At 40.3% G+C, this 72,089-nt stretch overlaps 1 long non-coding RNA gene and 2 other non-coding genes across 5 annotated transcripts; all 3 read left to right on the top strand.

The window, feature by feature from the left end:
- The first annotated feature begins 31,126 nt into the window (after positions 1 to 31,126).
- LOC122024750 lies at positions 31,127 to 33,199 on the top strand. Of its 3 annotated transcripts, none has more exons than XR_006123505.1 (3): positions 31,127 to 32,386; positions 32,474 to 32,726; positions 32,827 to 33,199. It is a non-coding gene; the product is annotated as an uncharacterized LOC122024750 (long non-coding RNA). The 3 variants fall into 3 exon arrangements; XR_006123504.1 differs by having other exon boundaries at positions 31,148 to 31,185; positions 31,286 to 32,726; XR_006123503.1 differs by having other exon boundaries at positions 31,127 to 32,726.
- Positions 31,516 to 31,594, top strand: LOC122039358. Its single transcript, XR_006128190.1, has one exon. It is a non-coding gene; the product is annotated as a small nucleolar RNA R12 (small nucleolar RNA).
- Positions 31,834 to 31,919, top strand: LOC122039124. The gene has a single exon (XR_006128019.1). It is a non-coding gene; the product is annotated as a small nucleolar RNA SNORD24 (small nucleolar RNA).
- Positions 33,200 to 72,089: the final 38,890 nt, after the last annotated feature.

A 72,089-nucleotide genomic window follows, 5' to 3' on the forward strand; every position in this document is an offset into this window, starting at 1 on the left:
TGATACAGTAGCGGTATGGCCTTATGGACGTCTTTCTGACAGACCCATATCTGGGCATAGTCCTTCTGACAGACCCATACCTGGGCATGGTCGAAAACAGTAGATTGCTTCGATTGGCGCGCCCAGGCTCCTGGGAGAGGTCTATATAAGGTCTCCGTTTCTTTACCGGAGGTACACGAGTCTTCTGCTTCTAAGCCACTTCATCTATTTCCTCGCCTGACTTGAGCGTCGGAGGGCCGTCGCCGGGACACCCCTCCCGGCCTGGTTTTGTTGCAGGTTCACCGGAGCACCTGAGGATCTAGCAGGGAGCGCCGCATCCCCAGCGTTCGTTGATCCCTGGTTCGGACAGGATCATATACATTTTCTGCAATGATAAGTTAAGCATTTAAGTTAAGTGATAACTATATTAAATATAATACCAAATATATTAAATTTACTTACTACAAATTCATTATAGTAAAATATCTTCATCTCCTGGTCTACATGCATCCATGTAGTACCAGACGCGCTAACTCGTTCTTTGAATTTTCCCGTGATATATGTGGCAACTCGGTGGCCATCTGGAGTGAACCTGCACAAAATAATAATAAGTTAAGAGAAATCAATTATATATTAACTTGAATTAATATAATGAAAAATACGTACGAGTCCCCGACGACTTTAAGGACCTTGTAGCCACGTGGTGCTACAGGCTGCTGCTCTGCCATAATAATATTTGTAAAACAACATTAGAACACATAATAATAAGGTAATGAAAACATGATAATAAAATTACAATTTAATACGAAAGCATAACTTACTTGATGATTACTAATTATAATACTTAATTATCGTTACCATTTGACTAATCAACTCTGTACAGTTGCTATATCCTCTTCGCTAGATGAGCTTAGTTCAACTTCATACTCACTGTTCGACATCTCTCCATCATCAATCTCTTCGTAAGTGACATTAACATCTACAAGTAATTGAGAAGTAGATTGGAGTTGTAAATCAACTAAATGTCTTTCCACTTCATCATTCTGAAATGCATCATGATTTTGAGGAGTGACTGTGTTCGACATCTCTATGGTTGAGCGAGACTTGATTAGACAAATAGACAATCATTCACTAGATCTTCTTCTCTTCGTAGGGTATTCAAGATAGAAAACTTGACCCGCTTGTATCCCAAAAATGAAAGGCTCAAATTTGTTGAATCTTTTATTTGCATTAACCTCAACTAAATTATAATTTGGATGAATTCTAGTACCTATTCTTGGTGTCGGATCATACCATGAATATTTGAACAACACACACCTCTTTATTGGTAATGCAGGATATTCAATCTCTCTGATCTCCTCAAGTCTACCATAGTAATCAAACTCAGTATTGTTGTTGCCCATAGATCCTTTGACGCAAACACCAGAATTATAAGTTAATCTCTGTGAATCTCTTTGTGTCACGTGAAATTTAAGGCCATTAACATGGTAACCAAAGTACACCTTAATTTTATGAAGCAGGCCTGATGCAATATTCATTATCTTATCATCTTGCACATTTGATATTCTACGGTCTTTCACCTATAAAATATAGTCCACATATAAATTAGGACACCTATTAATAGGATTGAAGGAAAAAATTTTATAAATTTTGTAACTTACATATATTTGAAACTATAGTGCAAATTCGGTCTCTAACTTTTCAGCTACCTCATTTGCAGCAATTGATGGATTTTGTATATATAGTTGTTGTTCGTATAAGTTGAGAAAAAAATGTAATTATATAAATATTGGGATATCAAGAAAGATATTTAAGAATGAATAATTATTTATTTAGAGTAGTTAACTTACTTTATGTATGACATGACCTCTTCTAGTTTAATAGTATGTATGTTCTTGCAGCATGATATTCATCTTCGGTTAACCATCTAGAACGTGATGCACCCATTGATTTACCAGGAAATTTGAAAATAGAAAGCATCGATGGGTCTATCGGCTGAATATCATCAGAATTTCTAGGACATTTGCGGTGTCTTGTTTGCACACTATCAGCAAAATAATATGAACAGAAAGAAGATGCTTCTTCAACCAGATAAGCATTACAGATTGAACCCTCAACTCTTGCTTTGTTACGAACATTATTTTTTAATTTCCTCAAAAACCGTTCAAATAGATACATCCATCTGTACTGCACAGACCCTCCTATTTGTGCCTCGTATGGTAAATGCACTGGTAGATGTTCCATTGAATAAAAAAAACTAGGTGGAAATATGCGCTCCAGCTTACATAATATAAGAGGAATGTCTGTTTCTAGCCGAAGCATATCATCCATCATAATATATCTCGCTGTCAAATCTCTAAAAAATAGACTCAATTCAGTGAGTGCTTGCCAAACATGTTGAGGAAGTAAGTCATGGAAGGCTACTGGAATAAGTCTTTGCATGAATACATGACAGTCATGACTTTTCATTCCAAACATCTTTAATCTATTCACATCCACGCATCTAGCCGTATTTGAGGCATACCCATCTGGAAATTTGATTTCTTTCAACCAATTGCATAAAGCTTGCTTACCAGCTTTGTCTAATGTATAACAAGCTTTCGGAAATCTGTTGGTTGTTTCATCCTGATGCAACTCTGGTCTATTAACTAGTTCAGTTAATTCTTTACGTGATTTTGTAGTGTCTTTAGTTCTTCCAGGCACGTTCATCACAGTGTTGAAAATATTATCGAAGAAATTTTTCTCAATATGCATGACATCTAAATTATGTCTAATAAGTAGATGCTTCCAATATGGTAGCTCCCAAAAAATACTTCTTTTCTTCCAACCACACTTGCACATCCTAACAATGTATTTATTTAACTAATCGGAACCAGGTTAAGATACTGGTAGAAATACATAACTATCTATTTGCTTAATGATTTCTTCACCTAAAATATGGGTTGGAGGAGATTTTCTCACAACAACATTTTTTAAAAAGAATTTCTTATTTCGCCTAAAAGAGTGATCAATTGGTAAAAATTTATGGTGATTATCAAACCAAGATATTTTCCCACTATAAGGTAATGAAAATGCATCAGAATCTGTCATACAGTGTGGACAAGCTAATTTACCAGTTGTGCTCCATCTCGACAACATTGAGAATACTGGAAAATCACTGATTGTACATAATAATGCAGCATGCAATCTAAAATTAGTTTTACTTGCAACATCGTAAGTCACTGACCCTACATTCCATAATTCATTCAACTCGGCAATCAGAGGTTGCAAGAAAACATCTATCTTCCTTTTTTTGATTTGTTGAACTAGGAATAAGTACTGTAAGGAACATAAATTCATCCTTCATACACATCCATGGCGGTAAATTGTACGGTGTTAATATAACTGGCCAAGATGAATATTGTTGCCCTGACTGACCAGATGGCTGAAATCCATCGGCGGAAAGTCCCAATCTCACATTACGTGGTTCAATTGCAAATGAAGGAAATAAAGGATTAAGATGTTTCCATGCAGGGGAATCACAAGGATGACACATCAACGCTCCATCGTGCTCATGTTCATGATGCCATATCATGTGGCAAGCTGTACCAGTAGATGCATACAAACGTTGAAGTCTAATAGTTAACGGAAAATAATACATGACTTTCCAAGCAATTTTTTTCTTCTTCTGCCCTGGTATACGATTACCATGCTTATAATGAGGGTGTGTACAGATTTTGCATTCACGTAGATCATTGTATTCATTCCAAAATATCATGCAGTTGTTTATACAACAATCAATTTTCTCTATAGGCAAGCCTAAACCTCTGACCAATTTCTTTGCATTGTAAAAACTATCAGTCATTATGTTATCGGCAGAAAGCAATTCTGACATCAATTGACATATGTCATCATAGCATCTTTCTGAAAAATGATGTTCTGCTTTCATATTCAATAACCTAGCAGTAGCTGATAATTGAGAATGACCAGAGGGAATTCCTTCTCACACTTTTCTTTCACTAGCTTTTAACATTTCATATAGTTGTTGATATTTAGGCGTTGGTGTTTCATCATCTATATTGGAATAATCAATTGCAGCATTCATCGCATCGTGAACCATTGACTGCATTGTGATATCATTAGTTGAGATATCAGGAGCAGTATAAGTTGTAGCAGATGACGTCCCACCAGAAGGTCCAATTGATTCATACACATAAGGCTCCCCGTGACAATACCAATTATAGTAATTTGGTACAAAACCATTTCTGCATATGTGAACCTTCACGGTATCCTCATCATGAAAAACTCTATTCCTACATTTCTTAAGATTACACGGACACCGTAACTCATCACCATTCATACATTCTGGATGACTCTTAGCAAAGTTCACAAATTTTTCAACTTCAGCAATAAAATCATCTCTAATAAACCCATTTTCCAAACGATTGTACATCCAAGCTTTGTTCATAGACATCTTGACCTTAAACCAATAAATTGAAAATTAGTAAATATTAACGTACAAACACATTACAAATGAAATAACTATATTATGTTACAGAATAATATACAAATATATCTAAATTAAATCATGTTAAATAATATCAAGTACAATTTACTAAAATATACCTGAAGATGTGTAGGTCAACCGGAGAAGAGCAGCAAATGCTATCTGTTTACAAAATAAAAACACCTTAGTACAAAATTTTACTAAAAATTAACAAGTACAAAGCATAAACTATTACTATCGACAAACACAGCAGTGTCCAACGCAGCAACAATCACCAAGGCAACGTCTGGAACAGCCGGCTCACAAGCAACAGGCACAGCGGCCAGCGAGCCACTGGCGGTCAGTACATGCAGCGGCTGTTGGGTTTTTCGGGCCACGAAAATTGCTTTTTCACTTCGCGGAAACCCCGAAACCCCCGCCACCGGATCCGTACGAAGAAAAATAAAAACAAAAATACGAGTACAAGTTTCTAAAGTCTAGATCTACACTAGATAAGAGCGTTACCCTTGATGCGATGCCCTTCGCTATCCCGCTAGTCCAACGGTTTGCCGGATCTCAAGATTGTCAAAGTAGACAACCCTCTAGAAGTATCCACACGAACAAAATTAAGTGGAGGGGACCAAACAAAGGTGTGCTAGCACCTAGGGTGTTCGGACAAGAGAGAAGAGGGAGAGCTTGAGGAAGAAGATGATAGAATGAGCCTTCAATTAAAAAAAAATGAATTCCATTCATTTTGAGTGGTCGACCACACCAAGTGTAACTCCTCTCATTAATGTGGCCGGCCACATTAAAGCAAAGGAGAAGATGTAACTTCCATTAGGTGGCACAATCATGTGTTAACTATGATGATGTAGCACATCATCATTGGCCACTTAATGCCAAATCACAAATGATGTGGCATAAAGTCAAGTCAAACTTGACTCTTCCTCTTCCTCTCAAGTCAAGTCAAACTTGACTTAATCTCTCTCATGGTTGATCTAATCCAACCATTTAATTCAAGCCAATTTAATATAATGAATCTAATTCATTTAATTAAATTGATTCAATGAGTCATAATCTAAATTAGACTCATTGAACACATGGATCAACTTGATTCTAACTCAATTAGCCTAATTAGGATTACTCTTAATCCAATTTGATTCATCACATAAATCTAATCCTCTTGGTTCATCATATGAACCTAATCTCCATCTAATTGTCCTTTGTGTGTGACCCTATAGGTTCTTGTAACGTTGGCAATGCCCCTAAATCCATTTAGGAGCATAAGTAATGAGAGGTATCTAGCAACACATCATTACTACCCAAGTTACAAGAATGTTGAGATCCAACATCACCTTGTGACTACTAATTGTGACTCCTCACAATATATGACAAGTGCCCTTCTATCCTAGACATCTAGATTGATTAATGTGAGGCATAGACCGTGTCATCCTCTGATCAATCTAAATCTTGAACTCCAAGTAGACTCACTAAATCAAATGAGCTCAATATCTCATATTGACTCATTTGGGCATGGCCATGCACATCGTGGTCTCACTCTATCAAAAATATCGATGTCGCTCCCGTCATATAGGAGGGATAGATCCCATCTACATCACTCACATCCCTCTGCATAATTCGTTACATACCCAGTAATCGCCTTTATAGTCCACCCAGTTATGGGTGACGTTTGACGAAACCAAAGTACATAACTCCTTATGTAGGGATTCATGGTGACTTCAGGTCCAAGGACTAATAGTCATACTAATAGCCACATGAGAAAGTATATGACACTCATATAACGATCCATGATACTTTCTCATGGTGGGTCATTCAGTATACATTCTCCAATGCATACCCATGTGTCAACTTGATATCTCTATATCCATGACTTGTGAGATCAAGTCATCGAGTTGACCTACATCTAGTCTTATTGCATTAACATTGTCCCTGAATATTAATACTCGACTAGGAATGATTAAGAGTAGTGTTCCCTATATCATCTCACTATCGGTTCAACTAACCGATTGATATAGGTGAGAACCTTCTACTCAAGGACGCTATTATATTTAGTTTATTTGGCACAAATACAAGTAAGTATAATAACCAAAATAAATGTCTTTATTTATATAAGAATATGATATAACAAGTCCATAATACAATCATCAAATGATTGACTCTAGGGCTCTAACTAACAACGGCCTGATGTCAGCCGGCATAGCGGCACAGTGGCAACAGTGCCAACAGCGGCCACCGGCACGGCCGGCACAGCGGCCAGCGGCCCGCTGGCGGCCGCCACAGCCGCTAACGGCCCGCTGGCGGTCGCCACAAGGGCCAGCGCCCCGCTGGCAGCCGCCACAGGGGCCAGCAGGCCGCTGGCGGCTGGTGCTGCCCGCTGGGGGCCGGTGTTGGCCGCTGGCGGCCGGCACAGACGGCCAGCGCCGGCCGCCACAAAGGGAAGCATGGAGAGGAAAAAAAATGAGGAATCTAAGTTCTTACCGGCGAAATCAAGGAGGAGGAAGAAAGGAATCGGCGCGCACGTGGAAAGAAAGGAAGGTAGGGTTGGTGTTTTAGGCGGATTTACCGACGGAATCTGTATTCCGTCGGTAAAAACGTAAGTTACCGACGGAGAATCGTTTCCGTCGGTGTAGAATTTTTTTTTTTAAAAAAAATACAGTTCTGACGGAATAAAAGATTTTGTCGGAAATTTCCGACGGAAAATCGTTTCCGTCGGTGTAGAAATTTTTTTTTTTAAAAAAATACAGTTCCGACGGAATAAAAGATTTTGTCGGAAATTTCCGACGGAATCTTTTATTCCGTCGGAAATGAAAATAATACCGACGAAATTAAATATTCCGTCGGTGATTAAGAATATTACCGACGGAAATTATTTTCCATCGGTATGCCCGTCGGTAAAACTGTATTTTTTTATAGTGTTAGATAATGTCGAGTTTGGGTGATCAGTTCGACCCTATATAATTTTCTATCGATTATTAGGATAAATTGGGAAGTACTAGCGGTGAGCGGCTCAGAAGCCCTTAGCTACAAGTAATATTTGAAGAAAAAATCTCCATAAATACGTTATAGTGTAGGTATTTAGGAGATCACTGAGTGTTTTTATCGCTGCATTAGACTCGGGACATAATTTATGTACTTTAGTAATGTAATGTAATGTTTTAATATAAATCATTTTTACAATACAACTATTGACAAAAAAAATTGTAGATCCTCCTCAAAGTAAAATTCACCGATGTCATTCCGACGAGTAGAAAGCATCCTCCTCAAAGTGTTGAGATGATTTGTCATCCTTCTCAAAGACACTTTGGAGTCTCTTATCATTTTCTTCCTCCGCGTCATGCTACTCTTCAAGTTCTGTCTTTTTTCTAGATGATTGTATTATAGTATGTGACTAGCAAAAAGTTGATATGATACTATTTAGTCATAGCTTTCTAAAAGCATTTGTACGGTGTCTTGTGAGATATTTTTTTTAACTGACGCTGGTATCCAGCTAACAGATTAATTATGGAAATATCAATCTGATCGTATAAAATTTTTATTAATCATCAGATAAATTGAAAAGTTTTATGGAGATATATTCCAACGACCAACATTCTTAGGCTCATTTTTGACTTGGAAAAAAGTTTTCTTATAATATACCGTAATATACCATAACTAATTAAGATTTAAATATTAGATCTTTTGATTATCTATAAGAAGATCTAACTATTCCACTATTATCTCAGGAGCTAGATGTTTAGCTCTAGACCCAAGTAATTCAGTGATTAAATGAACAATCAATCAAAAAATATTTCAGTGCAATGCATGTATCATGAAAAGATAGAGTTTATGAGTTGAGCGTAAAAGACTTTCTCTTCTTCGTCATCGATCCGCTTTTAGTAAGATTATATGAAGCACAATGGTATTGCTGTAGAAATATATCATGCAGTTTAAGCCTTGTGAAACATGTTGGTGTGTGTATTTCCTGATGGGATACTTATATTTTATGAATAATTATTTTATAAAATTAAGTATTTATCATTAATTATTTATTTCTTTATGCATATATAATTAATTATAAATCCTATAAATTAATAGGTATATTAATATAAAAACAGTTCTTGATCGGATAAATATTTAGAGGGGACATGGATATTTAATTAGATCAATGCTGAGTATGATTAAATCGAGATAGACCGAGAGATGAATATCTAAATTATATTTGGAGATGCCTTGAGCTTAGAGGTATACTAGACATGACTTGCTTAAGAGGAGACCATATATTTAGTATTATTGGTCATTCCTCTTATGAATGAATATAACTGATTTTTTAACTTGAGACCTTTATTTATTTTATGCATGGAGTTATGTACTTTAACGTCGTTAAAAATAGTCTTTAATCGAATCATGATTAATACAGTAGTTGAGTGTATGACAAAGCATAGAGAGAATAGTGTTGAGTCAATAGAGGATTCATCGCTCTTTTAAATTAGGAGTTAACATCCTGGCCGCTTGATAGAGATATTAGTGACTTGAAGTCCATGCCATGGGAGGAATATTTAATCATTCAAGAGGAGTCTATTATATCTTGGAAATTAGGTAAAATAATTAATTTGATGATATATAATGTATCGAATTAATTGGGGTATAGGCTTAGATGAAGAGATTGAATTACATAGTAATTGGTTCATGGCGGTTTATAGTTTAAAACTAATATTAATTTTATCACGTTGGATGGCTAAAAACTATTGCTAGACGGTTTATCTTAGTCTGTGTATGAATTTATACTACCTTCATGAATAAAACCTAGAGGGCCGCATGCATAGCACGTAGACATGAACATTATTTATAATTGATTATTTTAGTGGATACTAAAATTAATCAATTTATTATTTCAAATAAGAATCAATTAGATTATTAATTAATTTTAAAATATTGGAAGCTAATATGTGTCAAAATCAAATATGATTTTATTTTTATTTGATTTAAAGAAGAGGGACTCAAGTAATTTGGATAGACACAATCATGGTGATTCTTGGAAATTTGAAGAGACATAACTCTTCATCTTTCTTCAAGAATGAATGGAGGCTATAACTCTTCATCTTCCTAATTAATGGAGGTCATAAATGAAGAATTAATGAAGACCTTAACTCTTCATTTTCCTTGGAGGCTATAAATAACCACCCTTGGAAAGGTTATGAGAAACTCTTTTCACTTCTCTCCTTCTTCCATTGAAAGAGATCTATCGTGCTTCCAAAAGTTTTTATCAATTCAAGAGGTTAGCACCTAACGGATTGTATCAAGTTCGTGATCTAGTACACGTGGATATCGCTAGAGGAGTCACACGTGGGGCTCTTACTTGTTTGTGATATCATTCACGCCTATCGAGCACTTAAGATATATTTTTATGTTATTTTATTTAAAACTATATATACCACAAAGAGATCCATGATTTAAGGGACAAATCTAATTTTAATATATGTATTCGCTGCACTTCGATTCCAACAGTGGTATCAAAGCTAATTCATGGTTGAATTATATAATATGAAGCATCTTCTTTAAAATTTATTTGAGGAATCAATGCTTCGAGAGATTTCAAAGAAATCTTAATTTCTTTATTTCAAATTATATGTCTTAACTGTAGAAGATCGATGGTCGACTAGAAAGGTGGTTGAATAGACATCACCCCAAATCTATTGCTTTCTTCCTACAATGTTAGTGAGTAGCAGAAATACAAACTGTTGGTGCAATCGACCTCCAAGATTTTAATGTCAGACAAATATGTTTAAGTATGTTTAAGTATGAAGCTTGATCTAGGGAAGTCCTTGTTGGTGCAATATCCCTCAGGTCAAGGTTGACCTGGGTAACCAAGCTGAGTCTTGGTTTGGGTTTAGATGTTTGACAATAAGATATTGATTGAAGAAGAGTCAAGTAGGTCAAGGTTGACCGGATACTTGACTGGGAAGTCCTAACTGGGATGTTAGGCAAAATGAAAGACCTAGTGAGTGAAGCTAGGCAGTAAGAAAAGTCCTGGTGAGTGAAGCCAGGCAGAAGGAAGTCCTAGTGAGTGAAGCTAGGCAGACGGAAAACCCTAGTGAGTGAAGCTAGGTGAAAGTCCTAGTGAGTGAAGCTAGGCAGATGGAAATCCTGGTGAGTGAAGCCAGGTGAAAGTCCTAGTGAGTGAAGCTAGGCAGATGGAAATCCTGGTGAGTGAAGCCAGGTGAAAGTCCTAGTGAGTGAAGCTAGGCAGATGGAAAATCCTAGTGAGTGAAGCTAGGTGAAAGTCCTGGTGAGTGAAGCCAGGCAAGGGAAAATCCAGATGGATCAAGGATGATCGGACATCTGGTGCTGGGAAGTCCAAGTAGGTCAAAGGATTGACTGGATACTTGGCATGAAAGAAAAGTCCAAGTAGGTCAAAGGGATTGACCGGACACTTGGTAAGGGAGTCCTAGCAGGTCAAGGGAGTGACTAGATGCTAGGCATGACATACCAACAGGTCAAGGTTGACCGGATGTTGGTTTGGGAGGTTTGGGACTTGGTTTTGGACAAAAATCAAGTGCTGGATCGATCAGTGGATCGATCCAGGCTCTGGATCGATCAGTGGATCGATCCAAACTTGTCCCAGCGAACAGAGAGCCTCTGGATCGATCCGTGGATCGATCCAGAGGTCCCAATCGATCAGTGGATCGATTGGGACGCGGCTGCTTCGCGCGATAAGCGCTGGATCGATCCGTGGATCGATCCAGGCGCGTTTCTAGAGCACAAAGGTGTTAGGATGTATACTAAAAGCCTAGCTTTTGGTATAAACATTTATCTAGAAATAAGAATCACATTGGTCAAATGTCTACATTTATGATAAATGTAGTTGTTCAATTAATTTATATTGTAGATAACATGGTGTGTGGTGTCACACACAGAAGATCATGTTATCGGTTCCTTATAAATTATAAACAGTAGCTCACGACCAAGATGGAAAGGAACAAACCATTGGAAGGTCGTAGTGTAATTAGGTATTAGTTTATCTTAACTATATAATTATACTAGTACACTTAGAGTGTATTGAGTAGGACCATTTGAGGTCGTTCCTTTTATACTGACTTTATGAAGGAACAAAGACCTCAGTTATTATGGAAGTGTGTGCTCTTAATCCTAATATAATAACAAGCACATATATTTGATATTTATTTCTTTAATTTATCAATGGGTGAGATTTAGTTCGATGAATCAATAAGCCTGATAAGTTAGGAAATGATATCACTTATAGTGTGTGTTGTTGATTATAGAAGGAAACTGTGTCCTAGTGATCTAGGTTGAGAATGTCCCCAAGAGGAGCTCATAAGGATTGTCATGTTAAACCCTGCAGGTGGACTTAGTCCGACATGACGATGAAGTTGAGTGGTACTACTCTTGGAGCTAGATATTAATTAAGTGAGTTGTCAGTAACTTACTTAATTAGTGGACATTTGTTATCTTAAACACAGGGAGACTAACACACTCATAATAAGAAGGAGCCCAAAATGTAATTTGGGATTGGTGCGGTAGTTCAATAATAGTTCTTTAGTGGAATGAATTATTATTGATGAAATTAAGTTGTGTGTTCGGGGCGAACACGGGATGCTTAATTTCATCGGGAGACCAAAACCAATTCCTCCTCTCGGTCCCTATCGTAGCCTCTTAATTATAGAGTACTATACCCACCTATACCCACCTTCTTACCCATCCTATAGGGGCCGGCCAAGCTAGCTTGGAGACCAAGCTAGGGCCGACCATGGGTATGTTCATGGGTGAATTCATGTGGCCGGCCCTATTAAAATAAAAAGGAATTTTAATTTTAAAATTTTTCTTATGTGGATAATATAATTTAAAAGAGAGTTTAAAAATTTAAATCCTTCCTTTTATAAGATTCTACAAAAGATTAAGAGAAGAGTTAAAATCTCTTTCCTTATTTGTAGATTAAAAGGTTGATTTTAATTTTGGTAAAAACTTTCTTTTTAATTATATTCATGATTTAAAAGAAAGTTTAAAAATTAAAAATTCTCTTTTATTAGTTTCTACAAAAGATTAAGAAAAGATTTAATATCTTTCCTTATTTGTAGATTGAAAGGAGATTTTAATTTTTAGAGATAACTTTCCTTTTTGGAAATTATCCACATGTTTAAAAGAAAGATTTTAATTTATAAAATTTCTTTTTATTAACCAATCATGAAGGGATTAAATTATTGGAGAAATTTTATAAATTTCTAGAGACAAATTAGGAAGTTTTAATTAATTAAAACTCTCCTTGTTTGTAGCTTTTATGTGGCCGGCCATTACAAATTGAAAAGAAAAATTATTTTTAATTAAATAAATTTTCCTTTTTAATGGAAAAAGAATTAAGGAAGTTTTTATTAAATTTTCCTTATTTGCCAAAACCAAGGATTATAAAAGAGGGGGTAGAGGTGCCTTCATGGGTGAACGTCTCTATTATTTTTCTCCCTCTTTTCTTCTTTGGGTGTGGCCGGCCCTTTCTTTTCTCTCCTCTCCTTTGTGTGGCCGAAACTTTCTCATGGTGGAGATAGCTTTGGTGGCCGGATCTAAGAAGGAGAAGAAGGAGAGAAAAGAAGCCTCTTTTCTAGCATCCCTTGGAGCATGGTGGTGGTGGCCGAACCTCTTCATCCGAGAAGAAGTTTTGATGGCCGAAACTTGCAAGGAAGAAGAAGGTGCTTGGTGGTTCTCATCTCGGAAGATCGTTGCCCACACAACGTCCGAGGTTAGAAGAGGAATACGGTAGAAGATCAAGAGGTTTTTCTAAAAGGTATAACTAGTATTTTTCTTTCCGCATCATACTAGTTATTTTTGGAAATAATACAAAATATAAGAGGCATACGATTCTAGTGTTTCGAATTTGTTTTCGATATAGTGTTCTTTTGTTTTTCTTTTCCTTGTGATTTGATTGTTCTTTTCGGTTAACCTAAAGTTATTTTAGGAAATTAAATATTAGCTTTCCATAAAAGGTTTTGTCTAGTCGGTGGTGGTTACTCCCATATCCAAGAAGGCCATGTGCCTCGCCACGTCAGTACTGGGAACCAATTATGGAAATTAATATTTAATAGAATTAATAACTTAAGGTGATTTGGGTCGAACGTGTTAAGTTCCGCAGGAGATCCAAGTCTAAACCTAAAAGAACAAATAGATTAAGTTTTGGATCAAACGTGTTAAGTTCCGCAGGCGATCCAAAATTTAATTTAAAAGAACACATGGTAGCTAGGAAAAGGTTCAGACCTTTGTACAAAATTTTTGTACAGTGGAACCTCTAGGTTTTCCGAGTAGCAACCAACAAGAGGCGCTCTGGATCGATCCGTGGATCGATCCAAAGCCTCCCCGATCGATTGGGAACATTCGAATCGATCGGGATCCGACCGTTGGCATCGATAAAGGCCGCAGGCGCACGATTCCTTCGGAATCTCTTCTCCGATTCACTCCAGATTTCTCGCCAGCTCCTCCACAGCACTCACAAAGCTCAGATCGCCAGTTCTTGAAGGATCTTGGAAGTTTTCCAAGTCAAGAGGCGGATCAAAGCCAAGAAGAGAAGCTAGGGTTAGGGTTTATACTCATTGTAAGCTTGTAAGCTTGTATTTCTTGTATCCTTTCCCTCTCTTCTTGTATTGAGTCTTGTAGGGCTTCTCCGCCCTTGGTAGTTACCATAAAGGAGAGTTTTATTTAGTGGAGGGTGTGTGTGTTGGTGTGGATCCTTGGATTAGTCACCTCTTGTGAGGTGGATACCAAGTAAAACCAACCGTGTTAGCGTTGTGTGTTTGTTTCTGTATTTTCCGCTGCACATCTTTGAAGGAACAAGCAACGCCGAGCAACGAGCGAACGCGACGAGCTATTCACCCCCCTCTAGCTACTTTTGGTCCTAACAAGTGGTATCAGAGCAAGACCGCTCTTCACCGGAATCATCGCCGGAAGGGTCAAGTATAACAAGAAAAGCTAGAGGGTGAAGAAGTTGGAGCAAATTCTTCAAGTTCAAGATTTTATCAAGCTCAACTTCAAGATGTAATTCCAAGATGGGCTTGGATTTGACACAAGGGTGGCTCCACCATACACTTCTACGAGTTTCGATTCTTGGAAATCAAGAATCGAAAATTTTCTTATGATGGAGATAGAGCAATGGTTTGCTCTCATGGAAGGTTTTGAAGCTCCCACAAATTCCAAGGGCAAAGTACTCAAAAGGAGCAAGTGGAGCAAAGACCAAATCCAAAGATGTGAGGCCAATGACAAAGTGACCAAGCTTTTGGTTAATTTATTGCCAAGAAACATCTTGGAACAAATTGGAGAGTTTGAAGATGCCAAGGAATTATGGAGCAAATTGGCCAAGCTTCATGAAGAGATCCCCTCCACTGTACAAGAGCATGAAGAATCCAGAGAGGGTGACTCTTTGGAGCAAGATCAAGAGGAGGACTCCAAGGTTGAGAGATGCTCAACCTCCGAAGAAGAAGAAATCCAAGAAGCTTCATCCTCAAGGGAATGCAACGAAGGGAACAAGGAGGGAGCATACTCCTTGTTTCATATTCAAGATGATGAAGCCTCCACCTCTAGGATTGAGGGGGAGCAATCCTTGGTGACGCCGGATCAAGAAGAAGGAGAAGCTTCTACATCCGGGTCAAGAGATGAAGAGATTGAAGAAGCTTCTACCTCCACGAGTCAAGAAAAATCAAATGGAGGAGAATCAAGATCGGATCAAGAGGAAGCTTCTACCTCCGGATCCAAAGGGAAAGATGCCACCCCTACAAGCAAAGGTATAAATATTTCAATTAAAAATAAAAATCATATTATATGCTTTGAGTGTAGGGAAAGTGGGCACTACAAGAGCAAATGCCCTAATTTGGCCAAGAAGAAGGGCCAAGTGGCACAAAAGGGCAAGGAGAAGCCCAAGGAGACCATCCCCGGAACAAAGAAGAGTAAGGAGCACATCGTGTGCTTCTCTTGCAATCAAAAGGGGCATTACCGAAGTCAATGCCCTAAGGGGAAGAAGGTGGTCAAGGCTCATGGAGGAAGCTCTAGTCAAGGGGGAGTCTCTAAGGTAAAGAAGAAGGTAACATTTATTGAGCCTACTCCTTTACATTATGGTAAAAAGCATGATAGTTCTAACTTATATCATCTTAATGCTATTTACCATGAAAATAGAAAGCATGATAGCGTTAAAGAAAAACATATAGCTTTTCATGCTAAAACCACTACACCTAAGGCTAGGAATGTAGGTAAAAGTCTGGGCAATAACTCTAAAGATTTTAGATACAAGTCCAAGAACAAATATGCTCATGAATCAAATGAAAAATCTAAAACTAAGGACTTAGTGATAGAAAATCAAGTCTTGAGGTCAAGACTTGATAAAATGGAAAAGACCCTAAAAAGGATGGAAAATATCCTATTAGGGCAAAATGAGCATAACCTAGGTTTAGGGGTACAAAAGCCATCCAATGGCCATAGAGGTTTGGGATACAAACCAAAGGCTAAGAAGGATGTGCCCTCTTACCATAGAGTTCCATATAGTTATGGAACAAACCTTAGGTCTAGTGGTCAAGCCAAAAATACTAGGGAAGTCATCCCTAAGAGTATTTTTGCAATAAATGTGACTAAGACTTCTAAGAAGTCTAAGAAAGTCACAAACAAGGTCACAAGGGAGGTTATCCCTAGAGTTGACCTAGAAAATGTGACCAAGGCTTCTAAGAAGCCCAACAAGGTCACTAGGAAGGTATCTAGGGAAGTTATCCCTAGTGAGTACCTAGAGCATCCAAGGAGCACCAATAGGTGTTGGGTTCCTAGGAGCATCTTCTCTACCCCATAGATGGGTTAGAGAGTGTCAACTCCAATTAGAAGGGTAGTTAACCCAACTTTGAGGAAATTGACACTCAAGGAGCATTTTCAAGGTTTTAGTTAACCTTTGAAAATGAAATGGACCTATTGATTACTCCTTGAAAGAGTAAAATGTGCCTAATGGTGGAAGAATTGATTTTAATCTTAAATGACACATATTGGGAAATTCATAAGAACTATCAAGTTGGGATTTTGGTATGTTCTTAGGCAACTTAAGGCAATCCGGGCCTTAAATTTAAAAGTGCTGCTCTTAAGGAAAAATGGAATATGCCAACATTTGAGGACATGTTTATTTTCAATTGACATACATTAAATCAAGGAAATTAGAAATGCCAAATTTAGGCTTTGGCATTCTCTTGTAGCACCTTAGGGCAATCTAGGTTTAAGTTGTAAGTTTAGCTAAGATTTTAAGGATACTTAGATAGTTAATCTAGGTATATTTTATTTATGCTAAATCTTGCCATGATTGTTTTCCCATCATATGCCATGACATCATGTCTATTTTTGCATTCATGTTTTATTATGAAAAATCCAAAAATACCATGTCATGACACTCATACATCATGTAGCAATAGGATATTTTCTTTTGATGTATGCCATAACATAATCATGCATTAAGTTTAATTCCTTGTAATTAAGGACGAATGGCATTTAACGACACTTATTGACAAGTGACATCCAAGGGTGGATGTCTAATATCTCTAAAATGCCTAGATAGATATGCATGATCCCTAGAATAGGGCAAAACCAAATTTTACATCTCACAAAGACCTCTAAGATGACTTGTATGTGTTTTGTCTACAATAGATACAAGTGAGATGTTAGGAAGATGAACAAAACTCAAGATGTTGATTTAGTGCATTCCTTTGAGTTTTAGGTTCATCAAAACACATAGTTATGTGTTTTCCCATCATTGGGAAAGCTAATGTACAAGTCATGTGCATTAAGCCCAAGGAATGTGATGGGATATTGGTTTTGAAAATGTTTTTAAAATGTTTTTGGAAAACCTTGGTGAAGGCTATCATTTGATAGTAATCACCATTGAATAGTTAGACACAAACTTGAAGAAAACACTAAAGTTTTTGTAAGTTTTCAAGTTTGTGTCAATCTTTGAAAATATGAAGTATTTTCATAGAAAACTATTTTTCCGTGATAGTAAACGCCCTAAATAATGTCTACACGAAATTTCATAATTTTTGGATTTTTGTAGAATTTTCTAGGGGTTTCTGAAGTTGACTGAAATGGAATTTCAGCAACTATCAGAGCTCCGATCGATCCATGGATCGATTGAGTTCCTGAATCGATCCATGGATCGATTCAAACGGCAATTCCCGCGAGCAGAAGCTCGCTGGATCGATCAGCCGATCGATCCAGGGAGTCTGAATCGATCAGTGGATCGATTCAGAAAGGTTCAATCGATTGGAACCCAACTTCAATCGATCCAAGTTGCTGGTTTTGGCTGGGAAGGCCTGATTTCAGCATCTTTGAACCTATTTTAGTCTAGGTAACCATTCCAAACCCCTTAAATACATTTGTATACATACAAAGGGTGTTTTCATGTTGAGAACAAGGATGGATTGGTTAACGAAGACTAAGTAGAAGTTTAGGTTGAGGTTGTTTCAAATTTTGAATATTTGAACCTCAAAACTTCTAAATTTGGGTTTCCTAATGTTTTAGGGATTCCAAGTCATTGTTGGTGCAATGACAGAAGTTACCACCATGTCTTTAGGGGGAGGGACTCTTTAAAGACATGAAAATTACTTTTCATGAATCTTGGAAGGTGGTTAACCTTCTGTTGTGAACTTGCTCAAGGTTGAGCATTTAAACTTGAAATGGGGAGAAATGGGGAGTGGATATCCTCATTATTTCAAGTGAACACTCACGTGGTAGATAATGCTCAAGGTTGGGTAGTTGTCTACATTGAGGGAGAAGTTAAGGATAAATGAAGGGTATGGGACCTTCATTATCGTGTTGATCACAACGAGTGATGTTGTGAACAACGATGAGTAACTCTTCAGGGGGAGAGTCTTCAACAAATGGATTTGTTGAAGTGTGCCCAGAATTGGAGCATAGGTTGATGTGTGTCCAACGATGGGTTGATGTGTGCCAATAGGGGGAGAATGTATGGTTAAGCTTAGACCTTCATTACCTATGGGAAGGTCATAGGGGGAGAATGAAAGGACTCATGAAAGGGAGTAAGTTAGGCTTTCATTACCTAGAGGGAGTTTGCCCTCTTAGGGGGAGAATGAAGAGCTTAATTTATGCTTTCATTACCTAGTGGCATGAAGAAGGAGGCTATGGGATTAGCCTAACTTACATATGGGATTGTAAGTGTTATTGTGGTATTGTCAAACATCAAAAAGGGGGAGATTGTTGGTGCAATATCCCTCAGGTCAAGGTTGACCTGGGTAACCAAGCTGAGTCTTGGTTTGGGTTTAGATGTTTGACAATAAGATATTGATTGAAGAAGAGTCAAGTAGGTCAAGGTTGACCGGATACTTGACTGGGAAGTCCTAACTGGGATGTTAGGCAAAACGAAAGACCTAGTGAGTGAAGCTAGACAGTAAGAAAAGTCCTGGTGAGTGAAGCCAGGCAGAAGGAAGTCCTAGTGAGTGAAGCTAGGCAGACGGAAAACCCTAGTGAGTGAAGCTAGGCAGACGGAAAACCCTAGTGAGTGAAGCTAGGTGAAAGTCCTAGTGAGTGAAGCTAGGCAGATGGAAATCCTGGTGAGTGAAGCCAGGTGAAAGTCCTAGTGAGTGAAGCTAGGCAGATGGAAATCCTGGTGAGTGAAGCCAGGTGAAAGTCCTAGTGAGTGAAGCTAGGCAGATGGAAAACCCTAGTGAGTGAAGGTAGGTGAAAGTCCTGGTGAGTGAAGCCAGGCAAGGGAAAATCCAGATGGATCAAGGATGATCGGACATATGGTGCTGGGAAGTCCAAGTAGGTCAAAGGATTGACTGGATACTTGGCATGAAAGAAAAGTCCAAGTAGGTCAAAGGGATTGACCGGACACTTGGTAAGGGAGTCCTAGCAGGTCAAGGGAGTGACTAGATGCTAGGCATGACATACCAACAGGTCAAGGTTGACCGGATGTTGGTTTGGGAGGTTTGGGACTTGGTTTTGGACAAAAATCAAGTGCTGGATCGATCAGTGGATCGATCCAGACCTGTCCCAGCGAACAGAGAGCCTCTGGATCGATCCGTGGATCGATCCAGAGGTCCCAATCGATCAGTGGATCGATTGGGAAGCAGATAAGCGCTGGATCGATCCGTGGATCGATCCAGGCGCGTTTCCAGAGCACAGAGGCGCTCTGGATCGATCCGTGGATCGATTCAAAGCCTCCCCGATCGATTGGGAACATTCGAATCGATCGGGAACATTCGAATCGATCGGGATCCGACCGTTGGCATCGATAAAGGCCGCAGGCGCACGATTCCTTCGGAATCTCTTCTCCGATTCACTCCAGATTTCTCACCAGCTCCTCCACAGCACTCACAAAGCTCAGATCACCAGTTCTTGAAGGATCTTGGAAGTTTTCCAAGTCAAGAGGTGGATCAAAGCCAAGAAGAGAAGCTAGGGTTAGGGTTTATACTCATTGTAAGCTTGTAAGCTTGTATTTCTTGTATCCTTTCCCTCTCTTCTTGTATTGAGTCTTGTAGGGCTTCTTCGCCCTTGGTAGTTACCATAAAGGAGAGTTTTATTTAGTGGAGGGTGTGTGTGTTGGTGTGGATCCTTGGATTAGTCACCTCTTGTGAGGTGGATACCAAGTAAAACCAACCGTGTTAGCGTTGTGTGTTTGTTTCTGTATTTTCCGCTGCACATCTTTGAAGGAACAAGCAACGCCGAGCAACGAGCGAACGCGACGAGCTATTCACCCCCCCTCTAGCTACTTTTGGTCCTAACAGTCCTAGTTGTAGGCTAGGCAAGGGAAGTCCTAGTTGAAGGCTAGGCAAGAGAAATCTCGGTATATCGTGGAAGCCAGGTGGATAGGTTTGGAGGATCTGATCCCTGGGTAGCCGAATACTAAGGTAAGGGAAATCTCGGTATATCGTGGAAGCTAGGTGGATAGGTTTAGAGGACATGATCCCTAGGTAGCAGAATACTGAGTCTTGGTAAGTGAAGTTAAGTGGTGAAAAATCTAGGGGGAGATAACCTTAGGTAACGTGAAGTCTTGGAGGAGTGAACTCCAAGTAAGGTTGATCGCGCGGTCGACCGGACCAGTGAACCTCAGTAAATCTAGGTTTAGGTTTACCATTGTATTCTGCATTATTATTGCTGTTGGCTAATATAATATTGCAGGAAAGGTCTTAGTAGATCAGGCGATCAAACACTGAGCAGGCAAAGTCCAAACATGTCTAGAAGACCATGTTTGGCAGGTAAGTTGAGGTAAACAACTGGAGGAGCGATAGTGAGGTCGGGTTCCAGAAGGGAACAACCTAAGGTCGCTGATCTAACTGAAGAAACCGGGAAGGTTTCCAAGTTGAAATCAAGACAGTTCTACTGTCTAATATTATTCATGCATTATATATTACTGTGCTAACCTTTGTGTTGCAGGGATACTTTGTTTAACTCTGTGCTGCAGGTTCAGTCAGATCGGCCGACCGAATGTAGGGATTGGTTGACCAACCAGGATGACTCAGCACAGGTCAGTTTAATCAGCAACGATCAACAGCAGAAGGAAGCTACACTGATTAATCGACCGAACCAGAGGATCGGTCGACCGAACGATCAATATTAAAGGCGCAGTAAATGCAAATCACGGCAAATCTCGACGAATAAGGAAGGAGCCTGTTCGGTCGACCAAACAAATGGATCGGTCGACCGAACCCTTAATGATTAATTAATGCCGAAGATCGAATCAGTATCAGATCTTAGCCAGGAAGGAAGGAAGCTGGTTCGGTCGATCGAACATCGACGATCTTATAAAAAGAAGCTCGAGGTCTGAGGCTGTATAATACTTTCTGATCATCTCAAAGCTCTTCTCTGCAAGCGGACCGTGCTACAAGTTCTCTACGACTCTTCAAGGTACTCCATTCGGAAGTATCGACCGAGCATCAACCTTCACTTACAATTGTCAGTATACTTTATTTGTATTGCACTTAAATTCATAAAAGATAGTAGGATTATTACTATCTTATATCTTTGTATCTGTATGATTTGCTTCTTTCCGAGGATTTCGGAAAAAAGGGTTATAGTGGATTGCCCATCGGTGCGGTCAAGGATCGCGGGCCTTCGAGTAGGAGTCGACCTAAACTTCGAACGAAGTAAATGAACTAGTCTTTCATTTTACTTTCCGCTACATGACTCTATTTTCTAAAGTAAAAGAAAAGTTTTGAAAAGCACGATATTCACTCCCCCTCTATCGCACTCATCCGATCCAACACAAACAATATAAAGAAAGTTAATCTAAAAGACAAGAAAGCAAACCAAACTTGACATGCTTATTTATGCGGTTCAGAGATTACTTGCTTCTATCTATGGTTGTCCGTAAGGTGGATGATTCCTATCTGTCGGTGGATTAACCCCCGACAAACTCTGTCTACCTCAAGTCTCCTTGTGGGTGGAGAAACCTCACCACAACACCAACCAAGACTTCTTAGATTAGAAAGAGCACTTTAGAACTTGTTGATTACTAATTAGAGTTAACCACCATTAATTTCGTCTATCATAACCAAGCTCCCAAGCCTTGGTTATATAGGTCATGGGTTGGAAAACTCTGCCTACCAATTGATTGGTAAATGTGTTTGTCGACTGCCCTCTGTGGAAATTTGATCATTACATCCTAAGTTCCTAACGGCTCGATACCAGTCGACTGCTCTACACTGGCCGAATTAATAGAGGCATTCTGTTCGCTCCCAGTCTACTGCTCAGTCGACTACACCAGTCGACTAGTAAAACCACCAATTAACTGGTAAACCCTAAAACCTAGGGTTTCCCTCCCTGAGTACAATCTCTTAGCATTTTGACCCTCATGACTCACTTGACTCTTCCTTGCAGCCTTGACCTCTTGCCTTAAAGGTTACTTTCTTTGGCTCTTGTCCCTCAGATGCATTAAGCCCACGGCTTGTCCTAATGCCATCCTTCGTGTATGCCTTGAAATGTGCTTCCCTTAGCTCTTGTCCTTGCTACCTTGTCCACGGTCCCTCCAATGCTCCATCCTTCACCGGACCCGAAGTCATCAAGCTGAGTCATATGTATATCCTACAAACTTACACAACTCAAATACACATATCAAATACAAAGGTAAACCTAATTTAAACCCTTTGCTTAAACATCAAAACACATGGTCACACCGGATCTCAAGATTGTCTCCAACAATCTCCCATTTTTTGATATTTGACAATACGTTTAAGTTAGGAAAACATATAAAAAAATAACATGCTAATAACACATTTGAACTTACGATGCTAAGGCTACACACTTGGACTTACACCACCAAGAAAATATGTAACATGCATTAGAACCTATCACAAGACTCCCCCTACACCTAAGCTCCCCATTAAGCTAGGAATTTTATCTCCGCAAAGGTATTTAAGGTTTTCCACACTTAAACCTTACTCCTCCTCCTTTGCCTAATATCAAAAAGCTTCCAACAATATCCCAATTATCAGAACTTGATCATCCAAATTGACCCTAAACTCGTATATTTATCATTCAAGGATCTCATACACCTATACGAGTTGTCCTGGTCAAACTAAATGCTGAAAAATAATTTTAAGACTGTATCAGTCGACTGCTCTCATTGAATCACCCCCAAAGAGCCATTTTGTGTTCGATAAACAGTGTTACTAGTCGACTGGTAACTGCATTAGTTGGACACTCTTTTTTAAGTCCAAAGAGCATTTCTGATCCAACTTCAGAAATGTATAAAAAATTTCATTGATATCTAAAAAACCCTAAATTTTATATAGAGGTCTGTTTTATCCGTGTCTATTGGAAAAAATATATTTAAAAATACACATATTTCGGATCCCAAGATTGATACAAAATTCAAAACTAGCTAAATGGTTCAATTGAACTTTGACCTAAAGTCCTAGTTTTGACTTCCTCTTGATGTATCTATCCCTACTAAATCACAATGCATCCCTAACATTGGTTTATATGATATCTATACATCCAAAACTAATTCTCATGGAATATGAACCCAAATCATAATTTTATGCATGAAACTTAACCCAATTTATGCCAATTCCCTAAGTTTGAGACTTAAGTCTGACTCCAAACCACTTTGGCACATTCCATGACTCATCTAGACTCCCAAGTAATATTCACTTGAGATTCATTGGCCATGGGTCCCAACTTGACTCTTTGAGCACCCCTTAGAACTCTTAACCTTAGCCATCTTCTTAAATGCTTTCTTCACTATGACTAAACCACAATGGTACATCTTGGACACCTCATCCTTACCATAATTGTTAGCATTAGCCCTAGTACCAATTATGAGATGATTATAAATGACTCCTTTTGTATCATATTTCATTATTAATAAAGGTAAAGTTGGTTATTATATTACTTCAATTCAGTGTCGAATGAATAAGTGTAATAATGTCCTAGAGTAGAAGGTTCTAATCTACAATATATCAATTAGTTGAATTGATAGTGAGATATTATAGATATACATAGAATAATATTATTAACTATTTCTAATCAAGCATTAATATGCAAGGACAATATTAATGCGTTAAGACTAGCATGTAGGTCAACAGATGACTTAATCTCATAAGTCATGGATATAAGATATCATGTTAACATATGAGTATATATTAGAGAATATATACTGAATGGCCCGCCATGAGAATATTTCGTGGATCGTTATATGAGTGTCATAAACATTCTCATGTGACTATTAGTATGAATAGTCCTTAAACCTAAAGTCACTACGATTCCCTACATAAGGAGTTGTATACTTTGGTATCGACAAATGTCACCGTAACAGGGTGGATCATAAAGTCGATCACTGGGTATGCAATAAGTTAAGCAGAGGGATGTGAGTGATATAGATGAGACCTATCCCTTCCATATAACGGAAGCGATATCTGTATTGGGGACACAAGAATGCATGGTCATGCTTAAATGAGTCAATATGCGATATTGAGCTTATTTGATTGAGTGTGTCTACTTAGAGATCAAGAAACATAAAGATTGATAAGAGGATGACACGGTCTATGCCTCATTGATCAATATATATATCAATGATAGAATGATTGAGTCATACAAGATAATAGCCACGAAAATATTAAGTTGGATCTCGACATTCTCATCACTTTGGTAGCAATGATGCCTTGCTAGATGCCACTCATTGCTTATGTATCTAAATGTTGATTTGGATCATTGCTAATGTTACGAGAACCTATTGGGTCACACACAAAGAACAAGTCAATATTTATATGATGGATCATTGGATTAAATCTAATTTAAATTAGACTCATTGAGTTAGACTCAATTAGATCCAACTATTGGATTAAGTCCAATTTGAATTAGACTCATTGAGTCAATTGGATTGATGATTAATGAGTTGCACTCATTAAGTGATTTCATGAAGAAAGAGGGGTGTACAACTTGAATTACTCATGCATTGGATGAAGAGTGAACAATTTGAATTGCTCATGCATTGGATGCATTGGATGAAGACAAATATTAATGTCAATTAAAACAATTGACATTAAAGCATAAAACAATTTCATGAATCTATAAAAAAGGGTTTATGGATTCATTTTCATGATAAGTTTTTGGTGTTCTTGCTCTTCTTCCTCCTTCTCTCTTCCACTTGGCTGAAACTCCCAAAAAGGGTTGCTAGCACAACCTTTAGTTATTTCATTCTCCACTTTGTGAGTTTGTGAGACAAACGAGGCTTGTTCATGTGGATACCATAGAGGCGCGGCCACTTGATCGCGCTAAGATTCACATCTAAAGAAACGTTATCGTCGGGATTACGAAGGGCACACAACAAAGGTATAATTCTCTCTCATGTAAATCTTAGTATATGATTTCCTTTCACATGGATATTCTGGAGGAACTAGATATTTTTCGCTACGCTTTTGCGTGTTTAGCGCCCTAGTTCTTTATAATAATCATATGCAACCCTAGCATATTTCTTCTTATTGGGCTTGGATGATTCTCCCTTGCCCTTGGTTACTCTTCCCTTGCCATTATCATGTGTGTTGAGATTTAATCAAAGTCTCATATTGGAAAGATTTGAAAAAGATCATGGGATTAAAAAGGATGTAGGATATCTCCATTGGGATGAGACTTTTTGGGGAGAGCCCAAGAGCAAAGCCATGAGGGCCTAAGCCCAAAGTGGATAATATCATGCCATTGTGGATATATGTTGACATCCTTTTGGGCACAACAAATGGTATCAGAGTCATGATCTAGACCAGATGCAACGTGGGGTGACCTTAAATAAAGTTGAGGGTAGGCCCGGAGTAGGTTAGGGTGACCGGATGCTCGATCGCAGTGAGGCCTAGAGTAGGTCAAGAGTGACCGAAAGCGGATGCTCGCGGGGAGGCCTGGAGCAGGTCAGAGTAACCGAATGCTTACGGGGGAAGGCACAGAGCTGGTTAGGGTGACCGAATGCTTGCAGGGATGACCTGGAGTGAGTCAGGGTGACTGGATGCTCGCGGGGAAGGTCCGAAGTGGGTCAAGATGACTAGATGCTCGCGGGGAGGCCAGGAGCAGGTCAGGGTAACTAGATGCTCGCGGGGAGGTCCGAAATAGGTCAACAGTGACTGGATGCTCACCTGGGAGGCCTAGACCATGAGAGTAATAGTGGTCCTTCGTTTGAAGGGAGGATTGTTGGGATTCAATCAAAGTCACACATTGGAAAGATTTGGAAAAGATCATGGGGTTAAAAAGAATGTAGGATATCTCCATTAGGATGAGACTTTATGGGGAGAGCCCAAAAGCAAAGCCATGAGGGCCTAGGCCTAAAGTAGACAACATCATGTCATTATGGAGATATGTGGACATCCTTTTGGGCACAACAATGTGCCACCATAGTATAAGATCTCTTTTTGGCCTTGGAGGGTCTAGATCGGCATTCAAAATTCAATCTATCATTATTGGATTTTTGGTTGCCCAACACCATACCTAACCCTCTAGATCTAATATTGAATCTTTCTAGGGTTTTCTCTAAATTATCAAGCTTTGCCTTCAAAACTTGATTTTCCTTTTCTAGACTCCTAATTTTAGAATCAACTTGTCCACATTGGACATTCCTAAATCTACCCATTTTTCTAGGCATATGTCTCTCCTTCTTGGGATTTTTGCTTAGATTATCCATTATCTTCTTCTCTTTAGGTAATGAGAATCTAACTTTGTCTAGGTTTATCATGCATAGGTACTTTAGGCTTAATTTCATAACTTACTCTACTTCTATCATGATATCTAAAGCTAAAATTATGCAGAGGTAAATAGTGAAAATTATTTCTACCATGCATGGGAGAATGACAATTTGAATTACAATTCAAATTAGGGTATACCTCCCTTACTCTTGAAGCTCCCCCTTGATTTGAGCTTCTCTTCTTCTCCCATTTCTTCAAATGCGCTAGCTTCTTGATCTCCCTCTTCTTAGGGCATTTGGAGTGGTAGTGTCCTTTCTCTCCACACGTGAAGCATACTATACGCATTCTTCTCTTTTGGGCTTCTTTATTCCTACAAACCATGTTAGTATTTAAAATAACTTGATTGAGTTTAGGATTTACCTTCTTCTTACCCAATGAAAACCTATTCTTGTAGCGTCCATTCTCATTGCACCTTGAATAAATGATGTGGTCCTTTGACATGACTTCGGTGGAGATGCTTGTAAGGTTAACTTCCAAGACTTCCTCTTCACTTGTCTTGAATTCTTCTTCAACCCTTAATGATGTTTCCTCATTCACACTTGTGGATGATATTTCTTCATCCTTCTCCTCCTCAGATGTTGAACACGAGTCATCTTTCGGTTGCTCCACCTCCACTTGGGCCACTTCATCTCTTTCTTCGGATTTTTCTTCTTCTTGTGTAGGCTTTGGTTCTTCCCCTAGAACCTGTAGGATCGAAAAGCGCTAGAGGGGGGAGGGGTGAATGCCGCTCATGACTTTTACTTTCGTTTCGAAAAACTATCGAGTAAAATATGTAGCGAAAATAAATAAAATAATTGCAAACATACGAACACCAATGGTTTTACTTGGTTCGGAGCTTGGGGCGACTCCTATTCCAAAGCCCACGCTAGTTGAGTGTTTACTTTGGGCAATCACTATCAAGTTAGAAAATTACAGTTTTGAATTACAATATTAAAGTAATAAAGAAAATTATACTGACGACTTAGAGCAGTAAACTTGAAGCTTCTGGTCGTCGGAGTTGAGTTACAACTTTATCGGATCGATCTTTGAGAAGCACACGAAGAATGATTGTCAAATTTCGTTGTTCTCTTGCTGCTGGTCGAATTGCGCTTAAGTAGCCCATTGAGGGCACCCTCAACCTCATTCATGGCACCTCCAATCCTCGGGTCAGCCGCGTGTGGATAAGCCTTGCTTCGTCACTGCTTATCCTCCTGAGGGCGCTTCCAAGCTCATGGAGGGCGCCCTCCACCCAGCGTTCAGGGCGCCTCCAGCTCCATGGAGAGTGCCCTTTGCCTTGTTGCGCCTCAAGCTCTTGAAGTTTAGTCCACTGAACTTCTCTGGCTTTCCCCATGCCTGATTGGCATAGTTCCAATCGGAGCAGAGGGGGTATGCACGTGTTGAGTCTATTGCACCTCAACATTTCGTTCCGTGACCATCTCAACAGAAGCGAACCTGTTTTAAGATTGTTGGACACAAACAATCTGTTGCCGGAGATATACAGGGTATTAGCCCAATTTAAATAGTCGAATTAAATTCAACTTACAAAAGAGATGACCTGAGCTGATAATCTCAAGCTACCAGCAGAGGCTAGTTTCTGCCAAGTGATGAAGGCAGGCTGCACCGTGTTGATAGATTGGGCTGATCGGCCGAGCAACACGAGCGGGTGCAGCAGATCAGAATGGTCGACCGGGCAGAAAGGCTGGCTGAGCAGGCAGATAGGCTGACCGAGCGCGCAGACAGGCCTGATGAGAGGCAGGCAGGGCGATCTGGTGTCGAGCGGACAGACAGGTCTGGCGAAAGATAGACCGGCCGAGCAGACAGGTCTGGACAGGCAGGTCAGGTGAAGCAGACCGATCGAGCAGACAGGCAGGTTGGGCGAAGCAGACCGACCGAGCAGACAGGCAGGTCAGGCGAAGCAGACTGGCAGAGCAGATAGGCAGGTCGGGCGAAGCAAACCGGCCGAGCAGATAGGCAGGTCGGGCGAAGCAGATCGGCCGAGCAGACAGGTCGGGCTGTCCAGTCTCTGACTGACCGACTGGGCGAGTTGATAGGCCGGGCGAAGATCTCGAGCGAGCAGAGAAGTCTGTCGGTCGGACAAAGAGATCGACCGGGTGAGCTGACCGAGGCCTGCGAGTCGTAGTTTCCTTGAAACATATTCGCCCACCTCCGGTTGTGCTTCGAGGCTTACAAGGGTCGTCTGTGAATCCGACCAAGCACTGGTGGTCACGACGAGCTAAGTGGTACTCGAATGCTATCACGGGCACTCCGCCAGCAGGAGCTGCATGACAGAGGAAGAAAAAATGGAAAGCCTTTGCTTTGCTGTGTCTTTAGAGGCCTATGATCGGAGCCTCCTTATATAGGAGCTCGGATCAATAGCTAGAGTTAATGATCTTAATGGTCATTATTAGCCGAGCAGTGAAACGACTATCGGCAAAATGTTGGTTGTTCCATTTGGGCAAATTTTTGCCCCGATCGATCCGACATTCGTGTATGCAGGTCATGCTCGCACACGAGTCAACTTGGTTCAGTGCAATCCGGGCCCTGAATTTGCATCCCCCTGAGCACCCACGCGTAAGAGAGAGCCTCTCCCCATGCATTTGTTCACATCCTTAATGTATGTGAATCAATATAAACCAACAAAAATATCTTGAAATTTCCAATGTGGGACTAAAGTCCCATTAACAATGGAGCCTCTTTCCTCTTCCATTTCTTCTCCATTCACTTATTCAACATATACAACTGGTTTAAATGATTGGTCGAGACATGCTTAACAGAAGTATATAAGTATGCCAGCCTGGCAAATTTGGCAAGAAATGTCTTCTAGAAGCTTCTTCAATTATAGTGACGTGTCCTTATGCATACTTCATCATGAATATGAGTCACAAATGACAAAAAGAGGTATATATGGGTACAAAAAAGATTCCTTAAACGATTATTGCACGAAGCTTAGAAGATGACTTTATCTTATAACAAACTCTAACAAACCAGAGACCACTTCATGACTACGGAAATTACATGAGGTAGTATAAAAAGGGGGATCCTCTCCGTTGGTAAGGTAAATAAGTTCTACCATTCAAAACTCTGTTTTCAAATACTTTAGTTACTATACTTCTTCTTTTTCTTCTTCTTCTTTTTCTTCTTCTTCCACCTTCAAGAGATGAACTGACTTGAACGTCAGAGGGTCTAGCCAGGGATCCCTATCCCGATCTTATGTCACTAACACTTTGTTGGCTTGTCTCATTGTGCTTAAGATCGTTGAGGAGCTCTTCCGGATCTTCAGGAGTTAGTCTTCATCAGAAATTGTCGTTCACTGGAGCCAGCGTACCATTTCCTAGATTTCAGTTTGTATATTGTTTTACTATTTCGAAATATTTTCAATGTAGGTTGAAATTAAATTATGTATATATTTTTCTTAAAGAATCCTTAATAATCGATTGGCCGATCGATTGAACACTATCAATTGATTAGACCAATCGATTGACAAGAGAAAAAAAAATCCACCTAGGTGCCGCCTAGGCGTGGGCGGTAGGTGACCGTCTGCCTATCACCTAGCACTTTTTGAGTATTATGAGTGAATATGAGACTTAACTTAATAGTAAATTGTGTTATAATTATACTAAGTTGCATAAATTTTAAAAATCCATGTCATACCATCAAAGTTGTAGAAGATTCGTGGACATAATGAATACAAGTGACTTTCGGAGTGCATTAGTTTTAGTTTAAATTATTTAGCTTTAGACTTAATTCAAATCAAAATTATTATATTCATACAATTTCCGTTAGTATAACTAGTTTTCAAATCTTGGTTTCATCTTATATTTAATGGTTATAAGATTTTATTTTATTTAGAATGGGAGAAACAATACTTTTAAAAATCCATTATAATGAATTATTTTTTTAAGATTTTAAATGAACTTATTTTTTTTTAAAATTTTAAATGTGTAATTCAAGTGTGACTTTTTTTTTAAAAATACATGATTTAATAATTTAAATATTAATAAAAATTAGATAAAATATGATTTATTTTTTTAAAATTTAAATGTAATTCAATGGCTTGAATAAATTGAATAATTGGATGGTATTTGTAATATAATAGATTCAAAAAATATTAATTAAAGATTAATATTTATTTTTTAAAAAAATTTAATTTAATTTGTATAATTTTGGGGTCAAGTTTTTTTTAAGATTTTTTATTAATAAATATAAGAGTAATGATATACTAAAAAAAATCTTAAAGAAAAGTTCAAGATAGATATATAATTTTGGTCTATTATTTTATTTTTTGTGAATCTTATAAATTTATGTGTTTATTTTTGAATTCTTCATTAAGATTTTTTTTGTTTTTATAAAGAATATCACTTTTCTAAATATAAATGAGCTCTACTAACTGTGCACGTGGGACACTTGCCGCGGTCTATAATTTTGGGCAGGTTCTGGAGTCTTATCATACAACGCGGAGTACCAGAAACATCAATCCCGCTATAAAAACACTCTATCAACGAAGAGGGTTAGGGTTTAAGGTATTCGTCTGCCGCATCACGCAGATCTCTCGCTGTTCTTTCATTCCTTGTTTTAACTCTTCCTCTGATTGTTTTTGTTTTTTGAGTTTATTTAAAGTCGATTCGAAGGCCTAATATTGCAATTGTTTGCTGCTTGTTTTATGCTGCAGCAAGGAATCTATCCTTAGGCCAGATTCATTTCATCCTTTTAGCTCCGATGATCTTCGTATTCTTCTAAGATTTTTCGGTGACAAGGTTGATACATTTCTTCTCCCCTTTGACACCTCAGTTTAAAAAATTGAATTTCGCGTCTATATTTCTTTTTAAAGGATAACGTTTGATTGATGTCGATTCTAGATCTGTATTCATGTAAATTCAATTTTGATCCGTTTCCTGCATGATGTTGGATGATGAAAAGAATCAGACGGATTCCCATTGATTTATAAAGATGATATCTTAACCAGCTACTTCTGACATATCATGCTCTCTCACAGTAAGTTCATTTGTTTTCTGATTTTGTTAATTTCTAAAAGGATTTGCTCCTTTTAAAGAAAAATAATGATTTTTGATCCTGTAATATGAGTACAAGAATGGATGCTCTTTGATGGGATGAACTTTATTTGTTGATCTTTAACTAGGTAATGCTTTTAATGGTTTTGTTTTTTGTTTTTGTCCAGTTCAAGGATTTTTCCTTATATTTTTCAAGACAATGCTCCCTAGCCTATGAAGTAATAACATTATTTGCTATTCTTGATGGGATAAAACCCTATGTGATGATCCTTATCCACCAAGATCTCTGAGGCTATTTCCTTTCTTATTTCGAATGAAATAACTAGGTTTTTTTATTTTTGATTTCAAGTAAAGCATTATGGACATAATCTTCTTATTTCGAATGAAACATTTTATTTTATTTTATTTTACTCATGTTTTGATTGAAACTAGTTAATGGATTAATCTCTTTTAAAAATAAATATTAATAATATTTAAATTTTAGAATTTTGTTGATATGCATATTGGATTTGGTTTTATAGTTTACAATTTATTTGTCTCACTAAAAGTAATTTTAAATCGGCCACAAGTGTGATGCTTGGAGCTATTCCTGAGGAAAGATCTTTGGGACCTCTTGTTCTGGTTCCCTTTTGGTCTATTCTGTAATTGACTTGTTGGATCCTGTGATATCTTTTGGGTTTATCTTTTTATCTAGGTTGCAATTTGAGTCAGGACTGTCTTCTTTGCTTGGCACCTGGAGACCCTTCCACATCAGGCGGCCGGTTCTGATTCAAATTACGATTTAGATATAAGAGAACCTGTAATCAATTGTGGTTGGAATTTGACTGCTGTCTGATGTGCTATTACAGAGTGGATTAGGAGGTTTCCAGGACAAGAGGTTCCTACTTAATTCCTGTGTGGGTGTTTTTTATCGTCCAGAAAAGAAAAAAGCAGGTTGAAGGAGGCTGTGCATCGTTGGCTTATGATCTGATCTACAATGCTTCTCCTAACAGCTTCATCAACTGAAACTCTTTCTGGCATTCTAAATGCACAGTTCAATTCCAGAAAACTCTCAACCGACCTTTCCCCAGCTCGAAAAGTTTTAAGGCAATTCCTACATTGGTACGACCAAAAGGATCTTAGACAAACTCTATTGATAATCAACACAAGTCAAAAGGGCAAAATATATGATTTTTACCAATATTTTTCCTTTTTTTGGCAGTACTGGAAGATTATAGCTGCTAAGTTTTGCAACAAGATTCTGATCGAACGACGCTTTAGTAATCTTCAGATGGTTATTAAACAAGCTGGGTTTACTACCACCATGCAAAAATTGGCACCCCTAAACAACGCTGGTGGCTGCTGAATTCCTTTGCATCCTTGTGTGCCTCGGCTCTCCCTCTGAGAGGAAAAGAATTGGTACAATGAGTGAGACTTTGATTCCTTGATAAGAATGTCTTATAAAATACAAAGCTGGTGATAGAGATCCCCTCCACCAATTTGCTTTCTTACCTGATTTGTTGCTTCTTAATGGACCATTTGTGACGTATTCAAAAATGAGATATAATCTGCCTACACTTGAATCATCGATGTAATAATCGAAGCAATCACCGAGGGCACAAAGTTGACAATACTTCAGCTTGTTAATTAGTTCAATATGGTTATTGAAGTTTTGAACTCCGGCCATTTTTAAACTTAAAGCACATCTTATCAACACCAAAGAACTATCTCTGAGGATGCTCATGTATATTTGAGGTAAGAAAAAAAGTGTTCAAATAAACTGTAAGACAAGTTTGAAAGATTGGAGGGCAATCCTTATTCTCCCTTGCATTACAGTCTATAAATCAAATTGTTCAACTCTTCAATGTACTAGGCATCTGTTATATTTTCCCTCCATCTCACTTTCTTTTTCCAGCTCACTCTTTCTCTCTCTTCTCTTTTTTTTTTTTGAGATTCCAGGATCTGATTAATATCAAAGACAACTTATTCCCATCTTTCTCTTAGCCCGGTCGATTTTATTACATCAATGATACCAAAAGATCTGCTACCCTCGTCATGGCATCAGAGGATTTCAATAAATCCATTGCTGCCACTTTATTTTCATTCAACACTGTGCTAAAAGTCCATGAATTTTCGTCCCAATGAAATCCTTACTCTTTAGATTTTCGATTAGCACAGGAGATCTAGATTTTATCAAATTCCATGTTAGGTTTTATATATACCTCAGTCAGTCAATTGATGTCATTTTTATGAATTGACTTATTTGTCATTTTTATGAATTGACTTATTGTTCGCTTTCAACATTGAGCTAGATTTCTTATTATTATTCTCTCCTTAACTCCGCATATGCTTGGGGGACATGGGATTGAGTCTACCTTGATTTTACGAGCACTTGGGAGTTAAGGGGTTGAGTTAATATTCTTTATCTTAATCATATTCTCTCCCCGACTCTATGAGCATTCGGGAGTCGTGGGATCGACTCTATTATATTCTCTCCCTTAACGAGATCGAGTGAATTATTCTCTTCTCGACTTCATGACCATATGGGAGTCGCGGGATTTAGTTATTCCCTCTATTAGTGAGATTGAGTTTATTATATTCTCTTCCCGACTCCGTGAACATTTGAGAGTCGAGGGATTGAGCTATTCTCTCAGCAGGACTGAGTTATTCTATCCTTGTCAGTGGAATCAAGTATTATCATATCATTTTCTCTCTTCGGCTCCGTAGGTATTTGGGGGTAGGGATCGGGTTATTCTCTCTCCGACTTCTACGGATATTTGGGAGCCGATGGATCGAGTTATTTTCTCCCTCAGCGGGATCGAGTAATTTTTTAGATGGATCGAGCATATTATTTTTTCTCCCTGACTTCGTGGGTATTCAAGAGTTGAGGGATCAAGCTATTTTCTCACTTGGATCAGGCTACTATCTTTCTTTAAGGAATCGATATTACTCTTCTCTTCTCAACTTTGTGGATACTTAGAAGTCGAGGGATCAAGTTATTATCTCCAAGATAGTGACGGGGTCTCCTCAAAATTGCACATCAAGTTTGAGTGCATATAACGCTCTCTCTGTCTCTTTTTTTAATGAAAGATTAAATAAATATATATTATCAAAATGTGCATAATCATACAAAAATAACCATGGAGACCCTTATGCCATGTCCGACGAACTATTAGATCTGGAAAGAAAATCATGATAACATATATGTGCTCACTCGAGTACCATCTATCTCTGTGTATTACATGTCGATCATCTACTTATCCTCCATATGAGACATCGAAGATGAGGTATTGATCAATATCGTCCATCATCATGTGACATAAACCATCCGCCATGTAGTTTGTCATTGTCCATACTGCCTATAGCCCAGCATAATCAATTTCCATCTCCACCCAGTGTCCATGAGTTGCCTATGGCTTCACATCATCTTTGTCAAACCTCCTCTTGTTTTCATGAGCTTAGGATTATTTGATGTCTCGTCTCCAAGCCCCTGGAGTCACTTTTAGCAAGTGACCAGCATCAACGGATTTGACGTATCTTTACCGTGAGCCATTTACTGCAGATTAGATACACCTTTATGATGAGTGTATTCACCCTCTTGAATTTTTTTTTTGGCAAACCCCAACCATGAACGAATTCAGAGTGTCTTTACTACGAGCCGTGTGTTATAGACTAGATAGACCTTTTTGGTTAGTTTATTCACCCTCATAGGTTTTTTTGGCAAAATCCAAGTCATAAATGGATTTACAATGTCTTTATCGTAAGCTATTTTCTACGGACTAGATAGATCATTCCAAGGTGGATCTATTCATCTGTACATCACTGTTACCTCACATTGTCTCTCCCATATACAATCCTCACCTTCCCCATCATATCTCCCTTTGATGTATCCTCCCCTCTTCACTCTCCTCACTCACACGACACTCTCCATACATGTGGTAGTCTCTAGTAAAGCTCCATCCATGTCGTCTCGATGTTCCTCGAGGTGTCCTGCATCCCATCTGCATCCTGATCTAGTAGTCCATTTGCATGCCCACTCCAACTAGCTTTGAAGAGGTGTCACCGCATTCGAAGCATTTGCATCTGGGTGTATCTAATGGGGAGGCATCCTTCCGTTGTGATTGTGTAGCGTGATGTCATATCTCGGGCCCCTCTATATGTTGTCTCATGCCACTACAAACTCTGAATTAGGTATTAGTATAATTTTTTTTTATTTTAATTTTTTTATTGAGGTTATACTCTAGCTTTATGAGGTGTCAGCTAGAGTAGTGCCCCAGTTCTATATATTATGTAATAGAGAGAATGTGTATTATCGGTAGACCCTATGTGGCGTACCAAAATGTCTGGTGTGGATAGTGGATAGAGACCTCACAAAACTCCATGCAAATGCTAGATGTCATCCCTTTACTCCTCAGTGGGCCTGATGGTACCCTATCTGCATGTATGATGACTATGAGCTTAAAATGCATATTCAAATGAGCCCTACACTCTCACTAAGTGATTAACCGATCCCTACACTCAAGCGATAACAAAATGCACGTCCTCATTGTACTAATCAATATGTATGCTAAAATGTATGTTCCCAAGTAGGATCAATCTATGAGAATGTATGCTAAAGGTATGTGAAGCATGCCGGTGTCCAAAAAAATGCATGGCAAGAATGTATCAACCTTGCTTAAGCACCTGATTGGAGTATACGTCCAATTCCTTAAAGATATTACTTGTATCTTCCTAAAAACCAGCTTGTTATTAAACCACATCCCCTCAAACATATTATGATTCTTTGCCAATCAAATATGATGAACCATCGCTGACATGACAAGATGGTGAGCCCTGGTTAGGGAGGAGATCCCTTGAAATTGCTGCCTAAATGTCCATAGCATGTGCCGATACGTGGCCATCTAAAGCTGCATCTGCAGCCACACTCTGATATACCTCGATACTTAACTGATCAGCTCACATCTAAAGAAGATATGATCCAATGTCTCTTTTCATGTCGGTAGATGGTGCATCGTCTATGCTCCAAGTAATCCTATTGAGCTAGTACCGGGAGTCTCCCATGGGCCAACAACCATACTATGAAATCATGACTCGACTAGACGTATTTCTGCCACGCAATCTTGACCTAATGCTTCTTGGCTCTAGAGTCTCTGAAATATTTATAAGCCCTCTTGACACCTCCCTTCTTCTGACTGAACCAGTCAGAAAGAATCTATCCTGCAACCTCTAGGCTACCTTCCATGGCAAGAATATTGCCTTGAATGTGCACTAGCTGCTTGATAAGTGGGGAGTACGCATGTTTAACATGCCACCCCAATATCCCCACTCACTATAAGTTTGTATGGTGCACTTATCTTATTTATAGTGTGTTGTACTTGTTTTGTACTCGCTATAGAACCTTTGCTAATAGTCTGAGGTTCCATACTCGTAAGTCTCTCAAGTGACAACCACCTTTCTGCTTGGGTCAAACTAGCTCTGACCATGCTATAAGGGTCCCTTAGTTGTTCACATAAAGGATCTACAGATACTATAAATGAGGTCGATAACTCCCTGGGGTAGAGGTAGAATGGACATCCAATAACACTCCATCCTCTCCAGAATTGATGATATGAGCTGTATTTTCCCTGCACAAGATAATGTAAGAATGGGCCAAGAGTTGATCCTCCGTGTGAGAGAGTCTATCTGCAGTAAGAGATTTTTAGTTTTTAGGAGGCTATAGGAATCCCCATGTATCTAAAAGACATATCTCCTATCTAGAAGCCCGTGATGGTCATTAACTATTCCTGTGTGAGAGTATTTATCCCTACCATATAGATTATGAACTTAGCTAGGTTGGTTGTAAGATCGACCATTTGGCCAAACTATGATAAGTAGCCAACTAACTAAGTAAGTGAAGACACGCCCCCTCAAGATAGTAGTAGAAGGTCATCTGCATACATCAAGTGTGCTATCCTCAGATGCTCACACTTGGGATGGAAATGAAAATATGATCTAATGGTATGTTGGACAAGGAAAAGGAAAAGATACACCATGCATAGGTCGAACAGGTATGGGGAGAGAGGATCAGCTACCTAAGTCCTCTACCACCTCAGAAGAAGCCATGCATGTTGCCATTTATCACTACATAGAAGGAGGTGGTGGTGATGCATTCTTTGATCCATGTGATTTAAATGTCAGGACACTATAATGTTGCTAGGACATCCTAAAGAAGACCCAGTGCAATGAGTCGAAGATCTTATCTAGATCCACTTTTAGTGTACATCTCGGAGAGATTCACTTTTTGGTGTAATGTCTCATTATTCTTGTGCCAAGTGGATCTTGTTTGATATGATGCGCCCTTTGACAAATGCTACCTCTGTAGGGTGAAGAAGATGATCTGTGGCATCTATCAGTCTACTAGCCAGGAGCTTGGAGATCACTTTGTTGAATACTGTACAGCAGGAGATGAGCCTATAGTCTTGCACCAAGAGATTGGCCTATAGCCTTGCACCTTGTTTACATATGCTATTTTTGGTATTAGGCCAATCAGAGTGTGATTCTATATTTTTAGTAATTAGCCAGTAGAAAATAATTATGGCTGAGGTGAAATCATCCTTAACTGTATCTCATGATTGCTTGAAAAATTTTGAGTTGTACCCATCTGGTCTAGGTGTTTTTCATATCGTCTATGCTGAATAGGGCACTCTTGACCTTCTCTTTAGTTGGGATCCTTGTTAGTTGAGCTTGCTGTTCATCTAAAAGAGCTCTCCCAAATTGCATACACTCTAATTGGAATTGAGCATGTTCCACCTGTACCCCAAGTTGTGACTAAAGATGTCTCACAAATGTCTTGTCTGTTCCACTGCTCCGGGACTAGTTGTAGTTTCCTTATTTTCTTTTTCAACGGCCACAGTCTCTCTTTTTTTATTGTTGTAAATGTCTTTTTCAGGGCCCAAACTCTCCCGACTTGGATATATTCAGGATCGAGATCTAGGCTACAATTGTGAGATCCGGTAATTAAATATTGTGTTATTGGAATAATATCCTTATTAGAATTTTCTAGAATTTTAGAATTTTTTTGGATTTAAACAGCCATTGGACTAGGAGGAAGCCTGTTTAGATATTCCAATTAAGTTAGGAGTTGTTAGATTAATTAATCTAAAGTTTAATATATACACCCTAATTATTACTCCTATTCCTCTTTCTCACTATGCCGACACCCCCCTTTCCTCTTTCCGATCTCTCCTCTCCTGATTTGGGGGTATCTATCACGCCTAGAGAAGTCCTTGCCTGACAAACGGACAACATCTCCCCTGTATCTATAACAATATGAATCATATATACATTGCACATGACTACTCACAAGCTATAATCAACAACCTACACGGCTGGAACATACATAACCATGCAGTTATATACACAACCCACTCGGCCAGAATAAAATAATCACAATCACGCAGTTATATAATAAACAACCGACACGGCTGTACTAAAAATACAGTGAAAAATGAAATGAAAACCCCATAAACTAAAATGACACACTGCTAGTCGATTAGGCTTTACATAACAACCATCAGAAATCTCAAAAGTAGCCATAAGGCCAAACACCAAGTTCACAATAAAATTTATTACAATGCCAAGTATATCAATCCAACGAAAAACTATAAATGCATAAAGTAAAGTAAAAAATCATTCTTCGACATGACGTGGGATCGACAGACAAGATACTCCAAGCGGCTCCTTAATCACTACTTGCTACCTGAGGAAAAAGACAACACAAATATGCAGTGGTGAGTGCGGGTCGCTCAGCGAGTAATAAATAAGATAGTGTATGGTCTATATAAAAATATGGAGATCAAAATATACAGTCTCAGTAGGAAAATAAGAACATGATCAAATACCATATAATCAATGCACATAACCATAATTGACATAATGAGTACACTTACCCAAACTTGATCTAACACATAAGGTTAAGATCTAAAATGACCTAGTAAATGCACATATCCAATCTAGAATCAACACATACAGTATAAAGATCAGTAAACTCACCAAGGATCAACAACATATCCACTCGTAATACCTGTGCAATATAACCGACAACATATACATATATAATAGATGACATGTATGAAGCATGACAACCATATGCAATAATCATAGCTCAAACAAGTGCAACATATCACAATCACATGTAGCTAGTATCTACTAGACATGTATGTAAATATATCTCCACAAGATGCACAGCGCATCATATACAAATGTGCATGCATGCCATATGGTGTTCTTTCGCCATCCCTCCACCTGCTATGACCCCTGTGTGGTTGAGGGGTTGGGATAATGACAACTGTACAACCCTCCACCAAAACACTACTCTCGAGTGGCCAAGGCGACAGTGCGCTAAGTAGTTAGCTAACTACATAGCAATGGGGTCCTTGACTGCTCACAACGCCGGATATCACAACGCCTAGTGACCGAGTGGCACGACAGGAAAAGCAGCAACTACTCCAACTACCACTACCTATGAGTGGCTCAGTGTGCGACACTAAAAATGACTGATGACTCTCTCACACCACAAGGGAGACAATGGTCGTCATCATATAGTGCAATGATGATATGAAGTAATGAATCATGATACCGACACAATCACCATCAATGCAACACCTCAATCACAAAAGTAACTCTAGTAGAACACATCATACACATACACCCCCCTACAACATGTAATGCATGATCAACATAATAATAACTCGGCACATACCACACGTGTACTGTAACGACCCACCTCCTACTGGTCTATGACTGCGAGACTGGACCGTTACATTATGCTGTGCTAAACTATAAGGTGCAGAAATCTGTGCTGAATAAAATCTTACTCTGCTAATGACTATTACAGCCTGTAAGATTAGGTTCAAAGACCTTTCCATTGACATACATACACTAGGGAAGGAACCCATACTTTCTATTTGCTCAAAAGACTGAATTGAGACCCTTCTAGCTGAAATCAGACACTCCAATCGATCGGCTGATCGATTGGAGTCATCTGATCGATCCACTGATCGATTCAGCGTGCTACTGTGCACGGAAGAATTTATGGATCGATCGGCTGATCGATCTAGCTATGACTAATCGATCCAGTGATCGATTCAGCGTGCTACTGTGCACGAAAGAAGTTATGGATCGATCGACTGATCGATCTAGCTATACCAATCGATCCAACAATCGATTCAGAAGCTCTCTGTTCGCGAGGCTAATTCCCCGATCGATCCAGTGATCGATTCCAGAGCTTACTGTTCGCGAAAATAAGCTCTCAATCGATCAACCGATCGATTGAGGTCCCTCCAATTGATCGGTCGATCGATTGGAGTTTCTGATTTCGCTGCAGAACTCTGATTTCAGAGCTCGATCATACACAACTCCATATAATAAACCTAAAATGCCTAGAGAACATGGCAATAGGTCTTCACTAACATTATGCATGATTTACTACTCATCAATAAGCTAGTTAGTGTCCTAGGCATGTCATAAGCATGGTTTCACAATTCAGAATTCTTAAACATCCCAAAAGTGCATAAATATAAAAAAAACAAAAGGTTCTAATTCTATAATTTGCTAGTTCCCAAGGGTCTTCATTCCAAGTTCCTGCCCACACACATCTTCGTAGCATTGACCTCCAACCTCCGCTAGTCCATCTTTCCTTTACCTTTATCTGCAGTATAAGGAAAAGAAGTATCTGTAAGCTTGAGAGTTTAGTAAGAAACCATCTACCTCACAAAACATGCATACGATGCAATTTATGCTTTTAAAACATGCTATTTGAAATATATGCTGAACATTGCTAAACATGGATTCTAAAACATGGCATAATCGCATACGATACATGACAATCATAGCTAAGCATAAACCATCATGTGGATCCATAAGAACTAAACTATAATAAAAATTAAGCTACACTACTGCTAACTGATGCTAAGCTGCTCTGTATTCACATAAACTATATTGTGAAGTTTTGAAAGCTATTTATCATAAATAGATGAAAATACATAATCATGCTGCTGATGGGCCCGACATCTGTACTTGTTGTGCGCGCATCTCTAACTAGACCCGGGGTTGCAAGTCCCGAATTTAGTAGAGTTACTAGGTTATCTAAACCTAGGGACGACTATGGGAGACCAACCCAAGGACAACTGAAGTCCAGTACAATGCCACTGAAAGTAAAATACTAATTTGTAGCTAATATACCTTATCTTGCTCTTACTAGGTTATCTGAACCTAGAACTAGGTTATCTGAACCTAGAACTAGGTTATCTGAACCTAGAACTAGGTTATCTGAACCCAGAGGCGACTGTGGGAGCCCACCCAATGGACCGTAATCCCATATAAGATGAAGCAAGGCTAAATATGCTATTTTAGATGCTTATATTGCATTTATTGAGCTATTAAAATGCCTACTGTAGCATTTTACTGATTTAAGCATTCTATCAAATACTTGGTGTGCATTAAACCACACCCTACGTACTGAAAAGCTGTACACAACTAAACTAATGCAGAAAACATGCGAATAGCTACTTATACTGTAGGTGAGGGGTTTCTTACCTCCTGCTCGAAGTTTCTTACAAATCTAAACGCTAGTTTCCGGTGGAGAAGATCCCTTTGTTGATCTCCTCGCGTCTACGTGCCCTTCTCGCGGAGAGGAACGTTCTCGTGCTGGAGTCGTCACCGGAAAGTGTTCTTGAATCCTTTGGGATGGAACCCTAGCCCTTGGGGCTTGGTGCGCCAAGAGGAAAAGAGAAGGAAGAGGGGGCGGCGTGTAAGGGTTTGAGGAGAAAAGAATTGTCGTTAAACAATTCTCCACTTAATAATTTTCCTATTTATATTAAGTGGGTAATTCGGCCCAACTCTAACATAAATATAATTGATTCCCTTTTCTTTCAGCACGACCCTGCTGGGTTCACTTAGTTACTAGAGTCACCCTATAAGGCATAGAGTTCGCTAGGTCTCGGGTTCAATTCCCGCTTAAGCTATTTTACGTTTCTATTTTTTTTTGCTACTTCCACAACTCTAAAAATTCTGTAAAAATATCCTAAAATTCCAGAATAATACTAGGATATTTATAAAAGTCTTTTGAGAATTTTTGGGCATTACATGTACACTCAACATCATATGCATAGTCAACATGTTAACTCAATCGGTAAGATATCACCTATAATACATACTCTACATGTATATACACAATAGAGTATAGATATCCAAAAGTTAAGACTGTAAATGAAATGAATAGATCATCTCATAGGTCAAGCACAAGTATCAAGTAGGATAACAATATGGATAAATTTAAGGTAAAGTAACCTACACCATTAATCAGAAATAACCATGCACTAAGTTCAAAGAAACTAAAGAGACCAAGGAAGAAATACCCGCCTTTATAGAATTCGTCTCTGAAAGAACCCCTCACGTCACGCTGCTCGTCACTAATCAAGTTCCTGCATCATATATATAAAGTATCAAATTATATATACTACAAATGTATGAATTATGTACCAAAATAAATAGCTATCTTTAGCGCATTAGCTAGTCTTGGTTAATTTTTCCTTCTATTGATTAAATTATAACTATTTCTCCCACCCCAACTTAAATAATCCAAATGCTCAGCTCACATGAATCCTTACTAACCCTTAATCCTTCCATAATTGCTTAGAATGGAATAACCCTAACATTCCATAATCATTTTAGATTAAGTTCAATTATAATTCACCTCTTGATTTCACTCAAACACAATAGCACTAATTAAAACACCTAATCTGTTACCAATACAATTTCAACAATCCATCCACATACTTCCATTGGTTAACCAGTAGCTAAGCATCCACATTACCAGGTAAAGAAAACCATCCAACAATCTGTAATTTACTCAATTCTAGTTAACAAATTACTCTTGTTACCTCTTCTTCTTCAGCGACTCGTGATGGCATGGATTCGTCAATTCCAACAAACAGTGATATGGTGGCCAAAACCAAGCAAATCCTCTACCTTCAAAATCAAAACCCCCAGATCCACACTACATAAGGATCAGATACCCAAAACTTGTGCTAGGGTTAACTTCTACTTATAATTTTGTGACTAGGAAGCCGAATACTCCCAGCGATCAAGTGGAAAGAAAGATCGATATGTGAGGCAGAGTACCGAGAATACTACTGACCCTCAATTAGCTAGCATTGGCCGAGATCTAGCATCGGTGGCCACAACTTCTCTTTGATGAAGGAAATCAGTGCGGTGACGGAAAAGAGATGGAAGGCTCGGCGTTGAAGCTCACAGAAATCAGGGAAAGAGGATGGTCGGGTGAGGTTGGCTCCCTCTCGAAGCTCCGATGGTAGATCCTCGTGAGGAATGCTAAGGGGAGAAGGAAGAAATCAGTGATCGAGTGGAACACGCGATCGCAGTGCTCGAATGAGGAAGGAAGGAAATTGCAGAGAAGACAGGGAGAGCACAACATTTTAAGGCTAGGGTAGGCTAGGGTACTATAGCATTAGCCTTTATACCTAGGTTAACTTAATTAAGCTCTAAGTCCACTCCTGAATCAACTCCCTCTTAATGGTTATTCCAAACAGGCTTTCTCCTGCCTAATAATCTTATCCCCTTAAACGTGTCATATGTGATCCATTTAAATAAAAAAAAAATTATAAAAATTTTAGAAAATTTCATAAGGCTACTTCTCCAATCTCACTTATTAATAAATTTGCATATCTTACAGTATCTGTTTTGGAGGACAGCAACTTCAATTAGTTTCGGCTATAACTACCGGCAGTGGAGTTATCTAATTGTAAGTCAGCAGCGGTGCATTCAGATTGGGTAAGTTTGGTTCATTCATTTCTCTATTATGGTTAGTAGTTGATTTGGGAAGATCTTGGATTGAATGATTGGTTAATTGATTATAGAAATTGATTATGTTGTATTGGATTGATTAATGGATTGTAGATTATGATTGGAAGATTAAAGGATTCATGGATGAAAGTAATTGAAGTTAATCATTAATTAAGGATAATTAATAATCATGTTGATCATGGTTTCCTAATTGGATTTGGATTTAGTTTAGCTAGCTGATACATGATGGGATTTAGCTAAACTGTACATCTTATTGCAGGACTCTGATTAGAAATGAGCGTCTATACCGTCTCTCTTTGCCATCTATGATATTTAGCAGATACTAGATACCATGTTTATGTAACGCCCGCCCTCCCTGCTAACCCTAAGGGACGGGGCTACGATACTCAACGTACATATTACAGCGGAAGACATAAAATCATTTTTCTTGGTTTAAAAAAAACCGAACTACACTAATATGGTTTCCATAACATGATAACAAGTTAAATAAAAACATAACATCAAGTCAACCATGTAGTACTACAATTTATGAAACCAAAGTGTAATTCCTAAAAGTTCTTAAAGCAGGTTCTTATTTGGTTGCCTAGCCACTGCCACACACATCTCTTTGCCTCTCCTGCTGCTCCTTTAGCTTATCCAGCTTTTTCCTTTATCTGTGGTACAAGGAAAGTAAGCTATGAGCACTCATGGCTCAGTAAATTCCTTTCCAACTCACTAAAACCAAAAATCATTACATAATCAAAGAATATATCAACATAGCATGATCTCACCTAGTCATGACATAACATATCATACTCTTTAAGCATATCATGCAACATAACAAAATCATAATTAGTCATGGCATATCATCTCTTAAAGCATAGCATGAAATATAACATAATCATATCTAATCATGACATCTAATCTCTTAAAGCATAGCATGAAACATATCATAGTCATATCTAATCATGGCATATCATAAATCATAGCATTATCACAACATGATCATAAAGTATATGCAATATGATTTTTAAAACATGTATCCGAAAAACATGTGTATGTTTCATGATCTTTAAAACTATTTCTTCTTACATATATACTTGAACATAATATCAACATATTCAGGGCTCCGGCTTGTACCATACATACATAACATAAATGCGCGCGTCCTAAGTCTATCCAAGGTAGCAAGTCTTGAATCATACTAGGAACTAGGTCAAGATCACAAAGCATGGCCTAGGGGCATACTTAAAGAGTCCATCCCTTATCAGCCTAGATCACAAAGCAAGGCCTAGGAACGTACTAAGGAGCCCATCCCTTATTAGCCTAGATCACAAAGCAAGGCTTAGGGGCGTACTAAGGAGCCCATCCCTTATTAGCCTAGATCACAAAGCAAGGCCTATAGACTGATTAGGAGTCCACCCTTGGTACAAGCCTTACAAAGTAAAGTAGCATGTATAAAAATGCATCATTTAGTCACATAGCATAGCATAAAAGTATGCATCACTTAGGCATACATTATGTCATAAAAGTATGCATCACTTAGGCATACATTATATCATAAAAAGTATGCATCACTTAGGCATACATCATGTCTTGAGAAAGTATGCATCACTTAGGCATACATCATGTCTTAAGAAAGCATGCATATTTCTATCCACATAGCATATCATAAAAACAAGCATATTCCAAGCACATAGCATATCATTAAAGCATGCATATTTCTACTCACATAGCATATCATAAAAGTATGCATATTCTAAGCACATAGCATATCATTAAAGCATGCATATTTCTAAGCACATAACATATCATTAAAACATGCATATCTCTATCCACATATCATATCATAAAAAGGTATAAATCACAAGCATACATGGTTAAGCATAAGGGTGTATCATGTGATTATACTATCATAAGAAACATGGTAACATAGTTAACTTAGGTTCTAAGCTTCCTAAACCCTTGGGTTTCTATCATGGCCGAACCCCCTTAGGTCTCAATTTAGGTAAAAACAACCTCCAAGCATGTGAAACCTAAATTATCATTACATGAATTTCATAGGAAGCATTATAAGTATGATTTACTTGGTTTCTAAGTTCTCCAAGTCCTTAAACTCATGTGGCCGAACCCTATCAGTATATAAACAAGGTCCCAAATGTCATGAAAGCATGGAAACCTTAAACCATATTTATAGCATTTTTTTTCAAGTAACATAGTAAGCATATTGAGCTAGTTCCTAAGTCCTTCAAGCCCTTAACATATGTCATAGTCAAACTTTTAACAAGTGTTCATTAGGGCTAAAAACAAACATACAAGCATGTGAACTTGAACTAACTTCATGTATAAATTCATAACAAGACATTATACAACATGTATGGCCGAAACTTACCCTAGCCTCAATTAGGTCATTAAACAGCATATAGCATGAGAACTTTGTCTTTCTACTTATCATAATCCATGTAAAGTGACATAAGCATATTTAATTCTTATTCTAGGGTGTCTAGGGCATCTATTTCTTCATGGCCGAAACATACAATGGTCCATTTAGGTCATGGAAAAATTATACAAGCATGTGACACAATCAACACATTATCTTATTTTCATAAGAAGCACTTTTAACACATTTGGTTTCATTTCTAAGGCCTCTAGGTCTTTTAAACCCTACTTGGCCGAAACTCAACAGTATATAAACTTGCTTCAAATAGCCTAAAAGCATAAGAAATCATACAAGTTTCATAGCATGTATAAAGACAAGCATAATAAACATACATGTGAATTGTGTCTTAGGCTTCCTAGGTTTCTTTCCCTTTTTCTTTTATTTTTCCTCATGGCCGAAACCAACCAATCTTTAAACTAGGTTTTAAGTAGCCTAAAGCATGGAAAACCTAAGTAAGTTTCATGGCAAAAATTACTAAGAACATCATATACAAAGTTGGTTCATAAACAAGCTAGGACCCTTATGATCTTACATGTCATATATCATGTAACTAATTTTTCTATTCTCAATTTAAATATAAGAATATTAAACAACTTTCATATCATAATATCACAGAGGTCTTGAGCATATTAGAATTTTGTTTAAGCTTTTCTAAACTATCCATCTTATCATAGCCGAAAATCTAAAATAAGAGTTCATGAATTTCTAGCAATGTTCAACATGCAATTCTTTAAGAGAACTCTATATTCTATCATACAACCATGGTTACTTAAATTTAAAGGTCTTCCTAACCCTAATCCCTTTTCCTTGTCCGAAACATATAAATGGATTTCTTTTGGTTCCAAGTAACTTTTAAGCAAGAAAACCAATAAAAGATCCTTAATAGTTCATGGAGAGAATCTTGCACTAGTTTGGTTACACAATATTTTTCCTAACCTCTTTAAAATATTTTTGGCCGAAATTCTAGGGTTAGGTACTCCTCTGATCAAGCATCATTTAGGTATAAAAACATGAAGAAAATCCTTCCTACATAGCATAGAAAAAATATCATGGAATAAGGACTTGTTTAAACCTTCCTAGATTTGAAAACCCTTTCTTTGGCCGAATTTTTCTTAAATTCTTTCCTAGGTTTTCTAATCCTTATAAAATCCGAAAATCACATAAAAAGCCTTATACCACAGGTGATGGGAAGCTTACATCCTTTTCGCTTGTGGGTCTAAGGTATAGTGATGGAAGAAGTAGCCTCTCCTTCTAGTTCCTTTCCCTTGATTCCCTTGCTAAGTCCTCCTTGTATCTTAGGCTTCTTAGGGGAAAAACCTTGGTTTTGGGGCTGAAGATGGAGGAGAGGGGACTGATGGTTTCGGTGAGGGAGAGGAAGAATGAGAGAAAATGAGAGAAAAATAAACTTCTCTTTTCTTGCTCCCTTTTATGTTAAGGGGGAAGAGGTAGCAAAATTGATTTTTGCTTTCCTTCTCCCTTAGCCTTTTTTTTTTCTATTTCCTATTTATTTTATTTATTCATTTATTCTTACCATTCATGATGAAATAAGGGGGATTGAATCCTCTTAATTCCCTCTTTAAATTTTCGGCAAAAACAAAGAGGAAGAGGGAGAGAATGGGAGGAAGGCAAGTTGCCTTTCTCTTGCTCTTTTCTTGTCTTCTTTTGGCTAGCTTTTACTCTCACCCTTATCATGAGTTTCCCTCCTTTGTTATCAACATCTTCTCTCTATCCCAATTGGTTTCTACTAATTAATTCTATGAAATATAATATAAGAGGTTCATGGTTCAATCCTTGACCTCCTCTTCTTTTTATTTCATTTTATTTCTTTTTGCTTCAACTCACTTCCTATTATTTTTCTAAGGAAAAATCCCACATTCATATATTTATCTTACAAGCTTAGTGGGTATTATAGTACCCCGTACCTCATAAAAAGTTCGTCCTCAAACTTTAAAATAGTTACATCAGGTGGCACTGAACTTTCGGCTGAGTGCATCGGCCACTTTGTTCGCCTTCCCTGGGTGATAAAGAATCTCGCAGTCGTAATCTTTAACTAACTCGAGCCATCGGCGTTGTCTCATATTTAGGTCTTTTTGTGTGAAGAAATATTTCAGACTCTGATGGTCGGTATAAATCTTACACTGAGCTCCATATAAATAATGTCTCCATATTTTTAGAGCGAAGACCACGGCTGCTAGTTCTAAGTCATGAATGGGATAATTCTTCTCATGTTCTTTAAGTTGTCTAGAAGCGTAGGCAATGACTTTGCCATCTTGCATGAGTACAGCTCCAAGTCCTGTGATGGAAGCATCGCTGTACATATCGAAGCCTCTGTTGGTTTCCGGAAGAGTAAGAATCGTAGCACTGGTCAGTCTCCTTTTTAATTCTACGAAACTCTTCTCGCAGGCTTCTGTCCATTCATACTTTGTATTTTTCTTGGTGAGGGCTGTCATAGGGGCTGCAATTTTGGAGAAATTCTCTACAAATTTCCTGTAATAACCTGCTAGTCCGAGAAAACTCCTGACTTCGCTGGCATTCTTTGGTCGATTCCAGCTATTCACAGCTTCGATTTTACTTGGATCCACCATAACTCCATCTTTGGAGATGACATGACCTAGAAATATTACCCGGTCAAGCCAAAACTCGCATTTGGTTGTTTCTCTTGAAGGATCTGTAGTACAGTATTCAGGTGTTCGGCATGTTCTTCTGGAGTTCTCGAGTAGATAAGTATATCGTCAATGAAGACGATCACAAATTTATCAAGATATGCCGTAAATACTCGATTCATCAGGTCCATAAATACTGCAGGAGCGTTGGTTACTCCGAAAGGCATAACTATGAACTCATAGTGTCCATATCGGGTTCGAAATGCCGTTTTTGGTATATCATCTGGTTTCACCTTCACTTGATGATAACCGGATCGTAGATCTATCTTTGAGAAAACAGTCGCACCCTTCAGTTGATCAAACAGGTCATTGATCCGTGGGAGTGGGTACCGATTCTTGATCGTCACATTATTCAGCGCTCGGTAGTCTATACACATTCGCATAGACCCATCCTTCTTCTTTACGAATAGCACTGGAGCTCCCCATGGAGAGTGACTAGGACGAATAAGTCCCTTGTCGAGTAATTCGGATAACTGTTCCTGAAGTTCCTTTAATTCAGCCGGAGCCATACGATAAGGTGCTTTTGAAATCGGCTGAGTACCAGGAATCAATTCGATTCCGAATTCTATCTCTTTGTCAGGGGCCAACCCTGGTAGTTCATCAGGAAATACTTTTGGATAGTTGCATACTACTCTGACGTCTTCTAACTTCGGGTCTTTGACTTGATTGGTATCAACCACGTGTGCTAGAAATCCCATACATCCTTTATCTAACATCTTTTGTGCTTTAATAGATGACAATAACTTCTCCGTTCCTTTTGATTCCCAGTAAAATTCAAACTCTGGTTCATTTTCGGGTCGAAAAATCACTTTTCTTTTGCGGCACTCGATTGAAGCGGCGTACTTGCTAAGGAAATCCATGCCCAAAATTATGTCATAATCCTGCATATCAAGTACTATCAGATTGTAGTAGAGTTCTCTGTTTGCGATCCAGATGAGTACTGCTTGCAGCATGTGGTCCGATGGCATAATCTCCCCGGATGGTAAGGTTGTTAAGAATGTGCCCTCTAGAGTTCGGAGTGGTATATCTAGCTTCTTCATAAAAGGTGTTGAGACGAACGAGTGTGTTGCCCCGGTATCAAATAATACTACAGCATACTGATTGTAAATAAGTAGCTGACCTGTGACAACAGTAGAGGCGTTCGCCACGTCTTCCTGGGTATGTGAGTAGATTCTGGCATTGGTCATAGTGGGAGGTGCTTCCACTCTTCCTTGGCTGATTGAAGTCCCTTCTATGGCAGCTTGCATCTGGTGAAGCTGTGCGGGGGCACTCCTGTTCTGGAAGTTCTGCGAAGGTGGTGCCTGAGGCTGAGTAGGGCAATCTCTTATCAAATGACCTTCCTTTCCGCAGTTGTAGCACTTTCTGGTGCTCAGACGACATACTCCAGAATGCATCTTCCCACATGTGGCACACTGAGGGTACTTGGTCTGCTTATTGGCCGGACCACCTTTCGTTTTATTCCACTGTTTCCTCTTTCCACCTGAGTTTCCCTTCCAGTCGGTTCTGGTATTGTGCGATTTTTGTGCTCCGGTCAGTGCTTGGTTCTTGCCCTTGTTCATTATTAAAAACGGCCCGACGGGGAGTCGGGTCTCCGACGTTCATGGGCAACAAGGTCACCGGGCCGATCGGGTAGCCCGCTCTGCCGAAGACATAAAATAGCAACACTGTGAACAGTCCACAGAGCACACGACCAGGAATCGCCCGAGCGGACCAGCACATACAACCGGCCGGACGTGAGGGAACATGCCGACCGGCCGGATGCTCGGCATGGGGTAAAAGGAGAAAAGGACAAGGGAACATCTTCTGACAGCGGGCATGTCCGACGATAAGGCCATACGCAGGATCTTATGACATAGGGTTCCGCTGTCCCATCAGAGGTGTGCTCGGACTATAGCAGTATGGTATCAGGTAAGCTCTTCTGACAAGCCCATGCTGAGGTATGGGTTGAGGACACGTACTCGTCTCGGTATGTGTGCATGAGCCTCTTCACAGCTCTATATAAAGGGCCTCACACTTCACTGGAGGTACGCATTCTTTGAGATTGAGAGCCACTTCTTTGTTGTCCACTTGCCTGACTTGAGCATCGGAGGGTCGTCGCCGGGAACCCCTTCCCGGCCCGACTTCCTTGCAGGTTCGCCGGAGGTCCGTACGACCGGTCGGAGATCCACGTCATCAGTTCGGAGAGCGCCACGTGCCCAGCGTCTGTTGATTCATCGTTCGGACAGGATCAATTTGGCACCGTCTGTGGGAACGCTCCTGCATCCGATCGGAAGCAATGGACGAAGATGGACGACCGCACTCGGTGATGCTCTCAACAGAGGAACTCGACGCTCTAATCGAAGCACGAGCAACTAAGCTTGTGGAACAACAAAGGCAGAAGTCGCAAGCCGAGCGGATTGAGCAGCAAGCGACATCAGCATCAGGGGGCTGAGCAGAATCACCGCAGGCCACAGTTCCATTTCATCGGGCCCTATTCCACACGCCTCTTGAAGCTGCAGCAGTAAATCATGATCGAGGATCTTCATCAGATGAAATACCAATATGAGACAACAGAAAAGGCAAGGCCCCCCCGAGCGGACGCCTCTCCCGAGCGGGTCAACCGTCAATTCTCAGAGGCCATCCTATGGGACCCTCTACCAAAGCACTATGTGCCCCCGGTGATCGGTGAATACAACGGAACCACCGACCCGGACGATCATTTGGGTAAGTTTGACAACACCGCTACTCTTCATCAATACACAGATGGAGTGAAGTGTCGGGTTTTCCTTACCACCCTCTCGGGATCGGCTCAACGGTGGTTTCGGAGGCTGCCAGACGGATTCATCACAAGTTTCAAAGACTTCCGCACGGCCTTCCTCCACCACTTTGCAAGCAATCGGCGTTATCAGAAGACAAGTGTCAGCCTGTTCGCCATCAAGCAAGAGCCCAGAGAGCCGCTCAGAGCTTATATCCAGCGATTCAACCAGGTGGCCATGGACATTCCAACGGCCACCTCAGAGACAATGATGAACGCATTTACGCAAGGCCTCGTGGACGGTGACTTCTTCCGTTCGCTCATTCGGAAGCCGCCCCGAGACTACGATCACATGTTACACCGGGCCAATGAATACATTAATGTGGAAGAAGCCCAGGTGGCTCGAAGGAAAGAAGTTCCAACGGAGCGACCAGCACTTTCCGAGCGGGAGCCTGTCACTCGCCAGGAGCCGCCCAGAGGACCGCGGGACGAAGCAATCCGCTCGCACCATGCAAGGTCCCATGTCCAAGAGGTAGTTGCCGAACGGCCTAAACCAAAGAAGAAATGGACCCCCCATATTCCGCTCATTCCACTGGACAGACACGCATAACACAAGAGACTGCCGAAGCCTTCCCCTGATTGCTCATCCCGTGCCCCAGGGCGGTCACCATCGATCACCATCATCCGACAGGCGACAACAACATCGTGAAGCCGATCGGATGATATCTGACAGGCGACAAAGACAGATGCCCGAGCGGCGTCATACTCCGAGGCGTGAGGAAAATCCCCGTATGTCTAGGGAGCGGTCGAGACCGTCCACTCGGGAGGAAGAAAATAGAAGCAATACTTCCCGAGGCAAAATCAACATTATTGCTGGCGGGCTAACCGGAGGCGACTCCAACAGAGCAAGGAAGGCGAGCGTTAGACATCTTCAGATCCATGCGATCGGCTGCAGCCAGGAAAGGGCGAGCGGACCCAAAATCAGCTTCGGGCTCAGGGACTTGGAGAAGAGCCGCTCAGAAGGACGAGGACAGCAAACTTCATCGTGGTCGACTCTCCCTCAGCATACAACGTTATCTTGGGGCGACCGGCGCTCAGTAAGTTCCTAGCGGCCGTCTACACCTTCCACCAGAAAATCAAGTTCCCGGTGGAAGATAAAGTGGGAGAAGTACGAGGAGACCAGCTGGCAGCTCGGCGATGCTACGTCGAGATGGTCCGAGCTGAACTAAATTCCGCTCGGAAGGTGCCACGGATCGAGGTAAACGCTATAACTGAGAAACCACCCTCTTTGGTGTATGAAGAAAAAGAGGAAGAGCAGATTCACCCAACCCGATCGGAGGCCACCACCTTCATTGCGGCCGACCTGGAGGCGAGCCAGAAAGAGGAAGTGATCAAATGCCTCCAAAGAAACTGTGATGTCTTCGTTTGGTCGACACACGAGCTGCCCGGAATTTTGCCAAGTATAGCGCAGCACGAGCTCCATGTCTGACCGGACGCTCGGCCGGTGAAGCAAAGAAAAAGGGATTTCAGCGCTGAACAAAATGCCATCATCCGAGCGGAGGTTGAGAAGCTCCTGGAGGCCGACCATATACGCGAGGTCTAGTTCCCGAGCTGGCTGGCGAACGTAGTATTAGTCTCCAAGCCAGGCAACAAGTGGAGAGTGTGCATAGATTTTCGGGATCTCAACAAAGCGTGCCCGAAGGATTTTTATCCTCTGCCTCGGATCGATCAACTGGTGGACTCCACAGCTGGCTGCGAGTTGATATGCATGCTCGACGCCTATCAGGGCTACCACCAAGTGCCGCTCGCCCGAGAAGATCAAGAGAAGGTTAGCTTCGTTACAGCCGATGGCACATACTGCTACAATGTGATGCCGTTCGGACTGAAGAACGCGGGGGCAATCTACCAGCGCTTGATGAACAAAGTGTTCAAGGAGCAGATCGGACGCAATCTGGAAGTATACGTGGATGATATTCTCATCAAGACTGTCCGAGCGGCTGATCTCTTTAAAGACATGGAGGAGACTTTCCGAACGCTGAGGAAGTATGGAGTTAAGCTGAACCCTCAGAAGTGTCTATTCGGAGCAAAAGGCGGACGTTTCTTAGGCTACATAGTGACCGAGCGGGGCATCGAGGCAAATCCCAGCAAGGTGAAAGCTCTACAAGATATGCCGCCCCCAAGATATCTGAGGGAAGTACAACGCTTGACCGGTTGAATAACAGCATTGTCCAGATTCATCTCGAAGACGGCCTATCGGAGTCTCCCGTTTTTCAAAATCTTGCGCAAGGCCACCAAGTTTCATTGGGATGAAGAATACGATCGGGCGTTCGAAGAGCTGAAGACGTACTTGAACTCTCTGCCTGTGCTAGCCAAGCCAGCTGTGGGTGAGCCGCTCTGTATTTACTTATCTTCGACCGAGCAGGCAGTAGGCTCGGCATTAGTGAGGACGAGCGGAGAAGAACAACTTGTGTACTTCTTGAGCCATATTTTAAAAGACGCTGAATCTCGCTACACTGGGCTCGAGAAACTAGCTTTTGCCTTGGTCCTCGCCGCTCGGAGACTTCGCCCCTATTTTTTGGCACATACTATCATCGTCCGGACGAATAGTCCTTTGGGAAGAGTGCTCTTGAACCCAGAAGCGTCTGGACGGCTCATCAAATGGACAACGGAGTTGAGCGAATTTGATATTCAGTATCAACCCCGCTCGGCGATAAAGGCGCAATCCTTGGCAGATTTTATCACCGAAGTGCAAAGGCCAGAGCCCGAAGTGATGTGGAAAATATTTGTGGACGGATCGTCTACTCGGCTCGGGAGCGGAATTGGCGTGTTATTACTCTCTCCTCAAGAAGAAAAGATGCACTTATCCGTCCGGCTGGATTATAGAGCTACAAATAATGAGGCGGAGTATGAGGCCCTTATAGCAGACTTGCAGGCCGCCCGGTATGTGGGGGCCGGTCGGGTGACGCTGCATTCAGATTCGCAGCTTGCCGCCCAGTAGCTCTCAGGCACTTTTGAGATTAACAATGCTCGGCTCAAACTTTATGCTGAAGCCTTCGAAAAGCTCAAGTCCAATTTCAGAGGTCATTATCCAGAAGATACCCCGAGTGAAAAACCAGGCAGCAGATGAGTTAGCCAAACTAGCAAGTTCAATAACGTTGGTCGTCATCCAGCAGCCAATTGAACAAGTATCTTTAGTGGCACATGTCGACCGGATGGAGGGCCTCGCGTTTCCGAGCGACTGGAGGACAGCCATCATAGAGTTTCTGCGCTCGGGTACGACACCGTCCGATCGGGAGGCTGCCCAGCTGTTAAGAAGGAGAGCCGGTCGGTTCACACTCATTGGAGACTAACTCTACAAGAAGGCTTTCTCCTACCCGCTTTTGAAATGTGTGAGCTCGGAAGACGCGGTGTACATCCTCCAAGAAGTGCATCAAGGATCGTGCGGAGGGCATCCGGGCGGATGATCGCTGGCAAAGAAGATCCTGCTGGCCGGATACTTCTGGCCAACCCTGCAAGCAGACGCCGCTCGGACCGTCGCAACGTGCTTTTCCTGTCAGAAGTATCACAACTTCTCCCACCGACCGACGGAGGAAATGAAAGCAGCTACCGTATCCTGTCCGTTCGACCAGTGGGGAATGGATATTGTGGGTCCCTTTCCTATGGCGACCGGTCAACGGAAGTTTCTGCTGGTGGCTGTCGACTATTTTTCCAAATGGGTGGAGGCCGAGCCACTAGCCAAGATCACCGAGCAGATGGTTAAAAAATTTATTTGGCAGCATATAATCTGTCGGTTCGGCATCCCTCGCCGGCTCGTATCGGATAACGGACGACAGTTCGCCGGGAAGCTGCTCGAAGACTGGTGCAAAAGTTATGGCATTGAACAACACTTTACTTCCGTGGCGTATCCTTAAAGCAACGGCCAAGCGGAAGTAACCAACAGAGAAATCCTTAGAATTCTTTGGGCTCGACTTGATCATATAGGAGGAAGCTGGGTGGACGAGCTGTCAAGCGTTTTATGGGCTATCCGCACGACCCCAAAGGAAGGAACTTGCGTTACGCCATTTCATTTAGTGTACGGCGGCGAAGCGGTTATTCCGGTCGAAGTCGGCATCGAGTCCGTCCGGATCCAGAACTATGATGATGATAATGCCGAGCGGAGGAACATGGAGTTGGACTTGATCGATGAAGAGCGTGCCAAAGCGTCAGTCCGGCTGAGGGCGTACCGGTAGCGGATGAAGTAAAACTACAACTAGCGCGTAATCCCCAGAGCATTCCAAGTTGGCGACCTTGTTTGGAAGAAAGTAAAGCCGGTCGGTGACGTGGGCAAGCTGGAGGCTCCTTGGGTGGACCCCTTCAAAGTCATCGAAAAGCTCCGCTCGAGCGCTTATTATTTGGAGGACGAAGACGGACGGTGGCTGGATCGACCATGGAGTGCGAATCATCTGCAACCGTACCGAGCCGGGTGAGAGGTGCGCGGATGTAATTCTTTTTGTGTATCCTTTGGTCGCCTATGTCCTTGTAATGTAGGAAGCAAAATGATAAAAGGTGCATTTGCCAATATTCGTCGAGCGGCAGTGTTGAAATTAGCCTTAAAGGCCGTCGAGCTCCGACGTTAAATATCGAGAGTCGAGCCGGCGACTATAAATCATCCGAACGGAAGACCGTCGAGCTCCGACGTTAAATATCGAGAGTCGAGCCGGTGACTATAACTCATCCGAGCGGAAGACCGTCGAGCTCCGACGTTAAATATCGAGAGTCGAGCCGGCGACTATAAATCATCCGAGTGGAAGACCGTCGAGCTCCGACGTTAAATATCGAGAGTCGAGCCGGTGACTATAAATCATCCGAGCGGAAGACCGTCGAGCTCCGACGTTAAATATCGAGAGTCGAGCCGGCGACTATAACTCATCAGAGCGGAAGACCGTCGAGCTCCGACGTTAAATATCGAGAGTCGAGCCGGCGACTATAAATCATCCGAGCGGAAGACTGTCGAGCTCCGATGTTAAATATCGAGAGTCGAGCCGGCGATTATAAATCATTCGAGTGGAAGACCGTCGAGCTCCGACGTTAAATATCGAGAGTCGAGCTGGTGACTATAACTCATCCGAGTGGAAGACCGTCGAGCTCCGACGTTAAATATCGAGAGTCGAGCCGGCGACTATAAATCATCCGAGCGGAAGACCGTCGAGCTCCGACGTTAAATATCAAGAGTCGAGCCGGCGACTATAAATCATCTGGCCGGAAGAAGACATAAAGAGGGACTTTGTAAGTCAATTTGGCCGATCAGTCAACTAACCAAAAGCACTTCATAAATGTCCGGCGGAAATCCCGTTTGCAAAACATGATATATTCAGCCGAGTGGACTAGCTATCCAAAAGACTTCATAAAAATCCCTTTCAAACACGAGAAAGGTGAGAGGAAAGGCGAATGACAAGGAGAATTAAGGGAATATGAACGGTAGTTGGTAGTTCGACCGGCTAGCACACATACTGATTGATAAATGAAGAAGCAAGCAAAAGGATAGCATTTAAAACCTTAAGGCTGAGCGCCTGAATTACAAAAAAGTGACCGTTTTTAGCCGAGCGGACGAATTACATATAAACTTCTATTCTAGATAATCGTAAAGATCCTTCGGGATGTTGTCAAGGAGCGCCACTTGATCTGCGGCCGAGATGAGAGCATAGTCGGGAAGAAGACCCTTGGACTTCAAATATGTGGTGGTGGCGGTCATAGCGAGGTCAAAGGCAGTGTACATCCGTTCGCAGACTTTCTCTGAAAATTTGGCCGAACGGATGTAGTTTAGCCTCAAGGCTGCGACTCGGTTAGGCTCAGCCTCTTGATATTCTTTGAAGGCCGCTTGGGAGGTGGCGAGGGACTCCTGCAGAGTTTTTAGTTCGTCCTTGTGCTTAATTGCATCGACCGAGCAGCCCACCTTCTCCCCAACGAGCTGCTCCATCAGCTCTTTAACTTTTTGCTCCAGCCCTCGAGCCTCTACATTCTTCTTCTCCAGGTCGGAGATAGCCGTGTTCTTCCGCTCGGTTGCCAGGCTTATCTTGTGATCCAGTGATTTATTCATGCGATCAAGTTCAGCCAGATTGTGCGCCTGGTCGGCTGTCTTCTTCCGTTCGGCCTCCAACAACTCCTGGGTCTTTTTGAGCTCTTTTTGCAGCTCGACATAAGTTGGACCCTGAGAAGGTGCGCCGCCCGCACTCTTTAATATCTTTAATTCTTCGTCCACCATCGCCAGACGGTTGGAGACAGCAATCTCCTCCACCCATCTCTGACAAAAAAGAAAACAGAAGTTGTTAGTGGCCGATCGGAAAGAATGCATAAAGAACTCGGAAGAAAGCGCACTTACCCCAGTAGACTGCTGCATGTGGCTATTGGCCAAGTTGCTGAGTGGAATCATCGCCACACGCGCCCTAGCATTGGCCCACATTTCGGCTAAGGGCCCCTTCATTGTGATCATGTGCTCGGGCGCGGTTGGTCGATTGACCTCGGGCAGCAATTCTTCGGTCGGGAGGTGGAGTGAGACTCGGACGGTGCGGCGCCGACCGGGGGTCGTCTGGGCGGAAGCCGGAGAAGGAGCGAAAGCCGACGCAGAAAACTGGGACAAAATTGTAGAGCGGTGGACTTGACAGGGAGCGGGCGGAAGGACGCTGACTGGAACGGCCTCAAGGGGGTCCGCCGACGCGTCAAGTTGGGAAGGAGTCCGATCGGACGAAATCACCTCGACCTTTGGCGCTTTGCCTCGAGAAGCGGCGGTGGCCCGCTCGGATGGATGGATCGCAGAAGTAGCCGAGCGGAGTGGCGTTTCCGCCCGACGTCTTTTTTGTCGAAGCGGGCGCTCTTCTTCTTGCGCCGAGCCCTCCTCCCAGACGGAAGGCTCCCGGCTAGCAGTTGTGCCAGTCGCTGGCTCCTAGATAGAAGCTTGAGCGGCCGACGCCCCAGCGTTTGTCTCGCTCTCCCCTTCATTGGAGCCGACCGGCTAGATGCCAAGTGTCTCCATCTCTTTTGCAGCCGCGGCTTCGAGCGCCGCCGCCTTCTTCTTCAGAATTCCAGCCATCACCGACTCCATGACAATGTTCGCTGCAAAGGAAAACAGAGAAAATCAGTTAGCAATTAAAACGAATGCACAAAGTAAAATTCTTACCGAATCCACTCGGAAGGGGGGTTCTGATCGGACTCAAGCCGAATATGTACATAACCCCTTCTGGAAGGAATTTGTTGATGTCAAACCGCAAACCGGCAAGCATGTTGGCGGCGTGGAGATAATCCGGCCGGGTCTTGAACCTTTTGAGTTATGGGGAGAGAGGATGGCCGACCTGCCATTGGGTTCGGAAGGGAGCCCGCTCGGGAAGGCGAATATAAAAATAGAATTCTTTCCAATGCTTATTGGAAGAAGGTAGTTTATTGAAGAAAACTAAACCTGGCCGAGCCTGGAACATGTAAGTGCCCTGCTCGGACTGTTTAGGGTAATAGAAATAATAGAAGACCTCCGGTCGGAGGGGAATGTTATGGATCTTGAATAAGACGACGACGCCGCATAGGAGGCGGAAGGTATTGGGGACTAGGCTTTCGAGCGGAATGCCGAAAAAGTTGCAAACTTCTATAAAGAAGGGATGGATCGGAAATCACAGACCGGCTACAAACTGGTCGCGGAAAACACAGAAAGCTCCGCGCGGCAGTTTGTGTGGTCGAGCGGAATCTGTGGGGAGGATGATTTCAAGGTCGGAGGGGATGTCAAAACTATTAATCAGATTATCGACGTCGCGCCGATCGAAGCGCGACTCCATGGTAAAGTACCATGGGCTGAGGGTTTGGTCTTCGGGTTGAGAGGAATGGGCCATTGTTCGAACGGATGAAAGCAAAAGAAAATGAAAGAGGATAAAAGGAAGAAGATGGCAACGAAACAGTAGCCCGAGGACGAAAACTTGGGAAAGAAATGCAAAGAAAACGCTAGAACCAAAGAGGGGAAGAAGAGAAGCTTTTATAGGGTGGAGCCCGAGCGGCTTCCACTGTCGGATCCAGGTCGCGAGAATCGGAGCACGCATCGCGCCATTCATTTCGAACCGCCTCGATCCCATCAGAATACCACGCCACCGCCGTACGATGACGGCATCACTGCCACGTGGCATTAAGCCACTGGAACGCATTTAATGAGCGCGTGCTCGACCTTAATGATGGAGATTGGCAAAAACTTTGAAGAGACGCTGAGTAATGTTGGCGTTGACTGGCGTTTTGTCTACCCCTTGTTTCCAAGCAGATGGTAGTTACAGTACGCCGCTGGGCCCAACTGATGGTCCAGTCAGTCGGACTAATCGCCTCCTTCGACTAGACTTGAAGGGGAGGCAAGTGATCCGGCGGTAAGAACAGGGACCCCCCTTTGGGGGAAGTCATCGCCACGTGGAAGTCAAAGGGTCAAACGGCCGACCGGAGAAGGGAAGGCCGGTCGGCAGAAGGGGGTCTCAGCGGAATTAAAAACGACCCGACGGGGAGTCGGGTCTCCGACGTTCATGGGGAACAAGGTCGCCGGGCCGATCGGGTAGCCCGCTCGGCCGAAGACATAAAATAGCAACACTGCGAAAAGTCCACAGAGCACATGACTAGGAATCGCCCGAGTGGACCAGCACATACAACCGGCCGGACGTGAGGGAACATGTCGACCGGCCGGACGCTCGGCATGGGGTAAAAGGAGAAAAGGACAAGGGAACATCTTCTGACAGAGGGCATGTCCGACGATTAGGCCATACGCAGGATCTTATGACAGAGGGTTCCACTGTCCCATCAGAGGTGTGCTCGGACTGTAGCAGTATGATGTCAGGTAAGCTCTTCTGACAAGCCCATGCTGAGGTATGGGCTGAGGACACGTACTCGCCTCGGTATGTGTGCATGAGCCTCTTCACAGCTCTATATAAAGGGCCTCACACTTCACCGGAGGTACGCATTCTTTGAGATTGAGAGCCACTTCTTTGTTGTCCACTTGCCTGACTTGAGCGTCAGAGGGTCGTCGCCGGGAACCCCTTCCCGACCCGACTTCCTTGCAGGTTCGCCGGAGGTCCGTATGACCGGTTGGAGATCCACATCATCAGTTCGGAGAGCGCCACGTGCCCAGCGTCCGTTGATTAATCGTTCGGATAGGATCAACCACCAAGGAGAAGAGAGCAAAAGGGAAAAGAGAAGGGAGAGAGGGGCCGACCACCAAGAGATCACCAAGCAAAAGAATAAGATTTGTGTCTCATGAAGCCCCTTCACCCCTTCTTTTATATTACTTGCCCAAGGCAAATAAGGAAAATTTTTTTACAAAAAATAAAATCATCCAAGAGTTTTCCCTTTTCCCTTTTAATTTTTCCTTTTCTTTCCTCTTGATTGAATCAATCACCAATTTTGATTGATGATGATTTTATTTATTTTAATTAGGGTCGGCCCCTTGCTTGGGCACCAAGCAAGGTGGCCGGCCACCTCATTAAGAGAAAAGAAATATTTTTTTTAAAAAAATTTTATAAGAAGAAATCCTCCTATAAATTTACAAGCTCTCATTCCTAAAGTAGGAGTTAAAAAAAGGAAAGTTCTAAAATTAAAACCATGTTTTAAAATTTAAAACTTCTCTTATAAAATTTTCTTTTTTTTAACATGATGATAGAAACTTTTAATTTTAAAACCGATCTTCCTTTTTTTTTCTTAAACCATGAGGATGGTTAAAGAAGGAAAGTTTTAAAACTTTCAAAACTCTATATTAAAACATGTGGCCAAATTCAAATAAGGAAAGTTTTTAAAATTAAAATCTCTCTTTTAAAACTTATAGTTTTCTACAAAGAGAAGATTTTAAAAATTCAAAAACAACCCTCCTTGTTTGAATATTGTGGCCGACCCCTTCATGCTTGGTCACCAAGCAAAGGGTCGGCCCCTATGGAAGAGGATGTGGTCGGCCCTTGCTTGGTCACCAAGCATTGGACCGGCCCACTTCTTGGACACCAAGAAGAGCCTTTCATTTGGATGGACTTGAGGCTATAGTGAGGCTATGATAGGGACCTAGAGGAGAAATTGGTTTTGGCCTTCCGATGAGCTTGAGTATCCCATGCTCACCCCGAACACACAACTCAAGTTCATCGATAATAACTCATTCCACTAGAGAGTTATTATCACATTACCACACCAATCCCAAATTACATTATGGGCTCCTTCTTATCATGAGTGTGTTAGTCTCCTTGTGTTTAAGATTACGAATGTCCACTAATTAAGTAAGTTACTGACAACTCACTTAATTAATATCTAGCTCCAAGAGTAGTACCACTCAACTTCATTGTCATGTCGGACTAAGTCCACCTGCAGGGTTTAACATGGCAATCCTTATGAGCTCCTCTTGGGGACATTCTCAACCTAGATAACTAGGACACAGATTCCTTCTATAATCAACAACACACACTATAAGTAATATCATTTCCCAACTTATCGGGCATATTGATTTATCGAGCTAAACCTCACCCTTTGATAAGTCAAAGAAATAAATATTAAATATATGTGCTTGTTATTATATTAGGATTAAGATCACACACTTCCATAATAACTAAGGTCTAGTTCTTTTACTAGGTCAGTACAAAAAGAACTTACCTAAATGGTCCTACTCAATACACTTAAAGTGTATCAGTGTAATTTATTAGTCAAGATAAACTAATACTTAATTACACTACGACTATTCTGATGGTTTGTTCTTTTCCATCTTAGTCATCAGCAATTGTTTATAATTTATAGAGAACCGACAATATGATCTCCTGAGTGTGACACCACACTCCATGTTATCTACTTTATAAATTAATTGAACAATTACATTTAACAAATAAATGTAGATATTGACTAAATGTGATTCATTTATTTCAAAAATAAATGTTTACAAAAGCTAGGCTTTTAGTATACACTCCAACATAAACATGTTGAGATATATACCTGTTATTTGTGTTTAGACACTGGCTTACTTATTGTTATATGTATATATATCACATGCTACCCTTGTAGTTATGAGCAGTACTGTAGTAGGTCTGTACTACTTCTGACCTTACTAGTCTAGGATATGGTTTCAGGTATGGACATTTATTATGATATCACTGTAGTATCTACTATTTTTCCTATGAGACTATATACCATGTATCTCTAGTTATTTATTATATTCATGCACTATCTGTCTATTACCCGCTGAGTCCCTGCACTCACTACCTCATAAACTGGTTTTCTTTCACTAGGTAGCAGGTAAAGAATCTATGGAGTCACCTGGAGATCCTGTCTACCAGTCCCATGTCACATCGAGCGACTTATTCTATTATTGCTTTCGTTTGCATTATTGGTTTTGGATTTTGTTCGTGTATATATGTCTTTCGTATGGAGTTCAACTTTGTGGTTTCTTATATTGGTTTGATGTTATTGTGTCAAGCCGAGCCGACTCGCAGTTAGTTGTATTGTAGTTTTGTGATTCGTTATTTTGTGACTTTCGCTGTGTTTTGTTTAGCCATGTGGGCTGTTTATTAACTGCGTGGTTGTGTTTACTTCCAACTGTATGGGCTGCTTATAAATTATGTGGTCGTGTTTAAATTTAGCTGTGTTAACTGTAGTTTGCTTGTGAGTGGCCTTGTGGCAATGTATATTGGTTTCATTTGTCATTGTTACAGGGGAGGTGTTATTCGATTTTCGTCGGACAACCTTACCCTCGGGGCGTGACAACAATATCAACCTCCCATTCACACAAGGGTCAAGTCCATTGTAAGATATGACAAATTAAATAATAAGTGTTATTGAAGTAATAATCTTATTGGATTTTTAAGAATTTTTAGAAATTTTTCGGGATTTAAAAGGAGTTCGTATGACACTTTTGAGAGGATGAATTTATTAGGCTTAAGGAAAGCCTGTTTAGAATACTCAATTTAAGTGGGAGTTGATTAAATTGATTAACCTAAGTTGGATTAAATTGACCTAGGTTGTTTACCTAGGTCTCATCCTCTTTGATATCCCTAATTACCCTCTCCCCCCTCCTCTCGAGCCCCATCGGCAGCAGCCGGCTTCCTTTTCCCTGATTTCATTGACACCTCCTCTCCTCATCTCCTCTGTGAGCTTCCCTCTTCCGATCTGGATGTTGCTGCAACCCTGTGCCACTTGCTCGTCATTGGTTGACGTCATGTCGAAATCAGTCTGTCGACTCTTTCACCGACCGAACATCAAGGGAACAACCTCAGTCATGTGCGAAGCACTGCCACCCATTTCCCCTCCTGTCGCTTTCATTCCTCAATGTCAGCCTCTAGCAGCACTGAACCTTTCTCCCTTTCATGTCACTTCGACACCCAATTTTCCATCGTCATTGATCATCATCGTTGTCAAGTGCCCATCGTTGGTCGTCACTGCGGCCTCTAGGCCGATTGCTACAACCGACTCCACACATGACCTAATGGTGCTGCCCCATGTGGTTGCGACCACAAAGATTGAAGGTTCTGTCTTCTCATCTCTCGATTTTCCCTCTTGCGTCATCAGTGAGCATGAGCCACCGCTGGTTTCTTGATAGCCATGAGCAACATCATCTAACGTAGTAGGATCTACCACTTGTTGCCTTTCCAGCTGTGTTGAGTCAGTGAAGCAACCCCCGTCATTGGTTGTGCCCTATTTTGATCAGCGTCACCGGATGTTGTCGGATGCAGCCGATCACTGGATGTGGGTGAGTTTTATGATGGTTTGGGTGTTTGATCTATGCTCAGTGTTGATGTAGGGATTTGTTGGATTGTCATTTCAGTTTTGGCAGTACTACTTCCTAACGATTCAGAGCTCTGACCATTTTCTCCAGCTGTGCATCGTCTCCAGTCACGAGTCATCAGCGACCACAATGAATCTTGGTGAGTTTTGGATTATGTAATATGGTGTACACCCTAGAGTGATTATGGTATGGAATGGATCAGGATTAACTTAGAGTTAAACCTAATTCAATTACATGAATGAATTAGATTGAGGTTAATGACATGATAGAACCCTAATCTAATTAATTGGAAAGATTAAAGGATTCATCGATGAGAGTAATTGAAGTGAATCATTAATTAGGATAATTAATGATCATTCGATTAGAGTTTTCCATAATTGGTTTGGATTTGAGTTTAGCTAGTTGTTACATATGTAATTAGCTAAATTGTACATCATGTGATTTATAGGACTTTGATTTGAGACAAGCATCTCAACGTGAGATTGTTTAGCACGATCGACAGATAAAGGTGAATATTTCTTCCTTGGTCTCTTTAGTTCTTTGAACTTAGTGCATGGTTGCTTTTATTTGATGGATTAGGTTGTTTTACCTTAAATCTATCTGTATTGTTATCTTGCTTGATACTTATGCTTAACCTTTGAGATGATCTATTTATTTCATATACAATCTTAAGCTTTGAATATCTATACTTTGTTGTGTATTCACATGTAGAGTATGTATGGTAGGATACGTCTTGTTGACTGAGTTAACATGCTGATTATGCAAATGGTGTTATGTGTATACATGTTTGGTATGTGCCATAAGAGTTATCAGGTTGACCGTGCATTTATATGTTGTATGTGTTAGAATGTATACTAAAAGCCTAGCTTTTTGTAAACATTTATTTTGAAATAAAGAATCACATTGGTCAAATGTCTACATTTATATACTAAGTGTAGTTGTTTAATTAATTTATATTGTAGATAACATGGTGTGTGATGTCACACACAAAAGATCATGTTATCAATTCCTTATAAATTATAAACAGTAGCTCACGACTAAGATGGAAAGGAACAAACCATTGGAATAGTCGTAGTGTAATTTGGTATTAGTTTATCTTAACTATAAAATTACACTAGTACACTCTGAGTATATTGAGCAGGACCGTTTAAGGTAAGTTTTTTTTATACTGACTGCATAAAAGAACAAGACCTTTGTTATTATGTAAGTGTGTGCTCTTAATCCTGATATAATAACAAGCACATATATCTAGTATTTATTTCTTTGACTTATCAAAGGGTGCGATTTAGTTCGATAAATCAATAGGCCCGATAAGTTGGGAAATAATATTATTTATAGTGTGTGTTGTTGATTATAGAAGGAAACTGTGTCCTAGTAATCTAGGTTGATAATATCCCTAAGAGGAGCTCATAAGGATTGTCATGTAAATCCTGCAGGTGGACTTAGTCCGACATGACGATAAGGTTGAGTGGTACTACTCTTGGAGCTAGATATTAATTAAGTGAGTTATCAGTAACTCATTTAATTAGTGGACATTCGATATCTTAAACATAGGGAGACTAACACGCTCATGATAAGAAGGAGCCCAAAATGTAATTTGGGATTGATGCAGTAGTTCAATAATAATTCTTTAGTGGTATGAATTATTATTGATGAAATTAAGTTGGGTGTTCGGGGTGAACACGGGAAGCTTAATTTCATCGGGAGACCAAAGCCAATTCATCCTCTCGGTCCCTATCGTAGCCTCTTATATATAGAGAATTATATCCACCAAAAACCCACTTCCTACCCACCCTTAGGTGGTCGGCCAAGCAAGCTTGGAACCCAAGCTTGGGCCGACCAAGCCAAAGGTTGAGCCAAGTAAAGGTGACCGACCATAGCTTGGAGTCCAAGTTTGGTGTGGCCGGCCATATAAAATAAAATGATTTTATTTTAAAAATATTTTCTTATGTGGATACCATGGTTTTAAAAGAGAGTTAAAAATTTAAATATTTCATTTTATAGCTTTCTACAAAAGATTAAGTGAAAGGTTTGATATCTTTCCTTATTTGTAGTTAAAAGGAAGATTTTAATTTTTGATAAAATTTTCCTTTTTTGTAACCATCTTCATGATTTAAAAGAGAGTTTAAAATTAAATCTTTCCTATTATAGTTTCTACAAAAGATTAAGAAAAGATTTGATATCTTTCCTTATTTGAAGATTAAAAGGAATATTTTAATTTTAAAAGAAAACTTTCCTTTTTGGAAATCATCCACATATTTTAATAGAGAGATTTTAATTTATAAAATTTCTTTTTATAACCAACCATGAAGGGAAAAATTATTAGAGAAATTTTTATTTTAAAAATTTCTGGAAAGAAATAAGGAAGTTTTAATTTTGTGTTTAAAACTTGCCTTATTTGGAGCACATGAGGTGGTTGGCCATGTAAAGGGTTAAAAGGAATTTTAATTAAATTTTCTTTATTAACCAATGGCAAGGAGAATAAGGGAATTTTAATTATAATTAAATTTCCTTATATGCCAAGACCAAGGAATATAAAAGAGGGGGTAGAGGTGCCTCACCAAAAAGACATATCATCTATTATTCCTCTCTCTTTTCTTCCTTGGGGTGGCCGACCCTAATCATCTCTTCCTCTCTTCTTCTAGTGGCCGAACCTATCATCCTCTTGGAGCTTGTTTTGGTGGCCGGATTTGCTTAGTGAAGAAGGAGAGAAAGAAGACTTTGTTTCCTAGTTTTCCTTGGAGCTTGGTTGGTGGCCAAGACATGCTATCTCTTGGAGAAGGTTGCTTAACCAAAACTTGGAAGAAGGAAGAAGGAGGCTTGGTGGTTCTCATCTCGGTAGATCGTTGTCCACACAACATCCGAGAGAAGAAGAGGAATACGATAGAAAATCAAGAGGTTGTTGCTTACAAAGAAAGGTATAACTAGTAATTCTATTCTGCATCATACTAGTTTTCTTTGTATAGATTTTGAAATACCAAACACAAGAGGCATATGATTCTAGGTTTCGAATTTGTGATTCGAGTTTGTGTTCTTTTCTTTTCTTTTTCGATCTTGTGATTCGATTGTTCTTTTTGGTTAAACCTAGGGTTGCTATAAGGAGATTGAATATTAAATTTCTTTAAAAGGCTTTGTCAAGGAAGTGGTGGATGATCCCATAACCAAGAAGGCCTAGTGCCTCGCCATGTTTAACCTGGAAGCCAATTTTAGAAATAAATATTTAATCAACTTTGTAACATGGGTGGACTTGGATTAATAATGTTAAACATCGTTTGTGATCTAAGTCTAAACCTCTAAGAACAGATAAGTTAAATTTAGAATCAATAATGTTAAGTTCCACTTGCGATTCCTAATTTAATTTCTAAAGAACACTATAGGTTGTTAGGAATGGTTCAGGACTTGTACAAAATTTTTATACATGGGAACCAATACGATATTCCGAGTATTAACCAACACTATGTGTACACATGTTCGGTGTTATCTATTAGAGGTTTCATGTTGATTGTATCTATATTGTGTGTACATGTGTTTGATGTGTACTATTGGAGGATCATGTCGATAATACCTATATTAGTGATTGTATGTGTTTGGTGTGATGTTGGAGATATCATGTGATTATACCTATATTGTAGGGTGCGTAGGGTGCGTACGTGTGTGGTGTGTAGCTGTCTGGTGTTGCATTAGATGGATCATTGTACTAGAGATATTTATGGTGGATTGAGGTGTTATATTGATGATGATCGTGTCTGTATCATGATTACTACATCATGCTCATCATTTACACTGCATACTGACAATCAAATGTCTCCCTTGTGGTTGAGCGGGTTGTCAGTCATTTTTAGCACCGCACATTCGACCACTCATGGGTATTGATAGCTGGAGCAGCTGCCGCTTGTCCTGTCATGCCACCCGGTCACTAGGCGTTGTGATATCCAACGTTGTGAGCAGTCAGGGACCCCATCGCTATGTAGTTAGATAACTACTTAGTGCACTGTTGCCTTGACCACTCGAGAGTAGTATTTGCTGGAGGGTTGTCCAATTGTCATTATCCCGACCCCTCAGCCACATAGGGGTTGTGGGAGGTGGAGGGTCGGGCGGGAGTGACACCATATGGCATGCATGCACATTTACATATGATGCGTGGTGAATCTTGTGGAGATATATTTGCATACATGTCTAGTAGATACTAGCTACATGTGATTGTGATATGTTGCACTTGTTTGAGCTATGATTGACGCATATGGTTGTCTGATAACTACGATTTTGTTACAATATTTTGGTTCATACATGCATGATTTGATGTCTTGTTCATAGGTTAAACTCATATTTACATCACATTTCATGCATTGCATTTATTCTTGGACTTAATTATAAATTAGCTTATAATTATGACATTTGATGCTAATATTTTGATATATTCTTTGTAGGCATCAAAAGGATTATAGATCCGATCAGATCAGACCAAATTTGTACTCGAATCGGAGTTCAAATAAGACGATCAAACTTTAGAATAATCTTTGTCGTTCATCCAAGATCGGAGCAGATCTGATCCATCTGTTGAAGATCCGACCCATCCGTCTTAATGAAGAGTGGATCAGGACCTTTGATCAAGATCAACATGATTGGATCGGATTTAAAGCAACTTTACATAGTTGATCAAGATCGAAGCATTCTGGACCGTTGGATCAGAAATGAGAAGTAATTTAAATCATGTGAGAAGCTACAGTGTTCGCGGAGCTCGGCGTTTCTTCTTGCGACAATCCATTGTTCATCATCTTTGTTCCCGACGCTCCCATTCCACATCCAGGTCTGAAGTCGAGTTCCATCGTCGACGGCGAGCTTTGAACCATCCATCATCCAATAATCAAGGAGCAAGGCGCGATTTGAGGTCGTTCCTCGATTCGCGACTTCGAATTCCATGAGTGTCATCCGCACAGATTTGAGGGCATTCCCTGATCTAATGCTGTCATAGTCCATCTGAAGTATCTGTGGAGTTCTCCTAGTTCTTCCAAGTCCATTTCATCTTCGCTTTCATCATGCGATTCCGAAATTGATCTGGATAAGCAATTCCAAGAGTTCTCCTCTATTCTTCGATCGCAGGTAGATTCAGACAATTGAGAGCTCAATGGGCATTCTCTGAAGGCTATGATCATCGTCTGAATCAGTTAGGAGTTCAAAATTTTGCCACCGATTGCTTTAAGGGCGTTCCTAGTAGCATCTCTGTGTAATGGCAGAGAGACGGGCTAGATCTACGATTGAGTTTGTGGAATGTTCTCTTAACCTAGATTCTAGATTTAATTGTAGATCTTAAGCTCAGATTTGTCTAACTCATCATTCAAACTCAACCCAATCTTGATTTGTTACTGTCTAGTACTTGTAATTGAGATTTTGGTACGGTTTATAGCTTCACAAGTAGTTCTTCACATTTTAATTATGTAACTAGGTTTCATTCTTGCTTTAGATAGTCAATTTTTGCAATTCAATATCCATTTTCTTACAACAAATTCTGCTTTCAATTTGAATTCTAGATTCTATTTACATGTTTTGTTTTCAATTACTTTTCCAAGGTTGATATGAAAATCCATCAATTCGTTTAGTTGGTTAGATAATTTCAAGTTGTGATCAATCCAAATTAGAGTTTAGAGTTAAGTTCGATTCTTAGGAAATTCAATTTCTGAATTCTATTCTCATTACTGATTTTTGATTTCTGCAGTTCGGAATTTCTACGTTTTTGATTTCTGTCTTTATGTAAAGTGCAACTCAGTCTAGCTTTAGTAATACTACTTCTACTTTTACCTTGGTTAGATTCATGTGATAAATTAGCTGCAGTAAGGTTTGTTTGTTTGTAGCTGAATTGATGCAGATTAGTTATTGGTTTAAGTAAATTCAATTTCTACAGTAGAATGATAAATCTCAGTGAACTTCATTTCATTTAGAAAACCTAAAAAAGAATATCACATCTAAATCATTCACAGATTTACTAGTTATCCTTGGAAAAATACGACTTGAGACTCCTTACTGCATCTCTTTTCTTAAGTTTTAATGGGTTTCCAATCTTTATTAATTTGAAGTGCCTAGTGACATACAAAAGGGTTCACATCAAATTTTGGCACTGTTGCCGGGGAACAATAACTAGTAGCGTGTGTTTATTTTAGATTGTGCATTAACTGATTTTCTTTGTTAGCATCTTTGTTGATTTGATTGCTTATCATTTTGTATTTTCATGTTGGCTTATTTTTGAATTGTCAAATGCTTTAATGTTCATATATCCATGTGTTTGAAACTTTATTATCTTGAGTCTTCTAATATTGGATTTTAGTGTTGTAGTGTAAGAACAGGAGATTTCTTTTGCATGGATTCATATTTTCAATATTTTGGAGGTGGAATGGAGAGTCAGTATTTTCAGCCTGAGCATCAATTTTATCCAACCATAGATCTACAAAATAGGTATGAGTCATTTCCTAATGCTTATAATGCTAATTGGGAGGATTATTCACATTTCAGGTATGAAAATGCACAAGAACCATTTACTGAGCCATATCTAGCCTACCATAATTCATATGGGTTTCAGGAGATTTCAGCAGTTACTTGGCCATATTCTTTTCAACAGAATGAGCCCCAATTTGAAGAGTCAACATGGAAAGCCAATGAAGTTATGCAACAAATAAGAGAGCATCAAGAGCAACAATTTTCAAGGATACAGAATATACAGATTCAATTAGATCAAATTACATCATCCATCAATCAGCTACAAACACAAAACTCCAATGGGGAGATGGAAAGTAGAGATTTTTTCAGGCTTGACCCTACTTCTATTACTTCACAAGATTTTTCTAGTATTTTTTATGATGATGATGTAGTTGTACAGATTTCTGATTCTACTGATATTGTTGCTGTAGATGTTGTTGATGATGCAGGAATTGGAAATTTACTTGAAGATGATTTAAGTGTAGGGAATTGCTTATTGGAAGCAATACCCCAAGAATCACCTAATCAGGATGTAGATGATAAGAGTGTAGGGAATTGCTTAATGGAAGCAATATCCCAAGAATCACTTGAACCGGAGTTTGAGCCGTTA

Source organism: Zingiber officinale, chromosome 1A (assembly GCF_018446385.1).
Source record: "Zingiber officinale cultivar Zhangliang chromosome 1A, Zo_v1.1, whole genome shotgun sequence".
Classification (NCBI taxonomy): Eukaryota; Viridiplantae; Streptophyta; class Magnoliopsida; order Zingiberales; family Zingiberaceae; genus Zingiber; species Zingiber officinale.